This window comes from Myotis daubentonii, chromosome 5 (assembly GCF_963259705.1).
Source record: "Myotis daubentonii chromosome 5, mMyoDau2.1, whole genome shotgun sequence".
In the NCBI taxonomy this organism is placed as follows: domain Eukaryota; kingdom Metazoa; phylum Chordata; class Mammalia; order Chiroptera; family Vespertilionidae; genus Myotis; species Myotis daubentonii.
In genome coordinates, this window is record NC_081844.1 from 93,267,918 (window position 1) to 93,340,006 (window position 72,089).

At 40.7% G+C, this 72,089-nt stretch overlaps 2 protein-coding genes across 10 annotated transcripts; one reads left to right on the forward strand and one right to left on the reverse strand.

Annotated features, from left to right (window-relative positions):
- Nucleotides 1-5,650: 5,650 nt before the first annotated feature.
- Nucleotides 5,651-33,373, reverse strand: FAM114A2 (family with sequence similarity 114 member A2). Of its 7 annotated transcripts, XM_059698985.1 has the most exons (16): nt 33,235-33,276; nt 29,640-29,688; nt 28,731-29,212; nt 24,715-24,959; nt 24,271-24,370; nt 23,785-23,877; nt 22,606-22,697; nt 19,176-19,310; nt 18,506-18,664; nt 17,815-17,938; nt 15,241-15,320; nt 12,742-12,861; nt 11,892-12,031; nt 9,694-9,766; nt 9,062-9,115; nt 5,651-7,323 (listed from the first exon to the last, which is right to left on the reverse strand). In XM_059698985.1, exons 3-16 carry the CDS (start codon nt 29,209-29,211, stop codon nt 7,222-7,224), a joined length of 1,998 nt encoding a protein of 665 aa, XP_059554968.1. In that variant the 5' UTR covers nt 29,212; nt 29,640-29,688; nt 33,235-33,276; the 3' UTR covers nt 5,651-7,221. The 7 variants fall into 7 exon arrangements, with proteins under 7 accessions (XP_059554968.1, XP_059554969.1, XP_059554971.1 ...); XM_059698986.1 differs by lacking the exon at nt 33,235-33,276 and having other exon boundaries at nt 28,731-28,925; nt 29,640-29,694; XM_059698988.1 differs by lacking the exons at nt 28,731-29,212; nt 29,640-29,688 and having other exon boundaries at nt 33,256-33,373.
- Nucleotides 33,244-51,061, forward strand: MFAP3 (microfibril associated protein 3). 3 transcript variants are annotated; one of them, XM_059698991.1, is made up of 3 exons: nt 33,244-33,387; nt 44,192-44,657; nt 47,694-51,061. In XM_059698991.1, exons 2-3 carry the CDS (start codon nt 44,360-44,362, stop codon nt 48,482-48,484), a joined length of 1,089 nt encoding a protein of 362 aa, XP_059554974.1. In that variant the 5' UTR covers nt 33,244-33,387; nt 44,192-44,359; the 3' UTR covers nt 48,485-51,061. The 3 variants fall into 3 exon arrangements, with proteins under 3 accessions (XP_059554974.1, XP_059554976.1, XP_059554975.1); XM_059698993.1 differs by lacking the exon at nt 33,244-33,387 and adding an exon at nt 41,352-41,372; XM_059698992.1 differs by lacking the exon at nt 33,244-33,387 and adding an exon at nt 43,950-43,993.
- The last annotated feature ends 21,028 nt before the right edge of the window (nt 51,062-72,089 follow it).

Genomic DNA, 72,089 nt, shown 5'->3' on the forward strand with positions numbered 1-72,089 from the left:
GTTGGAGAGAAAGGGCTTAGTTTTCATATTCAATCAGGCTATAACAGAAAGTTCTAAGTTCAGTCATGTCCCTTTGAAGGGTGGAAAATCATTAATCTGCCCAGGCTTATCTTTTTCCCTGCAGGGCAAGATTGGCAGTTCTTAAATTATTTCTTTACTGCTCCCTGTTAAGTTCAGCTCAGAATTAGCTAATTGGCTCAGCATCCATTGGCGCCATGGAGAATCCAAACCCCTTGGCCCAATCTCCTCTTTTCATGGCTGAGAATCAAGAAGTCAGTGCCGTGGCTGTGAAAACAAGCAGAGAATCTGTTCCACTATCTCACACTCTATGACCTCAGGCTCATGCCTTAACCAGCAGCAAGTGTCCTCATCTACAGCTAGAGATAAGGGCAGTTCCAACTTTGGGGGGCTGTTGTGAAGATAAACGGAATAATGTATTAAATACCTTCAGCACAAAATAACTGCTCAGGTAATAATAGCTATTATCATTACGAAGATTAATAGATTGAAAGTGGCTCTGTATCAATTCTGTAAGTTAGTGGCTGAGCCAGAACTAGAACCCAGCTGTCCTGGGTAGCTGTCGTCAAAACCCATTTATGCGATTTGTAATGCTTCCTTCCCCTGTGGCTTTAGTGGTGCTGGAAACAGAAATTTCCACTAAATTGGTGGATTTCAATGAAGAATGATGGATCAGAGTCACCCAGGAAACCTTCTCAAACTCCACCCTACTTTGGAACCTGCTACCAAAGTACCTTAGTAAGAGGAGCCAGATAGAGCTACACTTGCCACCTTTCCTGCTTCCAAGTGCCTGCCTAGGGACAATCACAGGACCCCTAGATGTTTGTTAAATCCAGAAAGTGGGCAGTTTCTTGACTCTTTGGCTCCCTTATCCCAAAGTCCCCCTCCTATCTTTTTTAAAAATAGAAATTGTTATTGAGATCTTTGTAAATTCACATGCAAATATAAGAAACAGAGAGATCCTATGTACCCTTTACCCAATTTCCCCCAATAGTAACGTGTTACAAAACTAAAGTAAAATTTCACAACCAGAATATTGACAGCAATACAATCCACTATCTCAATCAGAGTGCGCAGTTTTCCTTGCACTCACGTGTGTGTATGTATGTGTACTTTATCATAAGTAGGTCTGTGTAGCCACCACCACAGCCAAGGTACTCCATCACCACAAAGATCTCTCCAATTGCCCTTTTAAAACCACACCTACCTACCTCCTCCACCAGCCCCATTCCTAACCTCTGGCAGTATTGCATTTCTATGATTTTGTCATTTCACTCTTATATAAATGGAACTATATATATTTAGGAACTGGACCTTTTTCACTCAGCATAATTCCCTTGAGATTCATCCAAGTTCTTGTATCAATAGTTTTCTCCTTCTAATTGCTGAGTCATGCATGGCATGTATGTAGCACAGTTTGTTTAATCATTCACGTTTGAAGGACATCTGCATAGTTTCCAGTTTGGGGCCTTTACAACTAAAGCTATAAACATTCAGGTATTCCTCTCTCCTACTGATCACTGAGTAATGCAGATGCTCTTACTTCACTGAGCTCTTTGTTCCTGCTGTTGCAAACGTGACTTGTCACCACACGTCCTTTATATGCCAACTCCTAATGACTTTGGATAGTCTGCCCAGATGTTCCCCTACAGTTATTTATCACCAGACAGGCACCTCCAAGCTTCCCCTAAAAGAAATAAAATATAACAAACATAAGCTTGGGAGTCAGGCAACCTGGGCTCACATTGCAGGGGCTCTGCCATTTATAGTTGTGAAATCTCAGCAAGTCACTTAACTCTCTAAATCTGTTCCATAATCATCATAATAAAGTAGCTAAGTCATTTCGATTTCTTTTTTTCTTTTTTTTTTAACATATTTTATTGGTTTTTTACAGAGAGGAAGGGAGAGGGATAAAGAGCCAGAAACATCGATGAGAGAGAAACATCAATCAGCTGTCTCCTGCACACCTCCTACTGGGGATGTGCCCACAACCAAGGTACATGCCCTTCACCGGAATCAAACCTGGTACCTTTTGTCCGCAGGCTGACGCTCTATCCACTGAGCCAAACCAGTTAGGGCCATTTCGATTTCTTTACTGATAGCTTATAGCAGCAGTGTAATGTAATGGTAAAAAACAGAAACTCTGGTACCAAACTCCCTGGGTTTGGATCCTGACTCTACCCCTTGTTGGGTATGTGACCTCAGGCACATTATTTAACCTCACTATCCCTCAGTTTTTCCATCTATAAATGGGATGCTCATAGTTTCTATCTCATGATGAGGATCGAATTATTCAAAACCGTGCCTGGAACAGTGTTCACTATACATTACCTGATTTTGCTATTATTCTAAACAGTTTACACAGGTTAGTCTTTTTAATCCTATCAATGACTTCATAATATAGTGTTATGAGGTCGATTTTATAGATGACAAAACTGCAATTTAAGGGATTAAGTCACTTGCTCATGATCATTGGGCTGGAAAATGAGGGAACTGAGTTCAATTTTGAGTCTGTCTTTGCTCGTAACATCTACACCATCGTTCAGGTCCCTAAACTGGGGTGTCACTGTCCTGCATCAAAGAGCAGTTGAGAAGATTTACAGAGAAAGGTGGATTCCATGGTGCCTAGTATTAAAGCTGTTCCACACGTTAGTGCCCTCTTAACAATTGGTGGTTGATGAGCAATAGATCATTCTGTGGTTCTATATACAGCAGAAATTGGCCACTTAAGACACAAGCCACCAAAGCAAAAGTAACAATTTGTGGGTTTTGTTGGGTGCATCTGTGAGCATTTGCAATGTTGACTGCCCCAACAATCACAACCATTCTGGGGACAAGCCCATGCAACTCAGCCACTATTCATTACAACAGAGAAGCTGCCTCCCTTCCTTTTCCAGAGGGCTTTGCGTCTACAGGGCAGGAATTACTCAGAGTGGCACATGTGAGGGTCATAGGACAGAGGCCACACGTTCTGCACTTTGTCCCCCAGCCCGTGTCTGGGAGCAGCCTCTCAGTGTGTGTAGAATCCTGCTGTAACAGGCTCTGGTGTAACAAAGAGAGACCGGACCAGGAATCTAGACCTGCAGTCACATCCCGCCCCCCATCCTCCCAGAGCCTCCTATTAGCTATGTGACTTCAGGAGAGTCACTTGCTCTCATGAGGTCTATGTCCCTAGCTGTGAAATGAGGGTTTCAACCTTATATGCCTGCGAGTCCCTTCCAGTTCTATATTCTCTACTAGTAGGAAAGCACTAAGCCACCCTTCCCCCTACTCTTCCCTCTTTCTTTCTTCCTTCTTTCAATCAGCCAACACATATTTCCTACCATGTGCCAGACTCTATGCCAGAAGCTGGAAACTCAGGTCAAGCAAAAAAAGAACAAAAAAAAAAAAAAAAGAACAAAAAAGAGGACTTATGTGTTTGCTGATTTACTGATGCTGTCAATGTTTAAGAATATTGTTCTAATTTGGAAACTTTTGCTTCAACATACACGCTATCTATGCAGTTCTTATTACTCTCAATGATACATGTGGAAAAGGTCAAGGAAGATCCAGTTGGACTAAATAGTTAAGAGAAATCCTTCAATTCTGACATAAACAAATACAATCATTATGTAGATGATTCAGGCCTAAGCAGGTCTGGCTGAAATCGCCAAGGTCAGTGCGCCAGTTACCCAGGTGAGACTGGCTGGTCGAAACTCTGCCACAAACTACTCCCGTTCCAACTTAAAAATGTGCTTTAAAAAAAAACTAAACATGCTGGTGCAATCACAATCAAGTTGGGACAATGACTTCCTCCTTAGAACCAGCTTAAGAGCACAACAATGGCCAGTGTGTACAGACAAAGATACATGGGGGGCTGACAAGCAGAAACAGATGATAATTTCATGCAATATGAAGCCTCTGGATATGCCCTTTACAAAAGCAGGCCAGTCAGAAACTTAAAGGTCTAGAAAAGGCAACACTGATGTGCAAGGGTGAATGATCAGTCACTGTAGTCTTCCTCTGTCTTTAGCTTACAGGACAAATGAGTTTCAGAGAATATTCTGATTTTTTTTTTTCCTGAAGAGTTGATTGGGGAAGCGATAATTACTGGTAGACATGAAGGGACTTTGGGATTTGGCCAAATGATGAAATAACAAGAAAGAATGTAATAACAAGGGCCACAAGTAAGAGAGGGAGGGACCAGTGGACCAGGGCTTGAGGAATATCAGGGTGCAGTTGGAAAGTGGCACTAGTGAGGAAGTTTTCAAAATTCTCCTCAGAGATCTGATGACATGATAATTAACATGTCTATTTTTAGAACTTCATTTCTCAAATGCTTCAAGTTTTTTATGAACATAAGTACCATATTATGTTGTTAAGGCATAAGATGGGATTCCAATCTTTGACATTTATGAAATATCATGCCTACTGAGTGCCCACTGTGGGTATAATTTTATTCTGGGTTTTTCCAACATGAAGAATATTCTCAACTCTAAAATTCAGAATGCATCTAAAAAATATTGAAAAATGTCTTTCTCAAATGATGACATCAATAGCAACTACCTATAAAACATCTCTCCCTCAAACAGGTCTTTAGATAAAAAAAAAAAAGTACAAAAAGGAGGTCTTCATTCAGGTGGAGGAACCACAAGATCTTATGTCCTGACTATAGGACTAAAAATTTCACATTTGTGCATTAGCACTAATTTTGGATTTGTGGAAACACCCATATGAATTATTATTGAATATTTCAGAGTCCTGTCAATCTGGGTATCTATGTCTAAACAAACAAACAAATAAAAAAAAAAAGTAAGGAAAAAATAGCTTGTCCAATCTGTTTCCAATGTATTGTATAAAGGAAAGGCCAGGAATTAGTTCATGGAAGTTTCTATTTCTTTTAGATCACATTAATGAAGTCTCTTTTAATCATAGCCTTTAAAGATCTCAATAGTAGGAAGAAAAACATTTACTCCAATAATAACTGAACATATTACCTATTGAGTTATTAACTGGAAAGGGAGTAGCACATATTAGGACATAATGGTAAATCTTAAACCCCAGAAAATTTAAAGGGAAGAGCACCAAAAGAGTAGATATCATCAAGAAACTACACCATGTACCGACCTCAAACAGAATAATGAGGCATGTACCATCCAAAACCATCACCATAATCCAATAGGTTCCAAGATGCCCCCTAAATTTACCTATTCACCTATGAATGAATGTTTATGCTCTTACTTCTCTCTCTCTACTGAATCAAATAACTTTTCCTTCATTATATTTCAGGTGTTATTCAGAATTGGTCCTTTTGTCATTTCTGGTGGATGGGGGGAAGCTGATGAGAGAAATGAGGGAGAAAGAAAAGCGGCAGTGTGTCACATTTGGTCCAATCTAAAACTGGTCAAAGTCAGGACTCCAATCTGAGTAGACACATACAGAGAGTTACTGTTCTGCCCTCCACATCTATAACCCTCTTCTTGAAAGAAAAACCTTAGACATGTTTCTAGATCAAAGAGTAAAAGCTACAAACTTCAATTTACGAAAGTCTGAACAGGTTGTAGGCACTGTGACCAGTTCTAAACCCTCCTCAATGAGTACCTTGCTCAAGGGATCCAGGTTCAGACACAGCAACAGAACTTGAGGCAATAAATCAGAGCTGGAACAACAACTTTATTAACCACAAGAAAACTGTTTCTGAAAATTCAAAATTTGTCACTTTGGGAAAGATAAAATTTGTCTATAAAAAGTAATATTTAAAATTTTTTCTGACCACTTTAGAACAGAATATAAGCAGAGCTACATTCTAGTGTTATTGGTATACCTATTTAGCCAAATCTATTTATTTTCCTCCTTGCTTAGAAATAGCCCCTTACTTCAAATAAGGCAATTATATAGAAACAGTCTTGACACTGATCTATGTTATGACTTTGCTATTTTTGGGGTCTGAGAAAGCTATTGGGGCTCACATTTAGACAAAAGGATCAACTGAAAAAAATTATTACATTCTATTTAAAGGTTTTAGGAGAAGAGTGGCAGAACTCACAAAAGCTACCTAAATCATTAAAAACCATAAGGTTGAAGAACTTTTTAAGAAAGAGTGAATACCAAAATAACTTTTAGGAAGACAATAGCCTTTCAGTCTCTTAAACAGTCAAAGAGAACTAAAATAAGGCTCAAGATCTAAAGGATAAAGTTGTATTTATAAACATGCTAAAGAATACATTAAAACAAAAAGGATAAGGAAAAATATACCATGACTAACAGGTTAAATCCTGTGATAATGAACATCATTACTATGGGATTCCACAATCCAATTCAACAACAACAGTCAATCAACAAAAAACCCATTACTATAAGCACTTCATACTCCTTTGGAGCTGGCTCTTACCAAATTTATCCTGCATATGGGATATGCATGGAAAACATCTGGAGAGATTCAGAATATCTGCAAACATGGAACTGTCTCTCTAAATGGCACTTACTGATCTTGAATCCAGCTGAGTAGAGGTCAACAACTTAAAACTTGTCATCTCGGAGTGAGAGAGCAATTGTGGGAGAGCAATTTGAAGCCAAACGACACATTGCTATAGTGAACTCGTGGCTACAAGTATATTCTGTAAGTTTCTCCTCAATGCCAACTGTCTGCTGAGAATTAAAAAGCATATAAAAGTTTCTAACCAATTCCAAGAATTTATGTAATAAAGGGTAATCATTGTAAGAGTTTATATATACGCAGCTTCTTAAAGCCATAGATTTTATTAAAGAAAGAAGAAAGTGCATGGCATTCATAGATCAAGCACATTAATCCTAGAATATGAAATTAAGTACTTTTTCTCTTAACAGCCAATTATATCCATGAAAAAACTGTTAGTGTTTTGCACCATCAAAGAAAATACCAATATTTTTACCTGAGTATCCCACTAACCTTTATCTAGAGCTATTATTTTTGAACTTTCTTTTAAAAGTTTCTTTTCAAATAATTTATTAATTATAACAACTGGGAAGAGCAGTGTGAGAACCTGAATACTTCAGCCAAGCAGTGAAGGCAACAAACTTCCTATAAAACTGCTATCCTGCCTGAATGTTTATATACTAAAATAGCCCTTCTCCTTCACTGCTGCAAGGGTACCCAGAATAGAGTGGCATTTCTTGGCCATCACAAGTCTCAGGTCAATCTTCTCTGTTCTTCAATGTTCTGACAAAAGCCTCTGGCCCTGCAATTCATGCCTCTGGTAATTCGGTCTTGTTTTCAATGAGCGACATCTCCAGCACAGGTAAGAGTAGCTGAAAGGCATCCTGAATATAGGAAGCACTATTTGATGCCTGTCAGGATTGAAAAAAAAGGAAGAGAAAAAGAAAATATCACAGTCACTTAAAAGAGAAAATATACCATAAGACAACAACAACAACAACAAAAGACTATAATTTATATAAATCTAATTGAATCTGTAGCCTGACAAATAAGGGCAGACTTGACCATTTTGGTAAAGTTACAGGGGAAGGAATGATCTAGCTCTTAAGAAGATATGAAAGCAGCAACAAAGAATGTCAGCATCTTTTGCCCAAGATAAAATAATAGGCATTCTTTGGCATCCTGCTCAAATTTGGCATTCAAAGCATTTTGGTCAATTACTCAAAGAGGATTTCAGAAGGCTATGAATCTTACACCAATAAGATTTCCAGTCCATTGTGATAACTATTCCAGGGACTCAACACAATCAGTGAACACGTAATAGGTGCTCACAAAAGTAAACAAGGGATACTGCTTTTAAAGATGATTACCGTATAGATAAACTTCTATCTGACATGTTCTAACCTTCCATAAGAATAACAACAGAGAGTTCGTTACATTAAGATAAAATGTATAATTTCCAGGACAAGTGTTTCAAATCGGTAAGCAAGAACAACCAACTTAAAATAGCAACAGGGAACCTATATCAAGTGAGCTTACCTATTTTGGATTTACCAATAGCAAGCACTCCTATTTAAACTTCAGTGTGACATTTGATACTGAACTTTCCAGCCAAAAGAGACCTCAGTGACTATCTAGTGAAATCTCTCATTTTGTAAATATAGATGAGATTGCCATGAGATTGCCGGGTATAGATAGGGTCATCAGCAAATCAGGGAAGATCCAGGACAGGATTGGGCTCCTAGCATGCAAACTTACCTCACCTAAACATTGTTGCCATCTACTAAATCACAAACTTAAATCTTTTTAAAAAACAACTGTTTAAGTGATCAGAATAATTTCCCTGACTTTTCAAGAAAAATTGTGCAGTTAAGGAATTAAAGGCATTTCAATGGTGGTGACTTTAAAGAATTCAAAACTAAAGGAGTAACTAACAGTCCAGGAGCAAAAAACAAAAAATCTTTTTCAATTCATATTAAAAGCCTAACCAATTATCAAATATATTTTCTCCTCTCCAGATTTTCATAAACATTTTAACAGATTATCAAATGTCCAATTGTTCACAAAATTTACAAGATAGAATTCTTAAAACATGGAATCCAGAAAGCATCACTCATGGGAGCAATATTCCATGATGAGATCCTCTTATACCTCCCGTTTTCATGGATTTAAACAACCCACCTCCTTAAATCTAATGGAATAAGGATTATGTAAACATGACAAAACAAAGCAAATTTCCTGATAAGGAAATGACAAAATGTTGTGTGTTGTTTTTAACAAATCTCTGCTTAAGTATTAGTCCTTTAAGAAGCAATTGTTTGCCTGCTTTTAATTTCCAACCCTTCCTGTTTATCTGCTTGTTTCCAGGGATATTTTGTTACTGAAAATTGTCCATTAACTGCCAAAGGATAGTACTAAGTAATGACAGCTTCCAACTTCCTGTGCACTTTATCCAGCAGCTTTTTTATATTTTGTAATTAATAAACAGGGAATATGCATCAGATATACACCTGTGGGGTCATATATGCATCGATATAGCTAAATTACCAACCTTGTGAAAAAAAAAAAGGCCAAAAAATAAAAACTTAAGAAGAGTTAATTAATACAAAATGCCTAAAAGTTAGAGACTTAAAAAGAATTACTACTAACCTCTAGAAATACTGCAGTAATTAATGGATTAAGGACGTCTGCCTTTTCTTTGACCTAGAATAAAGGATACAGAATTAAATACACACAGCAGATTAAAAAAAACAATAAACATGGTATGATCCCACTTTGAAACATACAACATACACATATACAAACACCCAAACATAAATGTAAGCACAGAAAAAATCTGACTGAGAGAGAGCAAAATCTCATATTTGGAAGTGCTTTAAAGTTTAGCTTTAACTACAACTCTCCTACTAGCCACAGTCTACTCCTACAATGTGGATGAACCTCAAAAACATTTTGCTAAGTGGAAGAAACCAGACACGAAATACTACAGATTGTATGATCCCATTTGTATTAAATTTCCATAATGGGCAAATCTATAGGCAGAAAGTAGATTAGTGTTGCTCCGGGATATAAGAGTATAGAGGAAAAGAAATGACTGTTAATAGTATGAGGTTTTCTGGGACATAATGAAAATGGTCAAAAATTAGATTACTGTGATGGTTGCACAACTCTATAATATACTATGAAACCAAATGTTATGGTATGTAAACTATACGTAAATAAAGCTATTTTCAAAACAAAACAAAACGGGCATCGGCCCAACAAGAGGCATGAATTCTTACCCCAGCAGTTGTTAGGTAGGTGGTAAACTCTTTCGACAAAGAGGATAACTCTTTACACAACACAACCGTCATCCTAGAGAAGAAGGGAGAAACGTCAGGATGGTTCCTTCTTTTGTTTTTCTTTCACTCTTTCTTTTAATAAGCTATATTTAACAACTGTCAGAAGAGAACAAATCACTCCTGGTACTAAATGTGAAAGAAGGAAGCTTTTAAAGGGAGGAAGTATGCCTGTCAGCTACCCTATGCATTTGGGGACCCATTCGAATAGGCATCCATGCTACAGGAAGAGAAGGTTCACTCCTTGGAAAAACATTTTTCTACAAAATCCTCTAGAAAGCAATATACTTTCTAGGAAAATCAAAGGAAATAACGAAAAATACATTTTAAGGCAACAATACTTCCAATTAGAAATATAGTTAAAATTCATACACATTCATTTATTCAACAAATATTTTTTAAAGTCTTCTTTGTGCCAGGTTCTAAGCCCTGGGGATATATCAGTAAACAAGCAAAGTCACAGTTTTCATGGATTCTAACTTACTTGCTTATTAAGGGGGGAGACTATATATGATATATAGATGGACAGATGTGTGTATATGTAGGTATATATGTATATGTATACTTATATACACAGATATATAAACACATCCATATATTCATTTTTGTCCTATAAAATAAAACCCTAATATGCAAACTGATGGAACAGCAGAACAACTGATTGCTATGATGTACACTGACCACCAGAAGGCAGACGTTCAATGCAGGAGCTGCCCCCTGGTGGTCAGTGCACTCTCACAGAGGGAGCACCGCTCAGCCAGAAGTCACGGGCACAGCAGCGGTGGCGGGACTCTCTCCCGCCTCCCTGGAAGCCCTAAGGAGCAGCGAGCCGAGCAGTAAGGAGCAGCAAGCAGGGGGGCAGTAAGGAGCGAGGGGTCCTGGACTGCTAGAGGGATGTCCGCCGAGGGGTCCCGGACTGTGAGAGGGTGCAGGCTGGACTGAGGACCCTCCACCTCCACCCCCAGTGCACGAATTTCATGCACTGGGCCTCTAGTATATATATAAATATATGTATACATACACACACCATATACACTAAATGGTGATATGAGCTAAGAAAATAAAGCAAGTAAAGGATTAGAAAATAGGAGAAGATACTATTTTAGATTGGGTGGTAAAGGAAACAGCATTTGAGTGGAAACCTGAATTCTGTGAGGGAGTGAGTCACGACTGAAAGAGCATTCCAAGCAGTAGAAATAGCCATTTTTCCACAGAACAGGCTGGTGTGGGATTCCGAGTCCCCCACCCTAAGAATGTGCAAGACAAATCCAGGCCCCCCCCCTATGACAGAGGGGCATCAAACCACAGGTGAAGAAGAGGTCTGGAGAATATCAAGGGCCCCTCCCAATCCTAGCACACTGCACAGTCTCACACACATTTTTTTCCAATGAAAATTCTCATTGTTTAATTAAGAGATTTCCATATTTACAAATAGGTCATTTTTTTCCTCCTGTGACTATCTACATTCTATTATTTTTGAAATTTTTGTTCAAGGTCAGTGAAAAAAGGTCAAATGCAGGAGGCAACCAGTCAATGTGTCTCTCTCATATCGATGTTTCTCTCTCTCTCCCGGCCTTGATCCATTCCTCCCTTTCACTCTCTCTAAAAATCAATGGGAAAAAATATCCTCAGGAGAGGATTAACAAAACAAAACAACAAAAATAACCTGGGTAGATTATTTAACATCTCTTGAGTCTGCATTTCTTCACTTTTAAAGCTGGAACAATTATTTAGGGTTATTGTGAAAATTAAAAATGACACATGTAAATCCATTAGCATGATCCCTGGCATATAATTAGCACTCAATAACTTAATTATCCAGAATTGAGATTCTTAGAACTATTTTCTGTTTTTACATATGTAAAATTCTACTCCTAGTAGGAATAGTAATCTGAGAACTAGTTTTCAGAGTATAAAGTAGTTAATAAAAAGGCAGAATTATAATGAAGTTTTATGGCAGTGAAAAAGAAACATCACATTTGGCTATACAACTAACTAAAACCCAAAATGAACAAAACCTGAAATATGTGAATGGTACAGTGTGAATATTATCTTGCTGAAAGCTTTTAAAACTTTGGAAATAAGCCCAGAAAACTCTTTCAGTAATATGTATCACTTACAAGGATACTTATTACACTTACTGGGAAAGGGTTCTGCTTCTTTCTATAGCTGTCACTTCCTGCTTTCGGCCATGTAGAACCAGAGCTGCTGTTTTGTGAAACAATTCAATTGAGCAGGCTGTCATTTCGGCTAGGCTCCGGATTGCAAATGCATGGATATCCTGGATGAAAAAACAAACAAACAAACAAAAAAAAACAAAGCACAGGTGTGTTTTTTAATCTCAGAGGCAATGACATCACCTTACTTCTCTCACACTGAAGGAGGATTCAATACCTTGAAACCTCTTCTTACATAGTAGTAATATAACTTTACAGCTGGACTCACTGCTGCAAAAACAGAGGCTGCCCTGAAGTTAGACGTGACCATGTGACTAAATTTTCAACAAAAGATTTAGATAAAGCGTCTTGCGGCAGCTTCTGGAAACCCTCATGACACCACACATGTACCCTTTATCTCTTTCTTCACTCTTTTCTGTCCTACAGTCTGGAACTAAGATGTTACAATCTTGAAACACAAGGTAGAAATTATGGATAAGAGTGCAACAAAAGCCCTAACCGGTTTGGCTCAGTGGATAGAGCATCAGCCTGTGAACTGAAGGGTCCCAGGTTCAATTCCAGTCAAGGGCATGTATCTTGGTTGCAGGCACATCCCCAGTAGGGAGTGTGCAGGAGGCTGCTGATAGATGTTTCTCTCTCATCGATGTTTCTAACTCTATCCCTCTACCCTCCTCTCTGTAAAAAAAAATCAATAAAATATTTTTTTAAAAAAAGAGTGCAACAAAATACAAAGAGCTTAGGTCCCTGACTGCTATACCCCCACATCTTAAATCCTTAAAAAACAAAAAAAGAAAACTTTATTTGCTTTGGTTACCTCTATTGAATTTTTATTTATTTGCTCAGTTTTTTCTCCTTCCAACTGTTTTTCTCCTTCCTTCTCTTCTAATGGCTTCTCCAGAGATGTCCTGATCCATTCATAGGCTGTATTTCTTGCCTAAATAAGAATTGAACAATTTAATTCAGCTTACCAAGATTACTGAGCACTGACCAAGAACATGTTAGCATCATGGAAGTTGATGCTTTTGTTCTCATCCGAACATAACACCTAGTTTTTCAGTACCTAACTTACTAGGACTCTCTACACCACTTAACACTGCTGTCCACTCATGCCTTCTTGAATTCTCTCATCCTTGGGCTTTTTAAAAAATGAGATAACTTACACACAGCCAAGTGCACAAATCTTCAGAGCACAGCTCAAGAAATTTTTACATGTACATATGCCTATGTATCTGGGATGGAGGTCAAGATAAAGAACATTTCCATCAGCCCTAGCCGGTTTGGCTCAGTGGATAGAGCACTGGCCTGAAGGGTGTCGGGTTCGATTCCAGTCAAGGGCACATGCCCGGATTGTGGGCTCCATCCCCAATAGGGGGCGTGCAGGAGGCAGCTGATCAATGATTCTCACATCACTGATATTTCTCTCCCTCTCCCTTCCTCTTTGAAATCAATAAAAATATGTAATTTTAAAAATAGTAATTTTTAAAAATAAAAAATATTTGAAAAACAAAAAAGGACATTCCCATCACCCTAGCTGGTCCCCCCTACCCTTTCCTAGTCAATACTGCTCAAAAGGAGTCACCCTACCCCTACCCAAAAGTAACCTCTCTTCTGCCTCACTATAACTTAATTTTACCTGCTCTTAAGATGCATATAAATGGGATCATAAGTATGTTCTAATTTGTGTCCAGTTTCTTATGCAAAACATACTGCCTGTTACTTGATTTATCCACATAGTTGCTGTGTGTATCAGCAGTTCATTCTTATTTATTGCTGTGTAGTATTTCATTTTATACATATACCATAATTCACCAATTCTGATAATGGCCATTTGGGATGTTTCTAATTTTCTTTAACTTTTGTAATACACTATCTTCTGGTTCCCTGCCCCCCCCAACCCCCCCCCACCCCCCACCTTATCAGCATGTCTCCTTGGCCTCCTTTGGCAGCCCCTCAAACATCACTACCTGACCTTGGCTCTGTCTCACCACTCCCGTTCCTCTCATCTCCGCTCACCCTACTGCAGTGATTTTTAACTACTCCCTACCTACTGCTGGCTCCTAAATCCTTATTTTCCAGCACTAACTGCTCTTGAAAACAACATATTCCAACTGCCTGCTGGACATTTGAATCAGGATATTCTACAGGCATAGCACATACAACAGGTACAAAATTTGAATTGCCTTTCTCTCCCAAAAGTTTTAATCCTCTTACTCCCCAGAGCTTTAAAGGAACAACGATATATCAGTCACCCAAGCCAAAATACGTGAGCCATCTTAGAATCTTTCCTTCCCAATCAATCATCAAGATGGTCTGATTCTACCCTAACTATTTCTCCAATCATTCCCTCCTCTTTTTATTACCACCTCTTGATTACAGATCCACTTTGTGGCTATAGCACTCTGATTGGTCTCCCCGCTTCTGATCTGGCTCATCTTAAATCCATCTTTCATAATTCTACCAAGGATCTACCTGAGCCCAGAGCTGACCATTCCTCTTCTCTTCGCTGGTTCTCCATCACCAGTTCACGCTCTTTCAAATGATTTTAAGAAGTCCCTTTAAGGATCAATACATGGGGCTATCAGCTCTCCCTGATCCAGAAGCAATGTGTACCTGCTGCTAACTGGTCCTGAAATGTTTCTGGAGATTGGGAAAGGAGGGTGAAGAAGGAGCAAGCATCCCAAGACCCAGTGAATAGTGTCCCATGAGCTGACTCTGACATATATGCTATGCGGGTACTACTATGGAAACCGGCCCTCCCTACCCACGCGGAACTTTGACTAGTCTCTCCATGTTCCAGATATGTAAAGACAGCTCAAGTATCACTGCCTAGGCCATCGACTCTCACATTTACACAAGCTAAATGGTCATATCTTAGTCACTGGGTTCTATGAAATGGCAACCTCCAGCTTCCGAAGGGCAGAGGCCACATCCCACTACCTCTGAAACATTCAGAGCCCTGTGGACAGTTAAAACCTCACTAGAGGCTAGCCCCTTGGTGTCATGAAGGCTGGTGAGCACTGCCGACTTTGGCTGACCAACTCTGTGACCTCATTTAAGTTTTCAGACAATCAAAGCATTCCAAATGACAACAGGTAAGGATCGCAGATGTGTGTGTTCCAGGGCAAGGGGAGGGGATGCAAATGCGAGTCCAGCATGTTAACCTGTGAAAGCAAGAGGCAGGCAAAAGGTGTGGAACTCAGAATATACCCTCGATTTTGGTGGCATCCTTGCCAGGAACTTACAATCTTATCCTCTTTATCCACTAAATCCAAATAAGTTAAAAAAAAAAAATCACCAAGAAGTAGTCACTTACCTTGGCAAGTTTCTCTGGTTTGGAGGAGACATGCAGCTGGGAAAATAGCTCTGTTATCTCTTTGGTAAACTCTTCATCCCCTAAAAAGAAAAGTCCCATGTAAAACACTGCAGAAAGACGAGTGAGGATCACAGGGACGGGAAGGAGGGCGGGGGCACGAGGAGGACAAGAAAAGGAATGGTAATAGCAGCAGCAGCATAGTAGTCACAGTAGCAGTAACAATGAGCATGGTGGTTTGTGCTTACAGAATCCTGTTAAGTATGTCAATGAATTATTTCAATGGGTTTATAAAAATAGTGTCATTATCCCATTTTAGAAATGAAAAAACTAGAGCTTGAAGAGGTTAATTTATTTCCCATAAATTAAATAACAAATTAGGAGTCAAACCTTGGCTTTTCTACTCCCAGCCCAAATCCTGTGCTCTTTTTATTACATCCCAGAAGTATAAATGGAGAAACAGTGAAGGAAGAATCCTAAGCAGGTACTATGTTGTGTCTCCAAGGATGTGGAATTTTTAAGTTGGGACCAAACAAATGAGTGCAAGTTAGTAAGAAGAATGGGAGGAGTTTCAGGCAGAGGAAACAAGTACAAAGATCCAGGGTAAAGAAAGCAAAGTAAGAAGTTTAATGTGTTGAGAGTGTCTTAATATAAGGGGAAAAAGCCCCGCCAGCGTGGTTCAGTGGTTGAGCATTGACCTATGAGCCAGGAGGTCACAGTTCCATTCCTGGACAGGACACATGACCAGGTTGTGGGCTCGATCCCCAGTGGGGACGTGCAGGAGGCAGCCGATCAATGATTTTCTCTCATCATTAATGTTTTTATCTCTGTCTCCCTCTCTGAAATGAATATATATGTGTGTGTGTGTGTGTGTGTGTGTGTATACACATATATATGCGCATATGTATACATGCGTGTGTATGTATGTGTGTATATATACATATATATGAAGAGGGATAAAATGAAGCTAGGAAGGTAAGCAGGATTCAGGTAATACAGGGTCTAATAAACCATGGTGAGGTGTTCAAACTTAAATAGAGACAGATATGTCCAATTTAAATTTTAGAAAAATCACTTTGGCTCCTGAGGGAGGGCGGCGTGAATTGAAAAGGGAACAGGAAGGGAGGCAGGAAGGCTAAGGCAATAATTCAGGATCTGGGTAAAAATTAATGGTGGACAAAAAGAAAGGAAGAGGAAAAGGGATTCCAGAATGCTACAAGGATGGTAAGGAAGCTATGGGAAGAGCCTGGCAGGAGATGATAGGGAACATGAAATACTCATACTTGAGAAACATACACGCAAACAGGTGGGCGAAGATCAAAAAGCAATCAACACATATAAACAAATGGCAGAAAATGCTCTTTTCCTCTCTACTTATCTAAATCCTACCCACAATCCCCTTGGAAGCCCACCGCAAGGCCTCTCTGTACCACAGAATGCAGAGACAACTCTTGTACACAGAAGTCTTCTGGCACCAACAATCTGTATGAGTCTTTCTTAGACAGCATTTCATGTTTCATCAGAATTATTATTCAATTATTATTGCTTCATAGCAGCTTTTTCTCCAAAATTCTTAGGAAAAAAATTCTATCTTGGCTTTTCTCTCTCCATCTGCTATTCTTTTGTCCTTTTTTTATCATTCAAGAAAGAGAATTCAAATGCTTTAGTGATCCCAGGTATAATATGGTTTTAGGAAAAGCTGTTCTCATTAAATGATACAACTGTAAATAATATAACTCATAAAAACAACTCCTAATCATATCTTACTGTCTAAAAATCTAAAACCTGACTCTTACACAGGTATTTCGTTTTTTCAGTTAAAGCTCAAATTTATGTAGGTGAATCCATATTGGGATGCATGCACCCCAAGCGGTTCACAAAATAATCCAATAGAAAAGGTGGAACTTTTAACTTATACACATTTATCTCATTCATTTTTAAAATTCTATTTTAGGGTATACTTTAGAATGTAAATAATATATTATTATAGTAGTACCTAAGCATAATTTACAAATATTCAAATATGGATATATTAGGTCTAAGTGCTCAAAAAAATTCTTAGTGCTAAGAGTTGATCAAAAAGTGTTTGGAGATCACTGTCATGTACTCCCCACAGACCTGAGTATAAAAAGGAGTTGTTGCATTAGAATAAACGTGTGTAAGGATGGGAAGGAGACAGCTAGTGCTTTGGAGGGACTCAGGAGAAAGGGCAACATTCCCCAAGCAGGAAGTCTCCTTCCAAAGCGGAAGGATCAGTTGTGTAAGGTAGAGGAGAGGGCTAAGGATGTTGATAGAAAACAAAAATGACCAATATCACCAGAACCAGGTTCTGTGGTTTTCTCTCCCCTCTGTTACCACCACGTTTTTTTTTGTGTGTTTTTTTTACCAACTTCATTGAGATATAATTAAATACCAAGGTCAGTGCTGCAATCTCAACCAAATGGGGAGGGCTGTTAGGAAGGAGGGCATGCAGCACTCCACTGCTATCTTTGCGGAGTCCTGATCTGTGGCAAACAGGTAGAAGAAAAAAATAACACACCATATCCTTCCTACTCAGATGCTACGTTTTCATATTACCTTTTTTATCTTCTTCCTCTTCCTCAGAGAACTCTGGTAGGGAAAATGCTTCTTTCAGCTGCTCCAATTCAAATTTTAGAGTCTCTAATTCTTCTCCACTTAGAGAATTAAGAATAGATTTCACCTGAATCAATATAATATAATAAGTTGTGGAAGTATAAAAGGAAAAGAAAAACATTCTCAAATGGAGAAGAGTCTATAGACCTAATTAAAATCAAAATTATGAGCTCACCAGCCAACACAATCTATTCCTTAAGAACCTTAACACAACAGACTGGTCATTACAGAAAAGTAGAATGAATACTTCCAAGAATAATATAAGACAGAAATGTCTGGAAATGAAGCAGTCTTGAATTAAAAGCTAACAGGTAATTGTATCCAAATTGGCAGTTTAAGCCAAAGAAATTAAAAAAAAAAAGACCAAAGTGAAGAAAAATAGCAAATGCGCTATTAAGACTTCTTTGTTAATCTCTCTTTTTTGTTAGAATTTAGAAAAATAACACTTGGCTTATTCTATTTCCAGCAATTAGTTCAAACATTAGTTTTTAATCTGTTCTGGCCTGGTATTCTCAGAGTCTCAAGCCTCCATCTGAAACATATTTCATCCTCCAACTGTACAAAAAGAAAAGGAACTATGCAGCATTCCTTTGCTTGGCGACTATTCCAGATGAAATTTTTGGCTTAGAATTACCTTTACTTCACTTTCTCGGGAAAGCATCTCCAGAGCTTCTAGATGTGAAAGGCCTTGAAATTCATCAAAGAATACCCCGTAATGAGTTTTCCTGTCTGTTTCTATGGTAACCTCATTTGTGGCCCACTGCTCTTCCTTCTCCTTCGCCTCTCGTAAAACCTGAAGAGACAGAGGCATTACATTGCAAGTAATGAGAGCTCAAGGGTGAGATGGGTAACAGTATAGAGCACTGCTCTTTCTTTCTTGGCACTGTGATTCAACTCTGACAGGCTCAGCAGCAGCAGCGGAAAATGATCACACATAATTCGATTCCAGACAGGGTAAATAACACCCAAGGAACCAGGTGTTTCTCTGAGAGTAGTTTAAACATTAATCTAATAAACAACTCTGAAAGGACTTGGCATCTTACACTGCACTGACAGGAGGCCCCTGCAGAAAGGAAAGAGGAGAAAAAAAGAACTGGGAAGTTTTCTAAGCATTAGAGCTCTCCCTTCCCTCTTAACCTCCCCCTCCCCAATCCCCAGCCCCCACTATACACACACAAAAATGCCTTAATTTTACAAATCATTAAAAATTCTTCAAAAGGAAATGCTAGCAATGTCCCAAGTTACCACAGGCAAAAATATACAGATCAACAAAGAAACAGGAAACGAAGAGGTAAAGGCAGTACCTGAGACAGTGTAGAATTCCGGTGCATCAGTCCCTTGGTTCTTTTAAATCCAGGATCCCCTTCTGCTATTACATCCATTGTCTTTTTCCCAATGAATTCTAAGGCATCCAAACCCCCACTGATAACCGTCTTTCCCTAGGAAACACATGCAACCTCATTATAATAATACTGAAAAAGACACCTGCCTGTTTGACTATATAAAATAGTGGCGTATACCAAGCACTGGCAAGAATGCAGAGCAACGGAAACAATCACACACCGCTTGTGCGAATATAAACTGGTATAACCACTTTGGGAAACTGTAATTATCTACTAGAGCTGAACCTATGAATATGACTACCCTATGATCCAGCAATTCCACATATGGTCACATACTTAACAGAAATTTGTACAGAGGTTCATCAAAAGACATACAACAATGCTCACAGCAGCCTTTTTGTATAAGCTAAAAACTAGAAACTACCCCAATATTCACCAAACTGTGGAATGAATAAATGTGACAGAGTCACACAATGAAACACAGCAAAGAAAATATAATATTCTACACACACTTCACCATGGATAAATCATACAAACATAATGTTGAGTGAAAGAAGCCAGATACAACAGAGTACATTCTGTATGATTCCACTTATATAAAGTTTAAGAGCAGGCAAAATTTATCTAGGATGGTAGAAGTCAGGATTGTGATTATCTTGGTAGGCAAGAGCAGGAGGCACAGATGACTGGGAAACAGCACAGGGGGTACATGTGAGGTACCATCATGTTGTTTCTTAGTCTGAATGTTTTCACGCTGTGAAAATTCAAACTGAACACTTAGGCCTTCATTTTTCTGTATATGTGTTATACTTCAATAAAAGTTAAAATTAAAAAGTATTAGCTATCCATATTCACACAGAAAAGATATTAAGCTCTAATGTTTTTATCCCTGGCCAGTGTGGGTCAGTTGGTTGGGTGTCATCCCGTACACCGAAAGGTTCCTGGTTCGATTCCCAGTCAGGGCACATGTCCAGGTTAAGGGTCTGATCCCTGACAGGGGGCATGCAGGAGAGAGCATATTGATGTATCCCTCTCACATCAATGTTTCTCTTTCTGTCTCTCCCTTTTCCTTTCTCTCCTCTAAGAATCAATAAAAAAAAAAAATCTTTTTAAAAAGTGTTTCTAATCATATAGTTTTACAAGTATCCATCATAAACATATTTCTCTTTTGCCTAAAAGATGCAATTATGAGCAAATATTTTTGTAAAGCATAGTTTTCTAGGGCTACCAAACTAAGAATTCCTATTCCATAAAATGTTACGTATGCTTCCTCTCTGTTACATTTAACCTCCTGCTCCCACCTTTACTCCTCTAAAGCGAGTTTTCAAGTACCTGTCACTCTATCCTTAAGATCAAAGTAATTTGGAATGCCAATTAGTTCCCATGGCTTTTCAAGGATGAGGGAGAAAAAGACAAGAATCCATTGTAGGAAGAACCAAGATGGCGGCATAGGTTAACGCCGGAGTTTGCTGCTTTGAACAACTACTTCAAAAGTGAAACTAAAACACGGAACGGACATCACCCAGAACCACAGGAACGCTGGCTGAGTGGAAGTCCTACAACTAGGAGGAAAGAGAAACGCATACGGACACTCAGAGGAGGCGCAGTGCTGAAGTCAAATTCTGAGGTGCGGAGTGCGCGGAGCGGGCTGGCGGCGGAGGGCACGGTTGGCGTTTTCAATCGGGAGGGAGTCGCAGACTCTGAGCTCCAGATCCGGGCGAGTCTTTAGGAACCCAGACTCAAACGGGAGAAGCGGGACTGTCTGGCTTAGGTCAGAGCAAGTGCAGCTTTCTCTCCGAGCTTTGCAGCGGGTGCTGGGACTCAGAGAGGCAGAGCCCCTGGGGACAGGACTGAGAGCCGCCATAACTGCTCTCTCTGGCCCACCCTGTTGATCCTGTGCGACCCGCCCTGCCCACGCCCTGCACAGAGGCATTTGCCAGATAGCCTCAGGCAAAGGCTAGATTAGCACCTCCCTAGAGGACAGAAGTTCTCTCACTGCTGACACAGTTGATTCTCATAGCCACTTGGCCTGGAGGTCAAACCCTCCCTGGAATTAGCTACAACAATCAAGATTTATCTATAAGACTGCGAACAAAGACCACTAGGGGGTGCACCAAGGAAGCATAACAAAATGCGGAGACAAAGAAACAGGACAAAATTGTCAATGGAAGAAATAGAGTTCAGAACCACACTTTTAAGGTCTCTCAAGAACTGTTTAGAAGCTGTCGATAAACTTAATGAGATCTACACGAAAACTAATAAGACCCTCGATCTTATATTGGGGAACCAACTAGAAATTAAGCACACACGGACTGAAATAACGAATATTATACAGACGCCCGACAGCAGACCAGAGGAGCGCAAGAATCAAGTCAATGATTTGAAATGCAAGGAAGCAAAAAACATCCAACCGGAAAAGCAAAATGAAAAAAGAATCCAAAAATGCGAGGATAGTGTAAGGAGCCTCTGGGACAGCTTCAAGCGTACCAACATCAGAATTATAGGGGTGCCAGAAGATGAGAGAGAGCAAGATATTGAAAACCTATTTGAAGAAATAATGACAGAAAACTTCCCCCACCTGGTGAAAGAAATGGACTTACAGGTCCAAGAAGCGCGGAGAACCCCAAACAAAAGGAATCCAAAGAGGACCACACCAAGACACATCATAATTAAAATGCCAAGAGCAAAAGATAAAGAGAGAATCTTAAAAGCAGCAAGAGAAAGAAACTCAGTTACCTACAAGGGAATACCCATACGACTGTCAGCTGATTTCTCAACAGAAACTTTGCAGGCCAGAAGGGAGTGGCAAGAAATATTCAAAGTGATGAATACCAAGAACCTACAACCAAGATTACTTTATCCAGCAAAGCTATCATTCAGAATTGAAGGTCAGATAAAGAGCTTCACAGATAAGGAAAAGCTAAAGGAGTTCATCACCACCAAACCAGGATTATATGAAATGCTGAAAGGTATCCTTTAAGAAGAGGAAGAGGAAGAAAAAGGTAAAGATACAAATTATGAACAACAAATATGCATCTATCAACAAGTGAATCTAAGAATCAAGTGAATAAATAATCTGATGAACAGAATGAACTGTTGATTATAATAGAATCAGGGACATAGAAAGGGAATGGACTGACTATTCTTGGGGGGGAAAGGGGTGTGGGAGATGTGGGAAGAGACTGGACAAAAATCGTGCACCTATGGATAAGGACAGTGGGTGGGGAGTGAGGGCGGAGGGTGGGGCGGGAACTGGGAGGAGGGGAGTTATGGGGGGGAAAAAAGAGGAACAAATGTAATAATCTGAACAATAAAGATTTAATTAAAAAAAAAAAAAAAAAAAAAAGAATCCATTGTAATCTTGGAAGGAAGCAGGCCACCTTATACTCACTGTGCTCTGAACAGCAGTAGAGATAGTCGAGAATACACCAAACGCTCCAGTCATCGGGGAGGAGTTTTCATCCTCTTTGGTATTTGTTTCTCCTACAGGAGGTAGAGAAGTGGTCCATAAATGGTTTTGCTTTGTTAGCATCTATGTGAATTTTTAAAAAATTAGACCCTACTTCCCACATGAAAGGTATTAGTCTTTTTGTTTTATTAAACTATTTGCCTATTTTAAAATGAAAAGTAAAATAGCTTTTTTATTTTCATTTAATTTCAAAAATAAAATTCAATCTACTACTATATGATCCCATTTACAGGATCTTCTGGACAAAATAAACTATAGAGTTAGAAAGAGATCAGTGGTTGTCAATAGCTGAGAGTAGGTATACGTATTAGGGGACTTTGGGGGAAATAATGAAAATATTATTTTATCTTGATTTCCTATATAGATATAGAACATATCCTCTATCTGTATAATCACAATGGACTGTTTAAACAGTGTAAACAAGACTGCATGCTTGTCAAAACATAAAACTATCTACCTAAAAAGGGTAAACTTGCCAGGCTGGTGTTGCTCAGTGGTTGAGTGTCAACCCATGAACCAGGTCACGGTTTGATTCCTGGTCAGGGCACACGCTCAGGTTGCAGGCTCAATCCCCATTAGGCACATATAGGAGGCATCCGATCAATAATTTTCTCTCATTGAAGTTTTTATCCCTCTCTCCCTCTCCCTTCCTCTCTCTGAAATCAATACTTTTAAAAAAAAAAAAAAAAGACCCCCACATTTAAAAATCCAAGCACAAAAATATACACCCCCAAAAGTAAAACATCAAAATATTTTTTCATTCCATGATAGTTTTAAAATCAGCTAACTCTTATTGGACTTTTATTAATTGTGCAATATGATGGGCAATATTCACATTCTATGTTCAAGAACTTGTTTATTTAAGGTTTATAAAAGTCCTGAGATATAAAACACCATCCCATTGCATAGATGAAGTGAATGAAGAGACACATGAGTGGTGAAAAGACACAGACCTCCGTCAGCCAAAGACTCCAAATTGCCTTTCTCACCAGTCCCATCATACCCTGAATATCAGAGGCTCAATAATTTTCTACTGAAAAATGAGCTCAATCATTCCATGTTGATCCATAATTCTATGTCTTACTGTTTCCATATACTGACCTGCTGCATACTGGACCTCATTTGAAATATCACTGGGGCTAGGGATTCCAAGGGAAGTCTCTGCCTTCTCAATGACATTTGAAATACCTTGTCCTAATGAGAAAAATGATAATTTTTATTTTTAAATATTACTTGCTATTAGTCACCAAAACTGAACAAACCAAAAATTAAATCCATACATTTTTAATTTCATACAGCTACAGAACATGTTATTTGGATCTTATATAATCTTTGGGAATGCATCCTTATCGAAATAGAAAAAAATGATTTATTATCACCAAAGAATAGTTTTATATTAACAAATCCTAAACATCAACTTTCTAAGCAGGAAATGCTGTAAACTCTAGTGGCTGTGTAAATCAGCCCATCATTATTAATGCATCCCCAAACTATAAAGTAAACATAAAATTTACTAACAAATCACTTTTAACCCAGATCTTCAGCAAAATACACATAAAAATTACTAAAAATAACTGATGGCCTTACCTACTGTGGCCACTGTAGCTGAGGCTGAAGAAAGTAAGGACTTGCCCCAGCTGCCCCAGTAGCCCCATCCAGTCTGGGGTTCATCTTTGCAAACAGTCTCCTAATTTTCCCAGTAGGCAGAGAAACAAAAAGCAAAAGAAAATTTTAAAAATTAGAGGAAAATAAGAGTGTATAGACAAGGCATCTAATTTGTAGCCACAAGTATGGGCAAAGGAATACACATTATTTGGCTAAAGAAATGTATTGTTTGACTGACAGACATTTACATAACCTGCATGTAAGCACTACACGGCAAAGACAACTACTCATAAAGGCATTTATAAACCTGAGAAAATGATGTTTTATGCTTCTAAAAGGAAATAGGTGCAATTCTAACCTGGCAATGATTCTAAATTATTTTTAACCCTAACATTTTTTAACCTCAATTTTTAATAGATACTCTACTTTGCCTGCAGCCTGTGATGCCTGAACAGGAAGAACTTCTGAAGTCTCATGGTCACTGGAAGGTTTGGACTCTGGTCTTTTCCGAGTAGAAACTACAGGTTCTGGTTTACTCTCTGGCTTGATACTTTGGTCAACAGACTCAGAATTCTTGGCTGGCTCGGAGTTCTCATCTTCAGGGATGGGGGTTGCTTCAGTTATCACTGGAGTCTCAATATCATCTTTATCTGACATGATTAGATCATTGCCTGGTAAAATAAAAGCCCAAGAACAAATTAATTATGCAGGTTTTTCAGGTATAAGTTATTTGTTTCAACCTTTTATTTTGAGATTATCATAGACTCACATGCAGGTAAGAAATAATACAAAGAAACCTCATTCAGTTTCCCCCAATGGTAACAATTAGTATAACTATAGTATAATATCACAACCAGGATATTGATAGAAACAATCAACTGACTTTACTCAGAATTCACCAGTTTTATATGCACTCATTTGTGCATGTGTAATTAGTTCTATAAAAATTTATCACATGTATAGATTTCTGTGACCATCACCAAGTCAGGATACAGAAAAGTTCGATCACAAGGATCACTTGGGTTATTCTTTTTTAGCCACATCCTATCCTCTTCCCATCTCATAGTAACCAATGATCTATTCATCTCCATAATTTTGTCATTTCAAGATGTGATTTAAATGAAACCACAGACTATGTAAGCTTTTGAGATCAACTTTTTTCACTAGCATAAGACCCTCAAGACTCATCCAAGTTGTTGTGTGTATCAATAATTTCTCCTTTTCATTGCCAAGTAGTATTCATTAGTAAGGAAGTATCTCAGTTTGTTTCACCATTTACCTGTTGTTTGCAGTTTGAGGCTATTACAAATAGAACAGCTATGAGCAGTCATGTGCAATTTTTTATGGGAACATAAGCTTTCATTTCTCTAGAATAAATGTCCAAAAGTACAACCATTGGTACTTATTTCATTTTATAAGAAACTGTCGCCTTAGCTGGTTTGGCTCAGTGAAAAGGGCGTCAGCCTGCAGACTAAAGGGTCCCTCTGGTTCGATTCCAGTCAAGGGCACATGCTGGGGTTGCAGGCTCGGTCGCCAGTGGGGGGCATGCAGGAGGCAGCCAATCGATGATTCTCTCTCATCATTGATGTTTCTATCTCCCTCTTCCTTCCTCTCTGAAATAAAAATATATTTTTTAAAAAAGAAAAACTGTCATACTCTTTTCCAAAATAGCATTCCCACCAGCAATGTATGAGTGATCATGTTTCTCTGCACTCTTACCAGCATTTACTGGTATTATTTTTTTATTTGAGTCATTCTGATAGGTGTGTGATACTTTAAGTTGCATTCCTCTAATCCAGCAGTTCTCAACCTGTGGGTCATGACCCCTTTGGCAGTCGAAGGATCCTTTCACAGGGGTCACCTAAGATCATCCTGCATATGAGATATTTACATTATGATTCATAACAGTAGCAACATTACAAGTAGCAACGAAAATATGAAGTAGCAACGAAAATAATTTTATGGTTGGGCCACAATATGAGGAACTGTATTTAAGGGGTCAGAAGGTTGAGAACCACTGCAATCAATAATAGTATTGAACATCTTTTCATGTGCTCATTTGCCATCTACATATCCTATTCAGTGAAATACCTATTTGTATTTTTTTGCTCATTTTCTAACTGGATTTCTTTTCTTTTACTGTTGAGTTTTGAGAGCTCCTTTTATATTCTAGATTCAAGTCTTTTGTCAGCTATGTGGTATGCAACTATTTTATCCCATTTGTAGCTTATCTCTTCATCCTCTTTAAAAGCAAAACTTTTTCATTTCAATGAGGGCCAATTTATCAACTTTTCCTTTTACTGACTGTAATTTTTAAAAATGTTAGTCATTAATCATTCCTACCGTACATTTTCAGAGAGATTATAAAATCCAAGCCATCAGGTAGTATTTACAACAGACCAACTACTGAATGGCAATGTTAACCAATTAAATTCCTTCCAAAAGTATAGCTCTTTGGCAATTAAAACCAAGATATTAGTGTTTTCACAACAAGCAGATGCTGCTAGTTTACAGGATAGCCAAGTATCACCAGGGAAGATACAAATGTATCCAATATATACACACATACTAACATACATATAAACACACACACACACACACGAGACCTTAGGTATGTACAAGCACAGATTTTGTACCAATATATACTAAGTACAGACCCAATCCATACCATAAAAATGTTCCTAATGTACTAGAAAAGAGAGCCCATGTTAACAATTAAGACAGCTTGGAAGGCCCTAGCCCAGGGGTGGGCAACCTTTTTATGAGTGCATGCCAAAACCAGCAAAATCTCTGACTCAAAATTCTTCTGCGTGCCAACCCTAATTTTTTGAGAACATGTTATGCCTACTTGATATCTCTTAAGGTGTACGTATGTGAAGAACCTTAAAGAAATAATAAAATTCATTCGAGCGACAAAAACACAGTATACGATGATGAAAAATACATTTATTTTTTAATGTATACATGTACACTGATAGTCCGACAGAAAACTTTATGACTCCGTTTGATATTATCAGTGGGACTTTTGCTGCTGCATCACCGATGACAGAGATTTTACATCAGGTTTATATTTCGTGACCTTCAGAGATATGCACGAGCTACTACTTTCATCTGTCAGGCTACTCCTATTACGAGACTTAACAAAATTCATCACTGAGAACAAAGATTCACAAGCGTATGTGGATGAAAACATGGAGAGTAATGCTGTTGCAAAGTTTTTTAAACAGAAAAAATTTTCTAGAATGGGATTCCAAGTCCTCAATAGTTTGTTTTCGACACTTCTCTCTGGTACTCCTGTCTCTAATCGCTTTTTTTCAATGTTTTCCAAGTCAACTCTAAGGTCAATAAATTTCTGCTTCCAAATTGAGCTATTCTGAAATTCAGTCAACTGCATTTCAAAGCCAGCCATGTCTATCCATGAAAACATTTGTAAGTTTAGTTCCTCCAGTTTCATGCTGTCTGGAAACCTCATGAATTTTGCTGTCTCTTCCAGTTCTCTGAATTTCGCAAATCTTGAGAAGAACTGCTCAGTAGTTGACTCGATGATGTTTAAAAACAGCTTTTGAAGGCTTTGACGGTCTGTCCTGTCATCTTTTGGGAGGTCTTTGATGTGCCTCTTGAGTTTGGGAAATACCTAAATCTCTCACCATCCACATCCCTCTTAAAGACTTCCAGTTTCTTTTCAAAAGCCTTTATGTAACCAAACATAACATCAAGTGTCTTGCCAGTTCCTTGTAATTTAAGTCATTCAAATGTTCACAAAAATCTGCAAAGAACATCAGTTTAGAAACCCATGTGGCGTCAGACAATTTTTGGTAAGAAACATGTTGGTTATTCAAGAAGAGCATTATCTCATTTAAGCATTCAACGAATCATTTCAGAACCAAACCTCAGCTAAGCCATCAAACACTGTTGTACATTTTCTACCTCATTCAGTAAAACTTGAAATTGTCTTTTATTTAAACCCCGAGCAGAAATGTAATTAACAACTTTGGTAACTGTTTGCATCACTTCCTGCAGTTCCCTCAGGCCAGCTTTTGCACATAAAACCTCCTGATGTATGATGCAATGAAAACCTATCAGTGTATGACCAACTTCTTTCGCAAACAGATTTACAAAACCTGCCGTCTCACCAGTCATGCAAAGAGCACCATCAGTGGTGACGGACACTACTTTTGAAATGTCAATTTGTCACGAAGAGAATTCGTTCATAACTGCTTTACATATTTCAGCCCCGGTAGTACGCTCAGGTAGAGTTAGAAGAGCAACCATCTCTTCACATATTTCATCACCTTTACAAAGTTGAGAAAAAATGGCCAGCCTAGATGACGATGTAATGTCTGTACTTTCATCAATACAAATAGAAAAAAATTGACATGAAGACAAATCTTTTGTTAATTGTTCAGCAGTATTACTCGCCAACTTAAGTATCCTATCCTTACCTGTTTTCCTGCTCATGGACAAATCTTTAATGCGCTGAATAATCTTTTCTTTTTCTGAGAAATCATCAAAAAGGAAAGGTGCACATTCTAGCCAAGCTTCTTTAATATACTCTCCATCACTGAGTGGTTTTCCATGTTGGGCAATGACTTTTGAAACTTCAAAGCTAGCAGCAACTAAGTTGAAACTGGGCCTGCCTGAGATGAAGTTCATAAAATTATCAGCCTGTTTTTTTGTTTTGTTGAGTTCACGAGAAATTAATTCTCTTTGTTCCTCTTCGGTTTTATTGCTTATGTTCTTATGAACACTTTCAAAATGCCTTTTAACAGAAGATGTTCTGCAAACAATAGTTTCAGAACAGAAAACACATAAGGCTTTGTTGTCTTTCTTAATCACACCAAACTTTTCTGTCCAGTATTTTTGAAATTCTCTAACATCCTCTTCAGCTGAACGACATCGTTTCTTAGCTGGTGGTCCTGACATTCTGCACAATCTAGAAGGACAGAAAAAATACATGAGATGATGGTACACGTGAAAAAGGTGAAAGAAGAAAAGTAAAATGTCAGTAAGTGATTAATTAGCTTGATCAAACTACTGTACTGCTATTACTTTTTTTATTAAAGTAAATAGAAAGAAAAATAGTTTGCTATCCCTACAAAATGGTAAGATGGGCGCAACGCAGGGAACAGTAAAGATAAAGCATGTAAAAAATCACAAAATGTAGAACCTTTATTTATAAATCATAATACATTGTATGCATATCAGTTATTATTATTTTTATTTATAAGATCTGGTTTATGGATAACAAAAATGTGACAAACTAAAAATATTTTCTAAGGAAAATAACAGAAGAAGAAAACATAGACAAATACAGCATAATGTAATAGGAGTATGGTAATTATGTAACTTACTTTTCAGCGCAGACGGATACGGTGTGATGATGACATCACCGGGTTACTGCTGTAGCGTGCATCGAGAGAAACAGAAATTTACTCCCCTTTCGTTAGTACCGGTGGGCAAAGCGAGAGAGAAGGTTTCATTTTTATAGAGTGAAATTTTGAGTAAGTAGGTGAGGCGGTTGTCTTGTCAACGAAAACCTGTTGCGTCTGAGGCTGAAACCAAAACACTGGTCGGATCTAGGAAGGCAGGGAGAGTTAAGGCAGAGGTATAGAAATTGCTCTTCCCCTCTCTCATTAATCCATGTCTATGGTCTTTAAGATAACTTGTTATGTAAAATTATTTATTTATCTAAGATGCACCTACACTGAATTTATCTGAAAAATAAAGAAGTCAATATTAAGAAAAAAACTGTAAATGGAAGATTATAAGAGAAGGTTTCGTATGCCAGCAAAAGTTACTGGCGTGCCATATTTGGCACGCATGCCAGGGGTTGCCCACCGCTGCTCTAGCAAGTTTGGCTCAATGGATAGAGCGTTGGCCTGCGGACTGAGGGGTCCCAGGTCTGATTCCAGTCAAGGGCACATGCCGGGGTTGAGGGCTCGATCCCCAGTAGGGGGTGTGCAGGAGGCAGCCAATCAATGATATTCTCTCATCATTCATGTTTCAGCCTATCTCTCCCTCTCCCTTCCTCTCTCTGAAATCAATAAAAATATGTTTTTTTTAAAAAAGACGGCTTGAAAGGAGCACTATACTAAAAGAACAGAGAGAAAGTCTGCTAGAAATGGAGAATAACATTCATGGACAACATATGAAATAGACATAGAATACTGGCCACAAACTGGCATTTTTGATTGCCAAATACAGCCTACAAATGTTTTTACTTGGCTTGCAGAGTGTTTAAACAATTGTTAGTATTAACTGCTAACATTTAAAACCCAAAGTTTGTATACAAATAGATTTCTAACTTCCCTTGTCAAATCGAAAGATCTTGCAACACTGGGCCCACATTCGACCTGGTAATAACTAGCTTACAGCAAACAGTTGCTGGGATATTTTAGACAGGGTCCTGTTCTTTAGTTCTCCACAATTTTCACTCAATTCAATTTGACTGTTTATGTGACCTGATTAACCCCTATAGTAGGGGTAGGCAACCCGTGGCACATGTGCCAAACATGGCACGCCAGTAACTTTTGCTGGCACGTGAAACCCTCTCTTATAATCTTCCATTTACAATTTTTGTGAACATTTGAATGACTTAAATGTTAAATTACAAGGAACTGGCAAGACACTTGATGTTATGTTTGGTTACATAAAGGCTTTTGAAAAGAAACTGGAAGTCTTTAAGAGGGATGTGGATGGTGAGAGATTTAGGTATTTCCCAAACTCAAGAGGCAAATCAAAGACCTCCCAAAAGATGACAGAACAGACTGTCAAAGCCTTCAAAAGCTGTTTTTAAACATCATCGAGTCAACTACTGAGCAGTTCTTCTCAAGATTTGCGAAATTCAGAGAACTGGAAGAGACAGCAAAATTCATGAGGTTTCCAGACAGCATGAAACTGGAGGAACTAAACTTACAAATGTTTTCATGGATAGACATGGCTGACTTTGAAATGCAGTTGACTGAATTTCAGAGTAGCTCAATTTGGAAGCAGAAATTTATTGACCTTAGAGTTGACTTGGAAAACATTGAAAAAAAGCGATTAGAGACAGGAGTACCAGAGAGAAGTGTCGAAAACAAACTATTGAGGACTTGGAATCCCATTCTAGAAAATTTTTTCTGTTTAAAAAACTTTGCAACAGCATTACTCTCCATGTTTTCATCCACATACGCTTGTGAATCTTTGTTCTCAGTGATGAATTTTGTTAAGTCTCATAATAGGAGTAGCCTGACAGATGAAAGTAGTAGCTCGTGCATATCTCTGAAGGTCACAAAATATAAACCTGATGTAAAATCTGTCATCGGTGATGCAGCAGCAAAAGTCCCACTGATAATATCAAACGGAGTCATAAAGTTTTCTGTCGGACTATCAGTGTACACGTATACATTAAATGTATTTTTCATCATCATATACTGTATTTTTGTTGCTCAAATGAATTTTATTATTTCTTCAAGGTTCTTCACATACGTACACCTTAAGAGATATCAAGTAGGCATAACATGTTCTCAAAAAATTAGGGTTGGCACGCAGAAGAATTTTGAGTCAGAGATTTTGCTGGTTTTGGCACGCACTCACAAAAAGGTGGCCCACCCCTGCCCTACGCTTTTATTATTATAGATACATACATTATGCATTCCCAAAACACATATATATAAAAAAAGCCAATCTAGATACAACTACCCATAGACATACAAACCAAGTTTGAAATATTCATTCATTCATTTACTTGCAAACACTTGTTAAGTACCTACTAGTTACCAAGCTCTGGACATTGAGAAATAAGGATACAATTTCTGCGCCCCACTTACTCCAAGGGTCAAATAGAATGACTACACAGTTCTTGCATAAAATTCAATTAATGTTCCATGTAGTTGACTATGTACTTTTTAAACTATCTTTTAACTCTCCTTATGCTCTCTCCAAATTACAACGCATAGTAACAGTAACATACATTTCAAACACAGCGTACTCTGCATAGTACATATAGTATACACACTACACACAGCATAGGTACTACATAATCTATATAATTTTGCAAAAGTCTGGAAGGACATACTCTAAACTACTAAACACTGGCTATCGCTACTCTTTCTAGTGTATATCAAAGATTCAATGGTATTTGAGCTAGGTGGGAAGAGAAGTTTTTGTGGTGCTGGCTGTTCATGTTTTTGTCAGTTATCCAAGTATTCTGTAGTAAGTGTTCTATTTGTTCTATTTGCTTAATTGGAGGAGAAAGACTCAAAGGACTGGGACATTACAAGCAAAACTAAATGGCTGAGTCATATATTTTGAAAGTAAAAATGTATACTATACACACACACACACACACACACACACACACTTTTCTCAGCATTATCTTGGAGAACTTCCAGCCACACAGTAACTAAGAGCACGGACTCTGGAGTTGGAGCATTTTCTTCCAGCTCCGTACTGCAGCGATTGTGAGAACGCGAGTTCACCCGTCCGTGTCTCGTTTCCTCGTCTGCAAATGCTGCTGGGAATACCCACTGGACAGGGAGCCCATAAAGATCAAATGACACGGTGTGTGCGAGGGGCTTGGAACAGAGACGGGCCCATAACCGGTCGGGGGGACCTCTGCCGCTAGTACTTGTGCTGGTTGTTTACACCACTGCCATCGTTACTAACAGGCTGTCTAGACTCTAGAGACGGACAGACCTGCGCTCTCACTTCCTCCCACAAACAAGATATCCGAAAGGGCGATCTAGTGGAAACGCAAGCGCTAAGTTGACCAATTCGTCCACGACGAATTTTCCTCCCACAAACATATTGCTACAATGACCACAGCGCTTCCGCGTCCAGCCGCGAGGTGGCCGCCGCCCAGCCGCAGAGCGACCGCCCCCCCGCCCCCGACCCCAGGGACAAGGGCCGCGCGGTCCGGCTCCGGGACCCCGCACCCGACCAGCCTCCTCCCGGGAAGCCCCGTACCCGGCCGGCTGCCACCCTCACCGCCGCCACAGATGCCGACGAGCCGCTCCTACCAACCCGGAAGTACTCCTTCAGCCCGGAGGCAGCCTCGCCTTCCCGAGAACACTTCCGGGTCAAGCCGTTCCAGCCGGAAAAGGGCTCGGTGCAGCTCGGGTGAGTGAGGTCTCGGTGGGGGTCGCTGCGGGGCGGAATAGGGGGCCGCTGCTGGGGTAACCTAGGCTGGGGTTCGAGCCTGAGGGTTGGGGTAAACTGTATCCGCCGGGTTTGTTTTGAAGGCGTGGCCTGAGCTGCAGGAGTTCGGCCGTCGTAGGTTTGCTGAAGGACAACAACATGCCAGGCACTGCCCGGGCTCTAGGGACAGACACACCCTCCCTCAAGCAGTTGACATTTTAGTGTGAAAGCCGAACAGGAAACGGGAGGGGGCATTGAGGGACTGGATGAAAAAAGGTTTCAGAAGGACAGATTGGTAGTTACAGAATAGTCATGGGGATGTAGAGTACGGCATAGGGAACATAGTAATATTGTAATTAAGTGTGGTGGCAGGTGGTACTGGAAACATGGGGGGGCAGGGGACAGCACACTTTGTAAAGTGTGTGATTGTCTAATCACTATGCTGTACACCTGAAACTAATACAAAATAATAGCAAATGTAAACTGTAATTGAAAAAGGTTTTTAAATAAAAATTCAAAAATCACACCTCTTTAAGTGGGTAGTGAGTGCTTTCAAGAAAATTGAGCAGGATAACGTGACGGAAAGGAGTGAGGAATAAGCCTTATAAAGATCTGGAGAACAGCATTAGAGGCAGAAGAAAGAGCAAGTGCAAAGGCCTTCTGGTGGGAGCAAACTTCGAAAGGTCCAGAAAAGGGGGGGGGGGGGGGAAGGCCACTGTGACTGAAGCAGAAAAGAGGAAGATGCTGCCAGAGATTTAAACAGGCCAAATCTTGTAGGACAAGCATTTTGACTTTTATTTGGAAAGCAATGGAAAACAATTGAAGGTTTCTATGCAAAGAAATGAAATGCTCAAATTTCTGACTTTAAGTTTACAACTGACCTCTCATCAGAAAGATGCATCTCCCAGCAGTGTGAATGCATGAAACCCAGACGGACAGCAGAAAGAAAGGCGTTAGAGACAGCCTCGTTGTACAGCCCTGAAAAACTAGTCCCAGCTGGTGAAGGGACTTGGCCTTTTCAGAACCCAAGTCTTTCACTCCATTTAATGCCTTAAGAATCATGATATATATATATATCTTCCTAAAACCCTTTAGATAGTTTCCTTTGCTTTTCATGATGGTTCTCTAAATTTAAGTGCATCAATATCATGCGGGAGCTTGTTAAAAATTCCTATTTTTTAAAAAAAAACCCTGTATAAGTATAAAATAGGTTATTTCCTCTGATTTTTCTATTGTACTGGAAAATGCATAGAATTTGGGATTTAACTATGGAATCTCAGTAAGCTCCTTAACTGTGCTGTAAACTTTAAAACGCTATTGGTAGTAAATACAGCAAAAAGGTGTCAAACTGTTTGGTCTTGGGCTCCCTTTATACTTTTAAAACTTACTGAGAACGTCAAAGAGTTTTGGTTTGTGTGGGTTATAGCTAGCAATATCTACCATTTTTTTATATCAAAACAACTTTCAAAAAAGCTATTTAAAATTACAAACTCGTATGTTAATTCAAATAGCATTTCTATGAAAAGTATTTTCCAAAATATTTGAAAAGAATGGCATTGTTTCACATTTCTACAGGTCTTTTTAATATCTGGCTTAATAGAAGACAGCTAGATTCTCATATCTCCTGTATTCATTGTCTTATGATTATCAATAATTGTGTAGCCTCTGAAAAATTGTACCATATTATGTGAGAATGAAAGTGAAAAAGGCAAATAATGTCCTAGTATTATTATGAAAATTATTTTGAAAAATCATGTTTAAAAAGTGTTAGGGGTTGCAGGTTTCTGTACCACACTTTGAAAATCACCAAATTATAATTTTGTTATGACAATCAAAAGAAATATGAACTTGATTTGACAGTCATTAAAATGCTGATGCTCAGGCCTCACCTTTATAGATGTTAAATTAGTAAGTCTGAGTGGAGCTAAAACATCTGTATCTTTAACAAACACTACAGATTAACTTTATGTAAGTGGTCCAAGAATTTCAGTTGGAGAAAAACAGTTATAGGTCCAATTCTAGGGTGTTCTGCCCACTAAAATTTTTTTAAAAGCAACACCTGTGTATTCATTTCTTCAAGTCTCTCCATTAGCAGTTTTCAGAGCCTGAGACTGAAAAGTCAGTGAGAAATTTGTAGCAAGTACCTTTCTGACTAGCAAGCTGATGAGTGTCTAAATTCAAAATGTTGAATCCAATACTATGCCAATGACTGAGGTTCTTAACTGTTATCTGTAAGCTTACAGTTTTCTGGACAGACAACTGATAGAAGGAAAGTGATAAGTCTTAGGATCAGGTACTGTACTCTCAGTGAGCTAGGGGACTGACACCGAAAGAAATCCATCTAAAATTAAGAGAGTAGAAGTGAGAGTTTAGGTTAAAAGGCTTCTTGAATAAGGTAAAATTTTAGCTGGCTATTGTAAGGAGGGTCAAATTTCCACAAGAAGATATTGGTGTGGAGGGGCAGGAAGTTTCAAACAAACGAAACAACTGGAACCAGAACTTTAGACAAGTTACTTGGCAATGACAGAGAGTAAAACAAGTGTAGTTAAGGCTAAGCCATGACAGGAAAGCTGGGGAGATTTTAGGACTTAAGCAAATAAAAGAATAATAATGATAACCTCTAGATAAGGAAACTAAGACCACTCGAAATCATAGCTAATTAGTGACAGATGTAACTAAAGACCTGCCTTGACTTCTACATCCATTTATTCTTTTGGCAAGCAATTACTGCACATGCAGGCACTGCTGGGTTCTGTCTAGCTACCTCTGTTCTGCCACCTGACTATTTCTGGAGAATTATGGATGCTACACTAGAATTTGAAGCTTATCTCATGGGTAATCGGAAATCACCAATGGATTTTGAGATTGCCTTGACTTTTTTAGTTTTGTATTTAGGACCAATTCTGAGATGAACAGTGTTTGAGGTATCAAATGGGTATAGTTGGTATAATGTGTTATCCAGGTAAGGTAAAAGGACTATGACCTAAGGTTAGGGACACAGGTCTTAATTGAAAACACCTAGGAGGTGGAATAATAATAACAATAGCATGTATTTGTAATGTACCCACATTAGTTCACCTCATAGGGTAGCTCACAATTACCCTATGAGGTGGTTACTGTTGATAACCTGATTCAACATATGTGAAAATTAAGGCCTCTCAAACACACAGCTTCGTCCAGGGGTAGGATCAGGCACCCTTAACTCCAGTGCTCCTAACCACCAAGCCATGATGATCCTGTAACTTTGATCTCGCAAAACTGGAAGAATTGTATTGTTTAGCTATCATTCAAGCTATGTATATGTTGAACAGGTAGATCTGTGGGTGAGAGTGAGGAGTTCTGTTTTAGTTATGCTGAGTTTGAGATACTGAAGTGGGAGGTGGGGGTGGGGGGGCTCAGACTGTAGAGGAAAAGAAATGAATAAGGAGATCATAAATCAAATTTATTACATCAGTGTTTTTTCCATTTGCATCCAGTAGCTTCAGCCGGTGCTTGTGGCAAAAAGGGTAAGAGTCTTAAGTTTAACAAGTAATCCTGGGCCTAAAACAAAGCTCCAATAAATGCAGAAGGTATTTCTCAGTGTGCCAGAAAATATGTTGAAGTTTGAGCTGAGTGCCCAAATGCCAGTTAGGAGGTATGTGATGGCTCCAAGATACTCTTGGGAGCATAGGGGCTTTTTTTAGAAAATATCCCTCAAAATGGTGATTTCTTTTTGAGAAAGATGGTTATTATAATGCTTCACTATAAGCAAAACCGCTTTATGTTTGTTCTTTGCAAAGGATAGAGGAGTGCTGACAATATGCTAACAAAATTGGATCTTCATTTGCTTTTTCTCCTCTTTGCCAATTCAGAATGCCACTTTGACCATCTGTGTGCCAAGGTTAGGGACTTCATTATTTTTCAAGTGTAACAGTGTGGGCAGAGAAGAGTGAGTGAGCTGTAAATACAGCCTAGAACACATTTCATTATGGAGAAAGAAGCATTAATATCCCAGTGTATTTGGAGCAAAAGCCAATACCATCTGGGCATCAGTGTTTTCCTCCCTTTGAGTTATGTCAGAACTACTTCTGCAAACAGCAGTTTCCTCAGCCAACTTACTATTGAGCCACGAGAACGGAAATCAGCCACATTACTTCCTTATTTACTTCTGTTGAGAACTGGAACCGAATGCAAATATTTCATAGAAGTTGGCAAGAACAGCAACAAGGCAATCTGTTAGGGATGACAGTTTAGGCACTTTTCTCTCTCTCTTTTTTTTTTAATGATATAATCAATATTCAGAATGGTTCTGTAGGATAAAATCATCTACATTTCTGATTATTCATGAGCTTAGAAAAGCTTACATTTTACTACACCTAAAACATGAAAAATGCATTGGAATAAACTTGAATATTACACTTTTCTGTTTTTCTTATTCATGCTGAAGCAAGGTAGTAAAAATCTTCATGCACATGCATAACTTATCCCTTTTTAACTTTTTACAGGAAGATGGCACTCTGATTTTCCTTTTTGAACTCCTTCTTCTTACCTGCAAATGTTAGCTGCTGCATTGAGAATAGCAGGCATGATATTATGGGAAGTCCCAAACTTACAAGTGAATTGTATTTCTAAAGTTCATTAAGTTCTTTCTTGTTTGAATTCATAACACAATTATACTTCAGTACATCTCACTGTGTGTGTGTGTGTGTGTGTGTTTTCAGCTGTTTCTGTCTCCAGGCTAGTTTGTAAATTCCTGAGGGCCTGGGACAATATCAGCCGTGGGCAAACTACGGCCAGCGGGCCGGATCCGGCCCTTTGAAATGAATAAAACTATTGAAAAAAAAAGACCGTACCCTTTTATGTAATGATGTTTACTTTGAATTTATATTAGTTCACACAAACACTCCATCCATGCTTTTGTTCCGGCCCTCCGGTCCAGTTTAAGAACCCATTGTGGCCCTCGAGTCAAAAAGTTTGCCCACCCCTGGACAATATCCTAGTTCAACTGAGCATCCCTTGCAGCCCCCGATTTAGCTAAGCTGTTTTAAAATCAATCCAGAATGAGTAGAATGGTTTTAGTCAATGTTGTTTTTGTTCCAAGTAGCAGACACCAATTCACACTGACTTAAGTAAAAGGAAACTTAATTTGAAGAGATAAGTCCTGATTCCAAGGTTGATTTGTTCCCTTACTCTCTTGTCTGCTTCTGTTACCTTGAACATATACCTTTGTCAGTGTTTTCTCCCTCAACTGCTTAATAGCCTCTTATCTCCAAATGAGTTGTGTCTCTAGTAGCTCATACTAGGAGTCCTTTGTGTTCAGGGTGCCTATGGTATGAGGATGAAGTACCCAGAATGAGCCTGTCTTTATTGACTAGACTATAAGGACATTGTGCAACCTGTTGTTACTCTCCTGGCATAAATTAGTGTACCAGGTTATTTCTGCCACCTTTAACCTAAGAGCCATTTAAGGGTGTTCATAGTATTTTATAGATCCTGTCTTACAGGTTTCTCTAAATTTCTAGTAGGGGCAATTGGATATGTCCATACAGAACAGGGAACCTGAAGCCTTGACTGCATGGGCTGTCTGTGTACATGCCAGTGTCTAAGGAGGAGAGGGGGTGCAGATCCATAATGAGGACTTCTGGAGCTATAGTACAGTTTAGTCACTCTTGCTGAACTTAAGCTTTTTTCTCCTTTCTAGCTATTTCTCCATTTTCTTTTCTTGTTTGCACATTCAGTCTATATTTTTGTGGTTTTAATTTTGAATAAAGTTGAATAAAGATGCTTGTTTTTTAGGGGAGAGATAAACAGTCTTATTGGAACCAAGAAGTAGAACTCTGTCAGCAGCCAGAACAGCGGGTGTGAGTCTCTCTTTCTCTTCCTCTCTGCCACCTCTCTTTCCCTTCTCCATCCCTATTGTCCTTTCTCTCTGCTTCTCTTTGTATGTGGTCCAAACCTAGCTGCCTTAGCCCCCTGTACTCCTTCTCTTCCTCAAATAGCCCTAACCCACGATGTCTCAATTCTAAGAACAGATTCTAATTAGATTAGTCAGCCAATGGGTTGGCTTCCTCCTAGGCATGAGAGGGCAGGATTCAAGAAAGGGAAACAACATAGGCTAGGTAGATTACAGCAAAGGTTCTCTAACACAAACTCAGGACACATAAAAACAATGTTAGCATATTACGGTTGGAGTCTAAGGATAGTTTGCAATGCCTGTTTGATTCATATTTTTGCGAAATACTTATTTTCAGTGAGAAAAAGAAAAATGTGAAATTTAAAATTAAAATTACATATGGAATTCTAGAATCCCCCTCCCCCAAGATTTTTAAATGGTTGGTGGTATTCTGAGTAAAAATGTCTTATTTATCTTAACTAATGGTTTTGCTATAAGGTGTAGATTTTAGCACAGTACCTGAAAAGACTATCAACAGTAATAATAACTGGAGCTTATTCAGTGATTACTATTGCCAGACTCTCACATGCAGACCTCACAATAGTCCTATGAGAATACATACTATTATTTTCCCTATTTTAAAGATGAGGGGACTGAGGCAGAGAGAGGTTAAGTCATTAACAAAAGTTACAAGGCTAGTTAAAATTAGAGCCAGGATTAGAATCCAGGAAATCTGGCTCCATAGTCTGTACTTTGAACTTCTCTGCTACCCTGCCTTTATCAGAGGCCTGCAATGATGATATTTCAGGGTAATCGTAATTCAAATGGAATGTGAGTGATAGTTGTCTCCTGTTGGAAGTGTTCAGTCTGGAACACAATTAGGCAGGGCTGTTGTAGAGGAAATAAGGATGTATATCAGTGGCCCATGGACCCTCTGCCTCAAAATCACTCAGGAGCTAATTTAAAAACATAAGTTCCAAGGTCTGAACCCAGGGGTTTTTATTCTGGGTTGAGACCCAATAATCTATATTTTTAACAAGTTGTCTAGATGATTGTGATATTCAAACTGGTTTGGAAACTCTGGACTTAGTAATCTTTTATTTCCACCATCATCTTCTAAAACAAGATAATAAATGAAGACTTTGGGTTGGTTCAAGGAACACCTATTTAGGCATTATGCCTTTAAGTTTTTTCAAGATTGTTAGCATTGTCTTTGTGTGTCAGAGAATATAATAAGTGCTAGTAAATGCATGTCAGTTTGAATATTTATGATCCCTGTTATATAACATTCTTCAGTTTACAAAGATCCATCACATACTTCATCAAATTTAAACTAATCTCCATCAGTAAATAGTTATTGAGCATGTACTAGTTATGAAGTATGGCAATAAAAAATATAGACTCTCTGCTTACAGTGTTCATAGGTGAGATGGGATAGACTGCCCAGCAGTACGGAGCAGCATGTGCTAGAGCCAGGTGAGCAGTATAGTGGTGAGGGTTACAGGGGTCCAGGAAGAGCCATCATGTATCCGGGTATACACTGGATCCATGTGGAAGGAAGAGCCAGGCTTTGAGAGGAGGCTCAGGGAGGCTGCATGAAGAAGGGACTCCACAGCAGTAACGGCCAGGACACCGCCTGCCCCACCTCTCTCCTGGGGGGACTGTTCATCACCCAGAAGCTCCTGCATCTCAAGAGCTAGGAGAGAGCCCATTTCTTCCACTCCCAGTGTCTTCTACCCTAGCTGCCTTGATTTGGGGGGTACATACCATCCCTGGAGATGATCTACCTTACTCTTGAGACTCAGTTCTGTGGCCTCTTCATCTTGAACAAGTTATCTTCTTCACTCACTTCAGCCTCACACTCCAGTTCCCAAAGTCCACCTCCAACTTTGCTGTTGGCCCAGACCGCTCCCCTCTAGAATCAGGAATCCAACCCAGCGCTCTTATTCCTGAACACCGCCTAACCAGTGATCCATCTGCTTTTTCCCTGTTCCTGCCCCTTTACCTAGAACACTTCTCTTCCATTCTCTAATTCTGTTTATCCCTCAGGACCTGTTGCCCATCTCACTTTCTCAGCGAGGCTTTCTGCAATGAGGTTAGTCTCCCATGTTGCCTGCTCCTGTAGCACCCTATACTTTCCCTTGGGCAGCATTTAGTATATTTTGTGTGTATTTAGTCAGTGTCTGTGTCCTCTAGCAAGCAGACTGAGCTCCATGAAGGCAGAGACCATGTCTATAGTACAGTAGGTAATACTGAAATACATGAAAAGTGTATACCTCTAGTCTAAATAGGTTCTAAACTCAGTGGTGGGCAGGGTGGGGAGGAAGGAAATGGCAGCATAAGAAATGCGGTGGTATTAGAATAAAGTGGAGTTATGGGGGGTATTTGTTTTGTTCGTTTTTGTGTTTATTTTCCCTACAAAGAGAGCAGGCCTCTAGCTCAGAGCCTTCAGCAGATTGCAGTATCTCCGAAAGTTAATAACATTGCCTTGTTTTTATTGTGTTTATGTGTACAGTTACTTTTATCCACAGATGTGATACAGACTTTTCTTCTAAAATAAATGTATGGAAGTAAAATAATGAATTGATTTAAAGAAAAAGCATAAATAATAACTTGGTATACGGATATAGCATAAAAATTATGGCAGTAGAAGGCATGCATGAAATTTGGAAAATGCTGGCTTGGATGAAACCACAGGAACACCTCATCAAAGTCGTGGGGGACACCTGCACCCAAGTGCTCTGTTTCCTCTAGTGTCATTTTAGTTGGGTTTGGGGAGGAAATGAAAATAAGCACGTGTGTTCCATCTGTTATAACAAAGTCTGAATTTTTCTGTTTTATTCTAAATAGTGTGTTCTTAAATTTGAAAGATACAGAAAATTATTTTCATTATTCAACCATTCTTTCAAGGGCTAATGAAAATTAAATGACATTTACAGTGTGTCATAATTCAGACTTTGAGGAGTTTAATGGCAAAATACAATGATCCATTTCTTTTTATGTTATACTAGAAGCCCGATGCATGAAATTTGTGCAAAAGCAGGCTTTCCTTCCCCCGGCTGCCAGCACCAGCTTCTCTCTGGCACCTGGGACCCAGGCTTCCCTCTGACTGCCGGCAGGCACCTGGGACCCGGGCCTCCCTTGCATCCCTGACTTTGTCCAAAAGGTCGCCCAGAAGGAGATCTGGTCTAATTAGCATATTATGCCTTTATTATTATAGACTAGAGGCCCGGCGCACAAAGTTCGTGCGTGGGTACAGTCCTTAGGCCTGGCCTGTGATCAGGGCAATCTTCCCCAGCTGCCTGCAGCCAGACCCGCCCCCTGCCGCCGCCCACCCCCTGTTCCCCATTCACCATTGGGTGATCAGTGCCTGACAGCTGGGGGAAGGGAACGAGAGATCAGCTGTTCCCGCCTGCTTGCTGGCCCCGCACCTGCCGTGGGTGGCCATCAGGCAGTTGGAGCCTGCCAGCTGGGGAAAGGGACCAAGAGGTAGTCAGTGCACCTAATAGTGACTGGTCCAGTGGTCATTCTGGTCATTCTGCTGTTAGGGTCAATTTGCATATTACCTTTTATTATATAGGCTAGAGACCTGGTGCACAGATGGGGGGCCAGCTAGCCTGCCCTGAAGGGGACCCTGGATCGGGGTGGGGGATCCCCATTGGAGGGCAGGGTCGGCTGGGGCAAGGGGCCGTGGGCGGTTTGCAGGCCGGCCACACCCCCGGCTTTGTCAGGAAGGACATCCAGAAGGACGTCCGGAAGATGTCCAGTCTAATTAGCATATTGCCCTTTTATTAGTATAGATGATCAAGAAGCCATCATGAAAGTGTAAAGTGGGAGGAAATGTCATTTCCAAAACTAATTATTTGGGGCTTTTGTAAAAAATAAAGCTAGGGGTTTCATCTCATATTTTATAGAAGTAAGAGTTGAAATTTTTCTTTGGGAGTCAATGATTTAAAAGAGGAATCACATTACCAGGACAATGATCATAATCACACACACTCTTAGACTGGGATACCATTTTGCTTATTATTTGTGATATTATACTTTCCTTTCAAATTTGTTTGGTAAGCTTTCCCTGTAGCTTATATTTGCATTTCTACCAACTAGTCATTTAAAATGTCAATTTCTCCCTTCGCTAATTTTACAGACTTTGAGCTAGAAATTTGGTATGCTTACAGACTGTTAAATGTGTACTATATTTTGTCTCTTGATATTGAAGAAACTATTAAAGGAAATTATTTTGTCTAACATTCTTGCCTAAGGGTGCTATAGCCTCCCAAGTCAGTATATGTATATTTATGTATATACAGTAGTACAATTTTCTTTCTAATATTAAAAGAACTATCTCAACTGTCTCTGCATTATTATATATATATATATATATATATATATATATATATATATATATATACTTGAACTACTCAAATTTTGAGCACCATGGTTATGATTATGATATACCAGTTGATTTACATTATTGATAGAACAATAGATGGTAATGGTACAATTTGGAAAGAAAGATTATTAAGCTAAATATTTTAGCCTTCAGTGGCTCCCTGTTGCATAGAATTTGTCAGAGTGAAATAGAACCATAGCATTTCACAACTAGGAGGGTCCTTAAAAATTGTCTTATTTTATCCCTTATTTGCAGATAAGAAAACAAGCCCAGCTACTTACCAAGGTCGGACAGCTAGTTGGTAGCAAAACTAGGACCAGAATGTAGGTCTGCCATTTCCCAATTTGGTGCTCTTTCTACCATCCCTATGTGAGATTTTTAGGTGATGTTGTCTCTATTGCATTCCCTGATGTTGGCACCAGTTATTCTAATCCATTTTTCATCTATTCATTTATAGAATATAGAGTTTCACCCCACTATGCATCTTTGTTGTTTAAACTTTATATCTGGTTTTCTTTTAGGTTGGTCTTCACTCACATGTTTAACCTTGAAGACTTCAAAATACATTTGGATCTACTACTTTTCTGGAAAACTCCAATACCAAGCAATAAATTACCCACTGTACTCTCATTATAGTATAGAAACTTTTCAGTTCTCCAAATCTAAATAAGATTGTCTCCCCTTTTCCCATGAAGCCACATTGTTGTTTATTCACTTTAGTAGTGAGTGTTACTGTGCCGGCTGCTTTTGTTTTGGAAGATGGAGACTTCAACCAAATGGACCCACATAATGGAGCAAATCATAGTTCTTTCAATGTGTCATTTCCCCCAAGCTTTGAACTCTCAGCAGGCTCCCACTCAGGTGATAATGTTATCATAGCCAAAGAGGGAGCTAGTGTTTCAATCGAGTGTCTTCTCACAGTCAACCACTATGAAGATATCCATTGGTACAACTCAAAAGGACAGCATCTGGATGACAGAGGCAGAGGTAACTATGCCAGGGTATAATTAATCAAGGTTACTCATTTCCTGTTACTTCTTTCTTCTTGGTTTTATAGCATATTCAACAAGAAATCTCAAAGGTAAGGTGAATAGTTAAGACTTTTGAAAGGCCTGGAATATTATACCTATCAGAAAAAACAAATTAATTATAATAACCAGAAGAAGAAAAAAATAAGGAATAGTTATAAATTTAAAAAGTATTCATATAATGACTATGAGCTCATTTCTTGCCTCTTGGTGAGTTGATTCCTTTTTTTGTTGAAGGTCAGCTTCATCAGGGCTGCTGCATACAGCTGTGCAGGCTATGCACTGCACAGGTCCAGGGAGACCATTCTAGACTGTAGTGTGATAGTACAGTTTGGTGGCCCTGTGTGAATATAGCAAGAAGGATTTTAACTGGACTTAAGTGAATTTGTCATAAATTTTTTTTAAAACTTTGCTCAGAAATGAGCTACTAAAAATGTTAGAGGAAATCCAAGGTTGTTGGTTTTGAATGTTGATACATATGTGCATAAAACTTTAAGTGCCTCTGATAATTACAAGGGCATTGAGGAGGAGCTCTGTACACCCTTCTAGTTCATTTTTTTCTATTCTATACACTTAATTTACTTGAAAACAGGAGAATTTCTCTTATAATTTTTGTATCTCCATCTTAAAAATCACACAAATAATGTGACAAAGCTCTACCTTTTGACAGGTTTTTATTTGATTTTGCTGTCTGTAGACCTGTAAACACATCTTAATGAGAATACTGTTTACTGAACTAGTGTTCTGTTAGGAAGATGTTTTTGAGGACCACATGGGTTAAAGCACCTCAAAAAGAAATCACCATGAAAAATCATTGGGATAAAGGTTAAATCCAGGATCCTCAGAAGGCACACTTTTGGAAAAGCCCCCTTATCTTTCTTGCTAGAAAGATGGTCTAATCCCTTGGACTATAAAGGATATTTGGTTATTCACATTAGAGTAGAAAACAGAAGTAGACAGTGATGTTTCCTTCTAAAGTATATGCTAAACATTTTAACTATCTACAAACTGAGTAACTGGCCACTAAGGAATTGAAGTGTTTGAATTATTAGGAAGAAGAGTGTATTTTTAACTAGCTTCTTAAGAATATAGGCCTGTTAATCAGAATCTCTAGGGTGGTGCCCAGAATGTGTATATTGAACATGACTCGGGGTTCCACATTTGTACTCACTGGCCTAGACTCACCTCTTTTGGTCTGTTGGATCCTGACCAAACGCATCTGAGATTTGCATTATTCAATTAATGTAATTAGTACTGACTGACGGCATAAACAAAGCTTAGGTTAAGTTGAGACCAGCCAATTGAAATGCAGTTTTATTTTCCTATTTTGCCTTTACTTTAAAAACCATTAAACTAACATCTATCATTGATACTTTCAACAACAGCTCTAGAAAATTGTATTAAATTTTATGACTCTCAAGTGAGAGGAGTTTAAAGAGCATGCCAGTCTAGTATAAGGTTCATAAATCTTGAGCTATTATCAGCAAATGAGCTGGAGAGTTTAGATTGTGGTCAAAGCACAGTAGTTGACTATTGGAGTCTATGTAGTTCATCAGACCTTGGATTCCTGGGATAGCCTTTTCATAGCCCAAGTTTATAAGACAAAAGCTTGAGGAATAATGACTGTATTTATAGCTACATACTTTCCTCCTCTTTTTACATTGGTGAAGTGATGGCTCTTAAATATAACTGTAGAATTTAGATAAATTTTGATGGTAAAAAACATGGGCACAATCCAAAGTGCTTATTAATTGATGTGCCTCTAAAATAATCCAGAACCATAGAATCTCGGGGATTAAAGAGATCGTGAAGATTAGGATTCGGTTGAGGCTTAAGCAGTCATCCAGCCTCCTCTGGGACACCATCTGTAGTCATTGGGACTCACACCTACACTCCAGGTTAGCCCATTGATCTCATCTTTGAATGACTGTCGCAATTAAAGTACACAGAGTACACTGAGAATTTACTGCAAATGTGAGAATTGTGCAGGCTGAGCAAAGGACATTGAATCAAGGTGGGTGGTCAGTGTGCTTTGCTTTTCTGTATATGTGTTTGCTAAATGAAGACACCTTCATATATGGAAGAGAAGTGACATGTTTTAGGTGAAAAACAGAAGCTCAGGCATCTTAAAGGCAACTTTATTATTGCAAACTGCTCATTTACCCTGACTTATGAGACATATCTTTTGGCTTGTGCTTCAGTTACTCTTGCCAGAAAGTCAAGATATAATTAACACATCTTTTCTAACAAAAACAAATGCACATGTGGAAGGCATGCCACATTAGCCAGTTAGTAATTCAACAAATTCATTAAATTGTCTATTGTTATATAAGCTTGTTATCGAAAATAAGCACAGTTAAGTAAAAAGAAGAAAATCAAAATTATTCATAGCCCATCATCCAGAAATGACCATTGTTTTGTATTTCTGAGGCATATTCTTATAGTATATGAAAATGTATAGGTAGAAATTGTGATGTAGATATACATACAGGCACACCTTATTTCATTGTACTTTGCTTTATTGTGCTTCACATATGTTGCTTTTTTTTTTTACAAATTAAAGGTAAGACCACCAGCAAAATAATAAGATTTTTTTTTATCCCAATTCTCACTTTATTTAGGTGGTCTGGAACGGAACTTGCAATATCTCCAAGGTTTACCTGCATACATAGAAACATTTTTTTTAAGATTAATCATTAAGTATTATATAGACCTGTCTCCCTGAAAGGCTTATGATGTTTAGCAGTGAAAAGGTAGCTATGATAATCTTCACTGTCTGGAAGGAAGACCTTGATTCCCTTTTAAGTTCTAGACTATTTAAATTCTGACCCCGGATGTAACAGTCTGCCCTTTCTTATTGATTTGAACAAATAGCAGAACCTAATAGATGAGTTAAAATATTCTCATGAAGAAAAGGAATATTGATAATCCAGTTGGCATATTTAGTGGTAATATTCTTTATGCTGTAATGTTTTTATTTCTGTTGGGTTATCAGGTGGAAAATGGTTGGTTTCTCATAACTTCCTGAATATCACCAACGTAGCCTTTGATGACCGTGGGCTCTATACATGTTTCGTCACGTCTCCAATTCGTGCCTCCTACTCTGTCACCCTGCGCGTTATCTTCACCTCGGGAGACATGAGTGTCTACTACATGATTGTTTGTCTGATTGCCTTTACAATCACTCTCATCTTGAATGTCACACGGCTCTGCATGATGAGCAGCCATCTTCGTAAGACCGAAAAGGCTATTAATGAATTCTTCAGAACCGAAGGGGCCGAGAAACTTCAGAAGGCCTTTGAGATTGCAAAACGCATCCCCATCATCACCTCGGCTAAAACTCTGGAGCTTGCCAAAGTCACACAGTTTAAGACCATGGAGTTTGCTCGTTACATAGAAGAACTGGCACGAAGCGTCCCTCTTCCACCCCTTATTCTAAACTGCAGGGCATTTGTTGAAGAGATGTTTGAGGCTGTGCGAATGGATGACCCTGATGACTTGGGAGAAAGAATTAAAGAGAGACCTGCCTTGAACGCTCAAGGTGCCATCTATGTCATTAACCCAGAGATGGGACGGAGTAATTCACCAGGAGGAGATTCAGATGATGGTTCTCTGAATGAACCAGGCCAGGAAATAGCAGTTCAGGTTTCTGTTCACCTTCAGTCAGAAACCAAAAGTATTGGTACAGATTCTCAAGACAGCAGTCATTTCAACCCACCTGACGATATGGGATCTGCAGAGGCCAACTCTAACTACAAAGATGGGCCATATGAAAACCAGCTGTGAGCTCCCAGTACCTACAAAAACTGCTCTTGGAATAGGGAACCTGTTTCATGCAGGACATAACATTTTACCAAGAGATGACTGGGGTTTTCCCCTTGTTCAAATTAAGCACATCAGAACATACAGTGTTGCCAAAATCTTTGTAAAAATGCAGCATTTTTCCTATCTGATACTTCTCAGTCATTTTCCTCAATCTTGAGTAGCTGATAGACATTCCTATTTAAAGGAACCTGAGAGGTAAAAGTGATGGGGAAAGTACCACCCTAAGAGTTCCATGGCTTCTCTTCTGGTCACAGTTCTCCCAGTGGTTAGGGCTGACGTATATCTTGAGGCCTCAGTTTTCCTACCAATAAGATGAGGGATTTTCATTAACTAATGTGTTTCTAGCATTATCACTTTAATCCACTGAAATCTTTAGCACATCTCTAAATAAGCCTGTCTCTGGACTTTTAGTCCCTTTTTGTGGAAAGGACCAAGTTGAGACTTTATTCTGTAGTTTAGATTTCTACACCAGTGCCATAGTGCATAAAAGGTATGGGTGTTTTTTGGACATTTTGCCTTGTGGAGTATGCAATTGCATGTGCTAGGTTGAATCTTTTCAGTGTAGCTCAGGTCTGTATTGTTACACAGATATCAGGGAGCTAACTGCTCCTTAGTAAACTACTTTCCATGAGTAAATTGGTCCTTTGGGGGGCTATATCACATCTTTTTAACTTACTGAGGTGTCATTGAGCTGGCAGTGATTTCTCAAAAGTGAGCGATTTGTTTCTAAGGAATACCGTCTTCAGTGCTTTTAGAATAAGAAACAGTGTCAAATCATCTGTCTCTGGTAAATCATGGATTTTGACACTTCTGTTAAGAGAATTTCTCAGGCTTTCCCTTTTTAAAAGTACTGGACTCGACAAGAGGGTTCTGTGTTTGGGATCCCATTCCCAGGGGAAACCCAGAGCTGGACTCCTCTTCAGATCTCTGTCAACCTTCCTGCCCTCTGTGGTCTTAAATATGGTGCTAACAGTCGCATGCCTGCCTCCTTATCTTGTTTGTTTTGTTTATATTTTATTGTTGTTGAGGTTTTTATTTTTGTATACTTCAGATAAAGAATTGAGCTAGGGCTGCTTTTGTGGCCTCTCTGGGTTGTACTAACCTGAAATGAGATTAGATAATGGTGTGTGATGTATGTTACTATATTAAATATATTAAATACATATGCATATATTGATGTATATACACATATATACAAGTAATCAAGACATACAGAAGAATAAAAATTATGGGTGATGCCACCTGATTCAACTGTGTGTAATAAACACTTAAGACACTATTTCTTGTCTGGCTGAGATCTGATATAATGGATTGTACATACTCTTTAGAATAATTTACTTGCTATAGGAAGCTTCGTGTCACATAATTTTAAGAACTTGGCAGTGGAGCTCCATTTGGTACTTCACGTTTCTTCATTTGGCTTCTGATTATTGAAGCATTATTGAACTAGTGGGTCCTGAGGGAAATGTTCAGAGGTTTTATCTGGATTTTAATTTAAGGTATCAAATGGAGAAAGGTAGGAAATCCCAAGTGTGACCAGATAGAACTCATGCCTCCCTTTGTCCGGGCTTATCGGAAATAATACCTCTGCTCTGGAGGGCACGAATGAATCCATGCACAGTTATATCAGATGGCTTTAGGGATGAATATGATAATACAGCCTCTTCTGTCTCTCTGACTGTTTCCATGGAAACCTTCAGAGCCAAACAAAGGCTACCAGTCATTTAGCCAAAGCTTGCCTTGGCTCATCGACTTGTATTTCTTTAAGGAGATTGCTTCCATACATTTGGCTATGAGAATAGGGGCTCTGGAACATACCCTAGATTATAGAGCACTTTTCCCTTCCCAGAATGTTTCTCTTGAAAAATTAAAACTTTTCAAAATCCCTTGTTTGAGATCTGTCCCCTGAACATTTCTCATATCTTCAGATAGTACCCCAATTCTGTCCCAAAGTAGCATCTCTGGGGGCATTTCTTAGAATGTAGCTTGTCACATTAAAGAGAATGAATTTACCCCTGATGTTCCCATAATGGACATGGTATTTGGAGCCCTAAGGTAGATATTTAATGATCGAGGCCATGGAAAACAGGGCTTCGTAAAAATACAGAAAATATTGAAAAAAACTATAAGTCTAGACAATACTATAAAATAATTAAGTCCAGCTATTCCAGTGTATCCTGGATATTATTTTAGAAGCATAATGATGACTTAAGTTGGTGGCCAAAGTAACTAGTTTACTTTGAATATTCCAGGTGTCATTGATAAGAAATTAAATTAGGTCAAAATTTAATCAGAGTTGATATTTTTAAAGCTAGTTTTCAAGAGGAAGGAAATCACACTAATATTTTCTGTATCTAATGAAAAGACTCCACATATAATTAATAGTCTCATGTTATCTTATAAAATCTTTAACCTTTTGAACTTAAACTATACTCTAAAAGTCTTTTTATAATAACTGGTGTAATTATCCTTTTGCCTCATTGGATTTTATAGTTGGTGAAAATGCCTATACTCAATAAAATGTATTTGAAATATTAATCTCATTTATAAATTTTGTCTTATATATAATGAACTTTATTGTCTTTATGAAATAGTGGCTTTGTGAAATAAATTCTCTAAAAATAGACATGTAAGCATTTTTATAGATTTTTTTACCAGCTGAAACCAGACAGGCATCTTTTGAGCTGATAAGCTGTGTCTGTCATGATAGGTTAATTCTTAAGTCAGGCCCAGGGAGCAACTGTATTTCCTACCAACTGCCTTGATATAAACATCTTGGGAGTTGCTGACCTGGAATGGTTGTGAGAAGGCCCCTGGCTTCTTGGCTTCACTTATCATGTATTTTAAAGTCAAAGCACACTGCTTTCCCTTCAGTCCTCCAACCTCCGTGAAGCCCTTGGTATAGTGCTCTCCACGCCCTGCATATAGATCAGACTTTGTCTCCTGTGTCCCAGCGTGGCATGGGAGCACGGCATGCCCGTTTTCCAGAGTCCAGCCAGCCTTGTCTCCACACACCAGCAGTTACAACACAAGTGTATTATATTTCCCAAATCACCAGTAAGAGAACACAATCTCTTCTCATCTAGGCCAGTAAGGTTGAAAATGCTCAGCCTTATGCATAAACTTGTCGATTCTCAACACAGTCCATAAAAGTAAATGAGTATTATTTGGTAATAGAGGCCTGGTGCACAAATTTATGCATGGGTGGGGTCCCTCGGCCTGGCTGGTCACCCCCCCCTCCCCCACCCTGATTGGGGCCAATCTCGGGGCCAGCCGGCCCAGGGGAGGGACTGCAGGAGGTTGGCCAGCTGGCTGAGGGGAGGGACCATGGGAGGTTGGCTGGCCACAGAAGGTTGGCTGTGGAAGCGCACTAACCACCAGGAGGCAGCTTCTGTGTTGAGCATCTGCCCCCTGGTGGTCAGTGCGCATAATAGCAACCGGTCAGTCAGTTGTAATAGTCACTTAGGCTTTTATATATATAGATGGTTCAGATGATGTTTAAATGGTCACCATTTCAGTGAATACATTATAATTTTGTCCTTTTTTACAGAAAAAGTCATTCTTGAGTGTAAAATATTAAATATTTAATGTATTATATTTTATTTGTCTGAAATCTTCTGTAGCTTATATATTCATTTTTATGTGTCTTGGAATTTGATGCTAATGATTTTAATTTAAGCAGGAGTAAGTTTGGATTCAAGTTGGATGCCACCGTGGCTACCCATTGTAATTTTACAAATATTTGCTAAGCATTTATGTTTTCGGTACTTTGATTCATACTTACATGGGTGTCCTGCCCACAGTTACCATGAGGACAGTTAGCAGACCATCCTCGCTGGGCCCAAATGCAGCAGTTTCCCATTCTGAAGTAAGGCATTCCTGGCAAAGGCCAGAGCTTGAGCACAGACCTACATAGGACTGGTTCATAAAGTTTGTGATGAGATTTGGCAGTTGAAAGGGGTAGCTCTGTTAGAAGCAAGCAACTGCAGCCCAATTAGGAGTGAAGGATGAGAATTGAAAAGCACAGGATCTCAGAAGACAAGCAAAGGAAATAGAGGTGTGACTCATTCCTTAAATGCCACAGACTCCTTGGAATGAAAACCCAACCCATATCTCCCTGTGGTAAAAGTTCACTGCTTTGGAGTTTTGATTTCACTAGCCAATACAGGACTTGGCCTCTGGACTTTAGTAAAATGGGGTTGATAACACCTACCTCACAAATTAATTTGAAGATTAAATATAGCAACAAAACAGGGTGCTAGCTGTACCATGCCACACAGTGTAGGAACAGTCATCACTGTCCGCTTTGCTACAGCCATGTCCAGCTGAAGACTGGTTGCATATGTACTCAACCCCAAATTCCTCCAGATCTCTCTCAGTCACAAGTGCATTTGACTGCGTGCTATAGAAACCCAATTGTAGTAGCTTACTCAAATAAGAGTTTTGTTTTTCTCCCAATAGTAAGTCCAGAGGAATGTAGAACAAGGCCAGTATAGGGGCCCAAGTCTCAGGACTCAGGCTCCTTCTAGATTCCTCTCCACCCTTAGTAACTGGCTTTCATCTGCATGGTCACAAGATGTCTTAAATTGGGTTCTTCCAAGTGTCCCTGAGAGAAGGATTAAAGTGCAAGTAGTTTATCTGGAAAGTGAGCCCAGGCAGTTAGGGGAGTGGGGAAGTGAGGCAGAAAAGAAGGAAGTCAATACGGGATGCCTTAAGGCGTGGGTTACTGCTGTGGGTAGCTGATGTTCATTCCTACCCAGGACCTCAGGGAGCTCTGCCGCCAGTGAATGTAGTTCATGCCTCATATCTGTCCCACCTGGAGGCCAAGAAGCTGGGGTGTTTATGTACCAATTCCCATTTTCATTGAGGGCTGCTCCCAGGGTCACTGACTGTGGCACTTCCAACCTGCTACATGCCCGCTAAGCATGATCCTGTAGCCTCCAAAACCCCTCAGGTCAGAGCCACAGGAGCTTTTGGTAGGAACCCCGTGGTGAATACAGGAACGGTGAGTATCAACAGGTTATGAGAAGAGCACCTGCAGCACCTGCTACACGGGTTAACTTCACCTCCAGCGTCATGTCTGTGTTCCAGGCAGGGAGAAGGGTAGAAGGTCAAAGGACAAAAGACATATAACCGTTGAGTCTGTACCTTTTTATCAAGAAGGCAATAGCTTTCCTGAAGCCTCACCAGACTCCTGCTGCTCAGCTGCCAGAACTGGGTTGCATGGTTACCTGCTGCAGCTGTAAGAAAGCCTGGAGAGATGAGTGTGTGTAGTGGATAAAATTGCAAACCATTGTCCTCGAAGATACTTGCATGAACAAAGCGAGAATCAGAAGCAATAAATCTTCAAGCCGTCATTATATTGTCTCCAATACATGTGGCTCAAACAGCAGACACAAGTTATGGGGTTCTGCTCGGCCATAATTGGCTTACCTTAGTCTTTGTATTCATTAACATTTACTGTCACCTGCCAAGAACACACACTGACAAAGTTCTTAGAGGAGAACAAGGTTGGCCTGTTGGAGAAAGAGAAGAAATAGGCCTATGTGGCTGGTGTCTATGGGGAAAAGGGGGGACACCTGTAATACTTTCAGTAATAAAGATAAATTCAAAATAAAAAAGAGCCTGGCTGGTGTGGCTCAGTGGTTGAGTGTGGACCTATAAACCAGGGGTTCACAGACCCGGGTTGTGGGTTTAATCCTCAGAATGAAGAGTGCAGGAGGCAGCGAATCGATGATTCTCTGCTATCACCGATGTTTCTATTTCTCTCTCCCTCTCCCTTCTTCTCTGAAATCAATACATTTCAAAAATATACATTTCACAGCTCTTTTTTTCTGGCCCCAGAATAGCATTTCTTAGGAGAAATCCTAGAAGTACCTAATTTGGAAGAGGAGATTTACATATTTAGGGAAGAAAGTTTGGTCATTCAAATAATACTATTTGTTTTCTCCTGAAGTCATCTACAGAAAGAAAAAAGAAAAAAACAGTTGTGCTAATTTCCTTTAAGGAATTAAACTCCTTCAGAGCCCCTTGATTTCCAGTCGTGTTCTTGAGTTTTCATGTTTTCTCTGGAACCTATTGGTTAGGAAATATATATGTAAATATACATATGTCCCTCCATCTGCCTAGAAGATCGGTAGCTGCTGCCAACGTGCTTATTCCTCATGACAGTTGGGAACACTCTGCTTTGCCTCCTGCTCAGCTGTGTGAAAGGGAGGACTTGAGGACCCTAAGTGATGATAAATTATCTTCAAGGGGCCTCTTTCCCATCGAAGAGCCTCTCTGAGAAACTGTTCCTAAGCCGAAGAGTTCATCAGGAGCAACTCCCTTTGTGAGATAGTCTCGCTGTGTGAATCTCATTGCTCTTTCAGAAACTTCAGACTAACAGTTGGACCATGCCAGAGGCTACTTTGCTTAAGCCCTTTAACCTTGAACACCTATTCAGTTTTTCAACAAATTTTTCAACTTGAGAGATTGCACACAAACTAGGGATACAACTATGAGCAAAATCAGGGGTGGTCCCTGCTCTCTGGGAACTTACAGCCCGTGGGAATACATAGCCTCTTCAAATAGTCACAGGTTGGGTGCATAGTTAAAAATACAGAAGTGTGCCAGAAAATGATTGTATGAGAGCCTGGAACAAAGGAGCCTGATCTAATCAGAGGTCAGAGAAGAATTCCATGAAGAAGTGGCTTTTGAAGCAACAGGCATTGCTTGGGGGCTTTTACGTTCCTATCCCTGAGCCAGAGATGATGGGTTTAAGTCTATAAGACCTGCTTAGAAGGAATTTATAGAGCAGTTAAAGAAGTAAGGTGTTCCTGCAGTAAGCTATTGAAAGAGACAGTGTATCATCATGTGCTAAATGGATCAGCACTAGAGGATCAACACAAACTTAAAGGTGGAAAGTGAGTGGTAGCAGATGGTGGACAACACTTTGTAGATGAGGTGAGGTTTCAGCTAGACACAGGAGGATGACTACATCATGAATGGGCAGCAAAAGGTGTTAATCTGATCATGGAACTCAAATCTTCAATGGTGTCCTGTTATCTAAGCAGGAAAAATTACCCACTTTCTTGGCCCTTCATGAAGTGCTCCCAAGTGTGTCCTCTGAAGATCCCTTCCACATCTTTGGAAATACATTCACATATTCTATCTTTTACATTGTTGTTACTCTTTCCTTACCAGTTTGTGAGCAACTTGAGAGATGACATTATATATAAGTCACCTGTCTTTGTAGTCCCTTATTCTTTAGGGTAACACTTTTCGTATCAAAGAGACCATGAATGTTTGTTTAGTTTAGTGGAATGGGAGGGCTGAAATTGTTGTGTGATGGCATATGACCATAACCACTGGTCAGTGGTGGGCCTAGGGATGAAGGTTGGCTGCCTCTTCTCCACCAGCACTTTTTTCCTTGATGACATCACCCACTTTCAAAGTTTTAAATATGATCTTCACACTGGTGACTCCCAAATGGATATCCACAGCTCTTAAATGCCCTCTTTCCAATTTGTGGATCCAACACCTCCCTGCATGGCATCTCCGCTTGGCCAGGCATCTCTAAAAAGCATCTCATAATTAATATGTCCAAAACAAGTTTTGATTCTTTGCCCTGATATCAAAAGGATACATCAATGTCTACCCCATCATCCCTTCTTAATAACTGGTACTACCATTTCTCATTTGCTCAAGCCAAAAACCTGCATCATCCTTGATTTATTTGCCTCACTTTCCATATGCAAAAGGTCAGCCAGTCCAAGTGTCTCATTTCAAAAAAATAACTCATCTCTACTCTCTACTTCCATTGGCACTGTCTTAGTCCAAGACAGCATCATCTCTTACCTGTTCTATTTAATAGGCCCCCTGAGCTTCTTGCTTCTCCTCTTGTCCCCAGGTCATCCTTTCTCCACACTGCAACTGGAATGAACTTTCAAAAGAATAAATCACATTATGTCATCCTCTACTTATATTCTACAGGACTTCCTGTCACTAGAAGACAATTCTAGAGAAAATCTATACTCCTCACGGCCTACAAGACCCGGCATGAACCAGCTCCTTCCTGTGTGTCTGAGCTCGTCACCCACCTCTCTTCACCTCATTCATGCCATCCAGCCACCCTGGACTTGCTTTTCCTCAAACACACCTCAAAACCTTTGGCTTTGTTCTTCCCCTTGCCTAGAATAACCTTCCTCCAAATGTTCCCTTCACTGGCTTTTTGTCATCCAGGTCTCCACTCACTTACCATCATTTTAGAGAGGCCTCCCTAACCACACACCAGTAGGTGCTCCCCGGATTGGGGCTAGAGTCAGGGTTAAATAACAACTCTCTAATAATAACTCTCTTTAATTTTATCATAGTGTTTGTCACTATTTGTCTTGGTCTGTTTGGGCTGCCATAACAGAATACCATAGATTGAGTAGATTAAACAATATAAATTTGTTTCTCATGGTTCTGGAGGCTGGGAAGTCTGGTGAGAACCTGCTTCCTTGTTCCCAGTTGGCTGTTTTCTCGCTGTATCCTTACATGGTAGGAAAGGGTCAGAAAGCTCTTTAATAAGGGCTCTCATCTTATTCATGAGGGATCCACCCTCATGACCTAAATACCTTCCAAAGGCCCACTCCTAGCACCATCACATTGGAGATTATGTTTCCACATGAATTTTGGGGGACACAAACATTTGGTCTGTAGCACTATTTGATATTATTATTTATTTATTTATATATTTATTTACTGGTTTGTTATCTATTTCCCCTATCTAGAACATCAGCCACATGAAAACAGGGACCTTATCTATCTTATTTCCTATTATACTCCCATCCACAAAAACAAAGTTTGGCACCAAGTTGGCAATCACTAAATATTTGTTGCATTGTTGATATAGATGGATGGGTGAATGCTGATTAAGTGTATGAAGTTAAAGAAACCATTTAGCATCTTTGCCTCAATTTACCACCCTCCCGATGTAGATGGCAGGTAATACACTACTTGTCTCTTTTGGAACACAAAGAAGGCAGTTAAGATAAATGGGAAGGCCAAAGGCTTTACCACTTATTGTGAGAAAAATATTGGAGTGTACGGGCAAGGAGCCATTTGAAAGTGGCAATGACAGGCTAATGGAGAAAGAAAGTAATTTGTTTTATTACCCGTGAACCTCCTGGGGACTGAGGGGGGGGGGGGGATGAAATGTACCCATTTGAAACGTAAAATTTCATAAATCCAGATTACATTAATTCAAAGTAGAATAACACTTTGTTTATCGGGCATCGATAGATATTTTGCTAAGTGTGTGTGTGTGTGTGTGTGTGTGTGTGTGTGTGTGTGTGTGTGTGTATTTAATGCTCCCATTGTAAGAAGATTTTTTAAGTTTGACCATTGTAATGGAAATTGATTCCAAATGAATTTCAGTGCCTCATCCTCTGGCAGCACACTGAAGAGCCTTTTGTCAATAACTCGAGGACATCGTTATAGGCTTATTATATTTGGGTATAAAATCGTGATAAACTCTGAAATCACAGATGTGTAGAACCATTATGTTTGCTCTTATGTGTATTGCATAGGCTCTTCTCTCTTCTCTCATTTATTTAGTCAACAAGTAGGGCACCTGACACCTGCAGGCTGGCTACTGAGGACAAACAAGAAGAATGCGGTCCCTGCCCTCTTGGAGCCCATGATGTGCTGGGGAAGACTACAGTGATCAAGTAAGTGAAGTGTGGCCAGAACCTCCAAGGCCTACCCTAGGGCTCAGGAGAGGCCTCCCCATAGAAATGGCCTTTAAGCTGATTCCTGCGAAGACGTTGCTCAGGGCAAGAATGTTCCAGGCAGATGGAAAAGCATGTGCAAGTGGCTGTGAGAGCCAGGGTGCATTTGAGCAGACAGCATGGCTCCTACGATGCGACAGAGCCATTGGGGCCAGATTGCAGGCCCCTCCTCCCGCAGGCCCAGGCTAGGAATCCGAGTCTTCATTCTGCAGACAAATTAAATGTTTTTAACAAAGGGAGCAAGCAGCATTACACTTCAAAATATGTGTTAGAAGAAAATGGAATAACCCCTAAATCTGGTGCTTTCATAGATGTTGGTCTAGAGACAAAGGTAAAGTAACTGGTACCATAGTAATCCTCCACCCACAAATTAGGGAATTGACAGGTGGTGCTCAGGGGCCCAGGGATAGCGCAAACACCCAGAAGTGGATATTCAGGTTTGGGAAGTGCTGGTTTCAGAAAGGAACCTCATTATCGGAGGCCTGTTACAGAATTGTCCATGTAAGAGACCAGTTTAATTCAGCTCAACATTGTCTGAAGCACGCTATATACCCGAGGCCTAAAGAAGTGTGTTAGGGTGGATGAACATGCTCTGGAAACAGATGCCTGAGTTCCAGACCTGCCTCAGTCACTACCTGTATGCAGGCCTTGAGCAAGCATCTTCCCCCATGGACTTCAGTTTCCTCTCCTTCAGAATAAGATGATACCCAAGGCCCTCTCCTATCTGGAATGCTGAGATGCACAGGCAGGAGGCTCTAAGGGGGTGGGGGGTGGGGGGGGTGTCTCCACCACCTACTCACCAACTGCCCTTGGGGCAGGTTACTTAACTTCTTTGAACATCAGTTTACCTATTTGTGAAAGCTCTACTCATCAGGTGATTGTGAGAGCTAAAACATCTGGTACAGAGAAAGAACGATCACTCTAATTGAATAGCTTACTAGCTGATGGATCACATATTAATCCACTAAAGCAGGAGCATGAATTTGAAAATGAATGTTTCCTTTAGGAAAAAAAGAGGCCCCTTATGAATTAAGGAGTCATGCCACATATTATATTTTTCTGTCTCTTTTTGAGACTTGGTAACATTTGGGGAAGCATCTTGTATCATCCATCTGTCCAACATTTGTGCTTTGGAATATCTTTCCTCTAAGAGCTTGGCCAAACTCTGTTTTAAATGTGTTCAGTTCTGCTCAACTGTTGTGGCTCAGTGGTTGAGCATTGACCTATGAACCAGGAGGTCACGGTTCGATTCCCAGTCAGGGCACATGCCTGGGTTATGGGCTTGATCCCCAGTCAGGGGTGTGTGGAGGCAGCCGATCATTGATTCTCTCTCATCATTGATGTTTCTATCTCTCTCTCTCGCTTTCCCTTCCTCTCTGATATCAATAAAAATATTTTTTTTTAAATTAATGTGTTCAGTTCTGCTATCCCTGGCCTATCTGCTCAGAGCATGTTATTAACCTGAACTTGCATGGATCCATATAAATTCTGCTAAAAGTCGATGTTTTCTTGTTTTTAATATTTTTTAAAATTTTTATTGAGCCAATATTTTAAGAGGAATAGCCAATGAAACAGAAACAGAGAAGTCCTTTTCAGGTGGTAAAGGAAAACCTACAAAGATTTATGATTCAATATTAGAAATTTTCTGTGGCTAGATCTCCAAGAAGTGTTGATATTTTCAACAACAAAAATCAATCCACAGTTAGTAGGTGTTAGTCTGAGCACTTGTAGAAAAGGAAAGGCCAATTTAAACAAAGTAGTGTTGGTTTTGATCTTAGCAGGCCATAAGAATGTGATTTGAAGGAAGGAACCCTGAGCTGGAGATCCTTTGGGTTCCATTTACTCTTTCATTCATTCCGCAAATGTTTATTGAGTATCCAGCAGGGTTCCAGGTTACAGAGGATGCAGTGTGAGTCAAGCAGATATGGCACCTGCAATTAAATAGTCATGTGACCATGGACAAGCCTCTTGCCATTCTTGGACTTTGCCTTCCACATCCTTAACGTAAGCTAGCTGAGCTGCATTATCTGTCAGGGTCCTCCTCGATGTATTATTCTGTGCCTCCTCGCTGCGTTCTTGGTGGTGATCACAATGTCGTGCGGCACTGATTGATGTGCCTGGCACCTGGGGTACCACAGAACCCTTCCCAGGCGTACTGCCAAGTTCTGACCAATGGGTACTGGATTGACTTCTTTAGGCCGCCAAAACAAATTCCCGCAAATGTGATGGTTTAAGACAGCAGGACTGTATTCTCTCACAGTTCTGGAGCTGTATGTCTGAAATCAAGGTGTCAGCAGGGCCGTGTTCTCTCTGAAGGCTGTATGGAGGGATTCTTCCAGGCTGTTTCCAAATCCTTGCTGCTGCTGGGCTTGTGGCTGCATCACTCCAGTCTCTGACTTCGTGGTCACATGGCATTCTCTCTGAGGGTCTGTCCACAACTCTGTTTTCTCTTCGTACACAGACAGCTGTCACTGGAGTAGGGCCCACCCCAATCCAGTATGACTCATCTGTAACTTTGCTGTTCTACTTGCAAAGACCCCTTGCAAATAAGGTCACATTCTGAGGTTCCAGGTGGACATGAAGTTTGGCGGGGGGTACACAATCCAACCCAGCACAGATGTCATTTTCTTTTGCTTCTACCAAGGATGTGGACTGTTACAGCAGTGTCTACACTGAGCTGGAGAGGTCAAGCATCCTGGTGCAGAGAGGGGTCCTCTGGGAGGAAGAGCAGGGAGTCATTTCATCCCTTCTAACTGAGCCCCCAAAATTCAAGCACTGAAGAGGGTGTCCACATGCAGGAAGCTCGCTGGCCAGGCTTTGCAGGGCTGGGGTCAAGGGCTCTCGCTCTGTGGGCAATTCCAGGGCGGAACCTCTGCTCCCCCATCTCACTGTTTGTGCGTCTTTGGGACATTTGTTTATTTCTGAGAGCTCAGGTTCCTTTGTCTATAAATTGGGAATAATAATGGAACCTCCTAATGGGATTGTAGCAAAACGGAAATGTTGTGAGGAACATTACTCATGCACAACACTAAGCATAGTGCCAGGAGCATGAAAATGTGCTTAATAAATGTTTGTTGCTATTAAAATATCTACTCGTTTTCTCTGTGCTGGAATATCTTTCCCAACAACAAGAGAAACATGTTATTTCTCTCATATTAAAACAAAACAATAAAAAAAACTCTCTCGACCCTATTCTCAACACACTCCCCTTTACAGCAAAATTTTGCAAAAGACTGGTCTGTCCTCTGTGTCTCCTATTTCTTTTCTCCCACCGTACAAACAGGCTTTGCCCCTCCCCATCCCTGCTCTACATTGTCTCCGTCATTGTGGCCCCCCATGACCTCGATGCTCCTGAATCCAGCAGTTAATTCTCAGTCCTCATCTTACTTGGCCAGTCAGCATCTTGTGACAGTTGACCATTTCCTCCTTCCTGAAACATTTTTTCACTTGGGTTCCTGGGACATCACTGGATCTTGGTTCTCTTCCTACTTCCTACATTGGAGTGCCCCTCAGGTTCCCTCCAACATCTCTGTTGTATCCACACTCCCTCCCTAAGCGATCTCATTCAGCCGATGGCTTTAAACACCGTCGGTCACTGATGGCTCACACACTTAGGTGTCCAGCCTAGACATTTCCCCTAAGCCTAGTGAGCATCTGCATTTGGATCTCAAATAGGCATCTCAAACGTAACATGTCCAAAATAAACCCCTGGTTCCCCTCCCACCATCTTCCCTGTCACAGGAAATGGGGGCCACATCCTTCCACTTGCTCAGGTAAAAAAAATCCTGAGCCTCATCCTGACTTTTAACTATCTCTTACACCCTGAATCAAATCCATTTTCAAAATCTGTCCGGAATCTGACTACTTCTCACCTCCTCCACCACTGCCACTCCAGCCTAACCACCATCATTCCCCACCAGCATTACAACAGCAGCCTTCCCGCTGTGCTCCTGGAGAGTTTTAGAAACTCCAGTGCCCAGCCATATCTCAGACTAGTTAAATTAGAATCTCGGGGGTAGGACCAGGACACAAGTGTGGGTTTTGTTGTTGTTGTTTTGTCAGATTATGTCACTCCTCTGCCCCAAATCTTCTGATGCCTTCTCATCTTCGAATAGAAGCCAGAGTCCCCGCAGTGGCCTTGGAGGCCTCCCGTCGGTGGTTTTCAGACTGCAGCAAGTCAGACACACCTGGAGACTGCCAGGACCCACTCCCAGAGTTTCTGACTCAGTAGGTTCCAGGGCAGGGCCCAATAATTTGCAGATCTAGCAAGTTCCTAGGTGACTTGATGCTGTTATCTGGGGAAGACAGCTGTCAACGCCCAGGCCTTACATGACCTAGCCCCACACCTGGACCCACAGCCTCTCAGACAGTATCTCCTGCTGCTCTTCCCTGACTTTGTCTGTTCCAGCTAGATTGGCCTCCTTGTTGTTCCTAAAACAGGCCAATTGCCTTCCTGCTTCAAGGCCTTTAATCCTTGCTGTTTCATCTACTTTGCACATCCCTCCCCATTTCTCTCAAGTCCCTCTTAGGTGTTACCTCATCCATGAGGCTTTCCTGAATACCTTATTGGAAAGTGTTACCCTTTTCCCCATTCCTACCCATCTCTCCTCATTTTTTTTTTTCATAATTCATCTGAACATCAATGTATATGTACATATATACTAGTATGTACATATATTTTCTGTCCCCCTGCATACATACTAAAGTATTTACACTTATGAATGAAAGAACTTTGTTTTGTTCACTGATATGTTCACATATCATGTCTAGAATCGTGGCTGGCACACAGTAGGTCTCAGTAAATATAAAGGGAAAGAATGAAGAAAACCCAGAAACTGAGAGGAGAGTGCCTGTAGTTCTACTGATGGCCACTTGAGGCCGCTGTTGTGTCGCAGAATGGACAGGAAGCCCTCAGCTGCTCTTTGTCCCACAGCCAATCCTTTTCGTACAGAGTCCTGGGTGGGAATCAGCAGGTGGGAGTCACACAGGCCCAGCTGGGATGCGGAAACATTATTATTGCTTCCTAAAGCCTTGTGTCCAATGCCAAGCCAAGCTGCCCCTGGAAATTAGTTGCAGTCCATATCCGATTCGCTTTTGGAAGGGAACACATTGGGGAAAGCATTTCAGCAAGTCCCCCCCCCCCCCCCCCCCCCCCAGGGTTCGTGGACACCAACTCCTGGGGAAAGGCCAAGGGGAAGCAAGGAACCTGGCCTGGTCCAGGCAGACACAGACCAGAGTCATAAATAGATTGGGTGGGGCTGTCACTCTGAGTTCAAGTCCAGAAACCAAGTTTCTAAGAATTCCAGAGGGGATAGGTGAGGAGCATAGTTTGAATACGAACCTTCCTGAATCTGGGATGTTCCAGGGCCCACTCTTTACTCTCTTCTCATTAATATAGCCATTTGTCTATTCACATGTACATACATGCGTTCATGGGCTCCAAGAGAACCCATTTTCATTCTCTATGACACAGAAAATAAAAACTCTGGGCTTGGGAATTAAAAAACACAAGACTTGTTTTTACCTCCAGCTGTGTGACTCATCCTTCCTGAAGAAAATGGCCAGCAAATCTGTGTTCCCTACCTCACAGATTAGTTGTGCTGATCAAAACAGGGAGTCTTATGAAAGCTTCTTGTGATCCCTTCAAATGTCGGGTTGGTTTTCTGGTCATGGGAATGACTTCTTAGCTTTCACAAATGGCAGTTGAAATTAGCAGGGATTTATCAGAAGACGTCATCCAGCTGTGGAATTCAGGGGTTTGCATGCAATTTAAGAATAATATCTATAATAATAGAAGCGTAATATGCTAATTAGACCGGCTGTCCTTCTGGACGACTTTCTGAATGAAGCTGGGGTTGTGAGGGAAGCCCGGGTCCCAGGTGCCTGCTGGCAGCTGGAGGGAAGCCTGGGTCCCGGGTGCCAGAGGGAAGCCGGTGCCGGCAGCCAGGGGAAGGAAGGCCTACTCTTGCATAAATTTCATGCATTGGGCCTCTAGTTAATTATAATAAAGTATGAAGCCCTTGCTATGAGCCTGTAAACCCATTCCATACTTAATTTCATTTAATCCTCAAAACAAATCTATTTCAAAAAGGGGCCTGGTCTAGTCCTCCATTATATAGATAAGGAAATTAAGGCTCTGAGAGGTTCAGTAACTTGCCCCAAGTGACAGGCTAATAAATGAGATTTGGACCCAGGCAGTTTCCTCCTGCGCTGGAGCCTGTCGAGTGAGCTAGAGGGACAGTGAAAGCTGGCTCCTTCGTAAAATGGTAGCAAGGTGTGGTGGATGGACCAGCCTTGGGCCTTGGGGTCAGACAGACCTGGTGTGCGTCCCAGCTTTGCTACTTCTGGGCTGTATCAACTTGAGCACGTGATTTATCTTCTCTAAGCCGTTGTTTCTTCCTCTGTAAAATGAAGATACTATTTTCCTAGAAGAGTTGTTGTGAGGATTACAGGAGGTAACACATAAAGCACCCAGCCAGTTCTTGTCAGAGTAAATGTCCATTAAATGTTAGCTCACCTCTGACTTCTCATTAAAGATGGAAAAAACCAACGCGCTGAGGAGCTAAATGTCTTAGCTGCCAGTTACCCAGCCTTCCCTTTTAAGCTTAGACCTTGTGCTCAGTCCTCAGGCCATCTCCAGACCCGATGTTATCTTGACTGCAGTTGGCAGTCAAGGATCTTGACTTTTCTCCTTTCTCTCTTAGCCAATTGCTAATCCCCCCAAGGTGGGACCTGAGAAGTAGGACTACCAGAAGCTCTTGCCCTGCCACCCTCCCCTCTTGCTGGTCCCTCTTTCCTGTCCCTCTCTAGAGATCAAAAAGAAGAAATGGAGGGGGGAGGAATTAACCAAAGAACTTATATGCATATATGCATAACCCATGGATACGGACGTTAGTGTATAGTAGGCCTGGGGGGGGAGGGGGCAATGTGGGGGGGGGGGCAAAAGAGGGCACCTGTAATACTTTCACCAATAAAGATATATTTTAAAAAATAAATTTTAAAAAAAGAAGAAATGGGACAGGGAGAAATTAAACTTTCCCTTGGTCATGAAGAGCATTCAGGAGTGGAGAAGAGTAATGTTGCCCTCCAGCCCAGAGCCTCCCAGCTCTACGTCACCCGCTTCGGCACAACACACGTCAATTAAGTGTGACTCAGTCTGGTTTCGCACTTGGTCTGAGAGCTGAAAAAGACCTCAAAGATTATTTCCGTTTCAGCCAAGCCTCATGCTTGGTGGATGAGGAGTCACGGGGTGGGTAACTTGCCTGGCCTCACATTAGCAGAGCCACCCAGCCCCCAGGGTCCTGGATGCCCAGCCTTTGTGCCTTGTGTGGCTTTGACTCCCATGTCCTCATAGCCTCTGCAGGTTGTTGTCAGGGAGATCGGCATGGTCAGGGCTGCCGCAGTGGTGGGCTTCCCCCTCCGGGTGCCATCCTCTCCCCCTGCACTCTTCTTGCTCTGCTGAGGTACCACTTAGGCCCCAAATCTTAGTTAGCTGCCTCCTATCCACCAGGGCCCTACACTTGGGTAATGTCCTTGGATAAAACCCATGTCCTGAAGCTTTCCCTCTGCCCATTTCTCTATCACAAGTTAACCTTTCCTGTATCCCAGCCAATTGCCAATTTCAAAAGGAACTCTGAGATGTAACAAGCTCCAACATGCTTATGATGGATAATGAACTCAAATAGCTCTATGGATGTTTATTCTTAAAAACGGTCTCCTAGGAGAATGAAACCTTTACCCAAAGGGATGAGGCCCTTATGGTAGAATTCTGGGAATTCTGATGCAGAAAATTCTCCCAGCATACATCCACGTGTCCAGTGCAGGCAGCTACCCACATTGCCCCACATGATACCGGCCTAGAGTCAGAGCTGTATGTGCGGTTTCAAGAATAGCCTGATAAGGGCCTGGTCTCTTTTCTGGACCTAAGATATTCCTTAGTCTTGTCATACCAAACCTGAAGTCATTTATCTCCATATCCTTGGAGACTCTTTTAGTCCATCTCTCAGAGGGTGAAGGAAGTGGGGGGTTGGTAGGGGAGGGTGTCAACTCCTCTTTGACTTCTTTTGTAGCAACTCCAGAGGCAATTAAATTCACCCCTTCCTGAGAATCTCAAGCAACAAATCCCAAATGCTTCATTTCCACAGGACTTGACCTCTTTCCTAAGATGCTCCTAAATCAGTTGATTATTATTATTATTATTATTATAGTGGTGGTGGTGGTGCTGCCGGCTGTAGCAGATTTCCTCTTGTCATTGTGGTTCACAGGGGTCCTGATGGATGGGGAAAGCCCAGTGGTCAAGAGTTGGGGCGACCCTGTTTCTGCCTGCTGTCTTGGCATCATTACTAATAATGCCTTCACTCTCCAACATGTCCTGGGCTGGAAGAGGAACTCAATAGTCATCCTGTTATGAGCATGGGCTTTGGAGTGAGTGTGACCTGGGTTCAAACCTCAGCCTTGCAATGCAGTAGCTGAGGGACCCTGGACAAGGTACTTAAGGTCTGAAAACGTCAGTTTTCAAATCTGCAGAAAGAGGGTATCATTATCCCTCAGGGTCATGTGGAAGGACTGGCCTCACACAGAGAGTGCAAGATGAGTGAGCTCTGATCCAGAACACAGAGCATCCGTATACATGCTCCTCATGTGTGGACTCACCTCAGGGGACACGTAGAATCCTTTGAGGAGTAGCATACACTAGGAAGACCTGGACTTGTAACCAGGCAGACTGTCACTCAAATCCAAGCCTCACCACTTACTAGCCCTGTGACCTGGGGCAATTTAAATGCTCTTTCTGAGCCTCTCTTTGCTCATCTGCACAATGGGTATAAACTTCTCAGGATTTTTATTTTATTTTTTTAGAAAATGAGACAAAGGTATTGGAAAGCACTGTGCCCTCTGTATGAAATCAATACATGCTGCTTCCTCTTAGTTCACTTGGGGAAAGTGAGGATTTGCTCAGGTACACAATTCAGGGTCACCAGTGAAACACGGGGCAGGTCTGCCCTCCCCACCCCTGCACTTTCTACTCTCTCTTGAGACTGACTACATCTCCCTCCTGCTTGGGTCACAAAGTCATTAGCATCATTTCCAACTGGAAATTGCTCCCTCTCAAACTCTCCCTCCTTTACCATGGAGATTAGAAACAGGAAAAGGAAGCATCATGATGACACGCAGCTGGCCCCGGGGTTTCTGGACCAGAGCCAAATTTGGTGTTTGTGGATTTGATGTCAATTTGCTGGCTGTGTGACATTGGGCAATTACTCCTTGCTGCTGAGCTGCAAATTTCTCATGTGTAAAAAGAAAATGATACTCCTTGCAGGATGGGTGGCAAACCCAAGCTTTTAACCTTGATTCCATCTCACATTCAGGACCTATTCAGTCCCATGGCCATGTGGGGGACAGTTGAAACGGTGGCAGGTAGGAAGAATAGAATCTACATTTCAGGCGTGTGAGATTGACTTCAAGAGTTTGGGGTTTGGGCTAACGTAGATGTGCTATCTCATGTGAGTACATAGTTTATTCAAAATAGTCCATAAAGCATTTGGCTTTGTAGATTACAGGTTTTGTTTTTCATACCTGTAAGCCTTTAGCCCAGACTACAGCTTGCAGGTGAATCCAGCCTGCCACCTATTTCTGTAAATAGAGTTTCATTGGTTTTGTTTATGCCTGTTAGTTTATGTACTGCCCATGGCCCTTTTCTCACTACTATGGCAGAGCTGAACATTTGCAACAGAGACTATATAAACCACAAAGATTAAAATATTTGCTAGCTGATCCTTTATAAATAAGGTTTGCAACCCTGCTGTAGAGTATAAGATCATTTAAGTTTTAATAATAATTACAGTAATACCTGATGCTACTGTGTGCTTGCTCCATGCCATGTACTGTTCTAAGGGTTTTACATGTGCTATCTAATTTAATACATACAACAATTCCATGGTACACACACTATTATTCCCATTTTATAAGGGAGAAAACTGAGGCAGAAAGAGGTTAAGTCACTTGCTCAAAGTCTTGTAGCTGGTAAGTGGCACAGTTGGGCTCCTAATCTAGGCAGTGTGAAGTATTAGATTTCCTTGGAAACTTTTACATCCATTTTCCTTTCCTGTCCACCTGAGCCACTCGTGATATGGGAGACAATTTTAGGTGGCCCACAGATGTGTTGAAAACATCCTCTCCTAGCAGATGAATGCTATTCCATTTTAAGTTATCTTTAACATTATGAATCTCCCTTTTAACATACAGCAGTACCTTGCTCAAATGTAACTGTATTGCTTTGTTTCATAGTATTTATTTTTATAGTTGCCTTCTATTTGTAGCCAATGATCCTTGCTTTCCTTTTATAGCAGTTTCCTTTCAAAACAAATTGATTTAGGAATACAATAGAGTCAATTCAAGTGTTAAAGGAACCATGTTAATAAAGGTACAGATGGTGTGTAAATATGACAAAATCATGGCAATGGTGCAGAAATGAATGACAGGGCCCAGAGCACTGGCCCAGGATGCAGGTAACCAGGCCCCAGTCTCAGTTTGGTATGTGGCTGTGGGCACATCAGGCATCCCCTGAGCCTGAGGTTCCTTATCTAGTGAGGGAGGGAGTTGAATTAAATTATCTCTCACATTCTGTGGCATCCTAGTTTACTCTTCTTGGGCTCAGATTCACCATGCTTTAACTCAGCGGTTCTCAATCTGTGGGTCGTGACCCCTTTGGGGGTCGAACGACCCTTTCACAGGGGTCGCCTAAATACATCCTGCATATCAGATATTTACATTATGATTCATAACAGTAGCAAAATTACAGTTATGAAGTAGCAACGAAAATAATTTTATGGTTGGGGGCCACCATAATAGGAAGGTTGAGAACCACTGCTTTAACTGGAGCCAAGATTAAATTAGACTTGTTAGAGATCCATCCTTTCAAATCCTGTAAACACAGAGGACTCGGCACCCCTGTGTCTCTCCCTCTTAGGGTGAGCCTATTAATCCCCACCTAGATTACGGCAGAAAAGGTGGAGAGACAGATGCGTAGGGTGCAGGATTCAATTTGTGCTTCTGGCCTAGAAATTAAACAGGTCCAGGTTGGTCCAAGGCATTTATCAGGAGAAAGAGAGGGTCTCTGACGTTTCCTCACTCATAGTTATCCCACTGGGCCCCAGCAGGAGTGGCCTGATGGGGTTTCTCTCCCTCCGGAGGCTGTGTCTGTGACCAGAGACACTGTGGTCATAAACTCGTGATGGCTGGAAGGAAAAGAGAAGGATTCTTATTAGAAAACACAAGATGCAGCATTTCAGTGGGGCTCCGAGCCTATATGAAAAAGAACCTGGCCAGTACTGGCAAGAGCGGGAACACCCATTCTTATCTTTAAGGAGACAGGGGGTGGAAGGGTGGCCGAGAAGTAACCTGTTTACAGCCTATTGATATACTTAGTTCTTAGCCTGCCCCCCCCCCAAACCCCCCCACCACCACCACCACCACATCAGTTCTGAGAGGGTTATCAGCAGCATTATTAATTTTTTACACTTTATTATACAGATGAAGAAATTAAGACCCAGAAAGGTTGCAGTTCCCTCTCACTTCAATACAGTCCTATAAGGGGCAGGTATTATTATTCCCTGTTATATGTGTAGGGAACTTGAGACTTAGGGAGCTCAGTTTATTCAGCTAGTGACCTGACTCTCTCTCTCTCTAAGTCTTATCTCTGTGCTTCCTCTCATGCAGGCCTCAGGAAAACTGTGCTGTGCCTTATCGCCTTCTAGCACTTAGCAGGAGAAATGGGAAGGAAAGAGAAGGGGGGGGGGAGAGAGAGAGAGAGAGAGAGAGAGAGAGAGAGAGAAGAGAGAGAGAGAGAGAGAGAGAGAGAGAGAGAGAGAGAGAGAGAAGCTTGATTCCAATGGAGATGATAAGAGAAAACAAGGAGAATTTCCCCCTTCTGTCATATCCTCATAAGGGCATCTCCACTCAACAACATTGTCATTTTTCATTTCTCACTGTGTGTCAAGAATTCCTATGTGGTCGATATGATGCACATTTTTCCCAGCCATCCATGCAGATTTGAAACCATCTGTCAGTCCTTCCCAATGACAGCTGATAGAGGTGTCTGTGGCCAAAAGCCACCTGGGTCCCTCCCACCACTACCTGCAAGGAACAGGTTAAGAGTCACGTTGTCTGTCTTGATTAAATTCCCCCTCTCCCCCACGGGCTCATACTTAGGCTCTGTGCACAGTTTTCTGAAACCCCTGTCCCCAAGGAGTCTCCATCTGTAGTGACACCATCCGCACTGCACCCAGAGCCCCTCAGGTCCCCTCTCAATTTCTGGGATCCCTTGGACAGCTTTGGGGCCCTGCTCCCAATGGCTCACCCCTGTGGCTTCCTCCAGAGGCTGCCCTTGGCTCCCAGGTCTGCTCTGCCCTCACGTTCAGAGAGCCGGAAGTGCCAGAGAGCCAATGAATGGCCAGGGAAGGAGTATGAACACCCAGCTTCCTTGCTTCAAGTCAAGGCCAACTCTAAGTTGTCCTTTTAGCTCCAGAGCTGTCCCTGGGATGAGGCCGGGATTGAGCCTGAGATCACATCTTGGCTAGGCCTCTTCTCTACCATGTTTCTACTTGGAGCACTCCCTTAATAAACCACATGCAGATCAGTATCATCTCAGGGTCCCTTCCTGGGGAATCTGCCCAGACACCATGTCTCATCCATCATCTACCTTCTCTTCCTCCATGTCCACAGATTGTATTCCCTTCACCAAAAATCCCCTCCCCATCATTTCCTGAATCAGTCTCCCTTATGGGAGGTTGTCTTATGGATATAAACATGGTAAGTGCGAACATCACTGACCAAAGTTATCCAGTTTATGGGTCAGCAGATTTCTAGGCAATAATCTGGTAGTGTACATGTCCATCGTATGTGTAAAGCCTTTTGGGTTTCACTACACATAATGGTGATCCATCCCATCTCTTTACTAGGAAAAAGTGAATAATTTAGAGTTTCTTCTGGTCCATCTACTTACTAATCTTTGATAAGTGAACTAACCTTTATTTTTTTTATATAAAAGCAAAAGGCTTTTGCCAATCTTTTCTTTTATGCAGATATCCTAATATATAAAAACCCTAGGTCCGTCACGACTGGAGGCTCAACCAACCAGAAGTCAGTCCTGCAGTCAGCACTGGGTTGCCGTGGTGACCTAGCACTGACTGCTGCGGCTGCAGCCACCGGTGACGCAGCACTGACTGCTGAGGGGGCTGCAAATCAGGCCCGGAGAGAAGCCTGAAGAGAGAAGCAGGGTCTGATTCATAGCCTGTGTGGCAGCTGTTGATCAACACTTGCCTCTCTCTCTCTCTCCCAGCGGGGCCAGCAGCTGGGCCTCCATTTCTCTCCAGGCCTCCACAGAGGCTGCTGATCAGCCCCGCCTTTCTGATCAGGCCCCGTTGATAGACCCAGAGACGCTGACTGACATAGAAACTGACCAATTAGAACCAAATCTGGGTGAAGTGTGAGGAGCCAATGGCTGCCTAGGAGGCAGAGCTTTTGATGCTGACTGGCATAGAAACCAACCAATCAGAACCAAACTGGCTGGCGGAGGAGGGCAGTTGGGGGCAAGATCAGGTCAGCAGGGGAGGGCAGTTGGGGGTGATCAGGCAGGCAGAGGCAGTTAGGGGCAATCAGGCTGGCAGAGAAGAGCAGTTGGGGGCAATCAGGCCAGCAGGTGAGAGCAGTTGGGGGAGAGATCAGACCGACAGGGGAGGGCAGTTGGGGGCAAGATCAGGCCAGCAGGGAAGGTCAGGTAGGGGTAATTAGGCAGGCAGAGGCAGTTGGGGGCA

Coding starts and splice junctions, on each gene's coding strand:
- FAM114A2 (XM_059698984.1), bottom strand. CDS start 29,244: ATGTATTTTTTCTGTCCTTCTAGATTGTGCAGAATGTCAGGACCACCA. Junction 12,862..15,240: donor AACCAGAGAAACTTGCCAAG/GTAAGTGACTAC, acceptor ATTCTTATTTAG/GCAAGAAATACAGCCTATGA. Junction 7,324..9,061: donor TTACTGCAGTATTTCTAGAG/GTTAGTAGTAAT, acceptor CAATCCTGACAG/GCATCAAATAGTGCTTCCTA.
- MFAP3 (XM_059698991.1), top strand. CDS start 44,360: ATGAAGCCACATTGTTGTTTATTCACTTTAGTAGTGAGTGTTACTGTG. Junction 44,658..47,693: donor TCTGGATGACAGAGGCAGAG/GTAACTATGCCA, acceptor TTGGGTTATCAG/GTGGAAAATGGTTGGTTTCT.